Below are 50,924 nucleotides of genomic sequence, written 5' to 3' on the forward strand. Positions count from 1 at the left end.
TGATAATTGGGGCTGGAGCTTGTGCTGGGTTGAGCAGTTCTGGAGAAGTGAAAGGGCTCCTGGAGATCATCCGCACCCCCCTCCTGTGATTTTGCAGCTGAAGAGTCCAAAGCCCAGAGAGGGGAAGGCATTTACTCTAGTTCACACAGCAGATTAGAGTCCAAGACCCCGTCTCCTGATTCCAGGTCAGAATCATGGTCTTGGCTCAGATAATTAAAAGCGATCACAGCCATCTCTTGAATACTTGCAACCTACACTGTCCTAAGTATTTTATGTGTTTGATCTCATTTTATCCTCACATCAATTTAGGGACAAAGGGCCCTTTTAAATTTATTTTTATTGTTTATTTATTTACTTTTTGGAGTTCACGTACATTTATTCAATTGACACCAGTGGGGAGTGGGGGGAGACAGGTTTTTCTTTTCTTCCACACAAACCGGAAGACGATTTCACACAGTTTCCCCAAGTGGGCAAGTCTAAATCAACGCACACCCAGTGGACAGAGAGTGCAGATAGCAGCTGGCTGTCCAGATATTTGCACGTAATTATAGGACCCCTGCCATAGGATGCGCCCTGGTCCACCACAGCCCCACCTCTCCAGACCCTCCTCTCCCACACCAACCTCATCGCCTTTAGCTACAGTAAATATCCCAGGGCCTGGGACATAGCAGACCACTTAGGGGGCTGCTGGCCCTGGATGGCTGGACCCAGCCGGCCACGGGAAAGGGGTAAAGGTCAGAAGGGGTTTTTTTACAGCTGAGGAAACAAACTCACTGTGGTGAAGACATTTGCCCAAGGCACTGAAGGAACGAAGCCATGTCTGCTGGCTTCCAGATGCCGCAAACTCCCCCATTTACTATCCTGAACTATCCAGCCTGTTGAAGACGGGGGGTTGTCCCCGTGGAATCCCCCGATTCCTGTCATCAGAGCCCATGCCTTCTGCTCTCAGATGGAGCAGAGGAGGAAGCTGAATGAAGGAAGGCTTCCAGGAAGGAGAAGAGGACAGAGCCTGGGAGTGTAGGGAGGGGCCCACGAGGGGGTCTGACCAGGAAGGGGGATCATTAGGTTCAGAAAGAAGCCTCAGGGAATGTTCCATGCTTTTCTCTTAGGCTGACCACTTGGGGCCTTCAGATGGAGGGCTCAGGGAGTGCTCGAGCCGTGCCTCCCTCCCTCGCTCTCATACAGTTCTCACAAGCTCTGCAGTTTGCAAAACCCAATCCTTCCCCTATGGGCCTGTGGTTTCCTGTGGGTCTGGGGTCCTGCCTGACTCGGCAATGGGGACTGTGGGAAGGAGGGAGAGGGGGAGGTGGTGTAAGCCCTTTCTTTGCCTTCTCATGTTGGGACTGCCCAACCCCCGCCCCCCACACACACACCCCATTCCCTGAGTCAGCTGTTGCCCTGGCCTGTCCGAGAGGGGCGGGGTCACTGATTCATTTGACAGCGCCTCTTTAAAGTCCCCACAAGGGCAGCTGCAGCCAGACACTGCTACCCTCACCATGAACCCCTGGCAGCCCTTGGTCCTGGCGCTCCTGGTGCTGGGCTGCTGCTCTGCTGCCCCCAGACCACACCAGCCCACCTTTGTGGTCTTCCCGGGAGAACTACGAAGCAGTCTCACCGACAGGCAGCTGGCAGAGGTAGGCACACACTCCAGCCTAGAGTTGGGAAGGGCTGGCTAGGAATCCCAGGAAGGACATGGGCTCTCAGAGGAGATACTTAGGGGCATGTTGGGGGGTGATGGGCACCTCTGGAGAACAGAGGTGTCCAGGCTCGGGCACTGGGATGCTCTGGACAGTGGTTGCCAGGAAGGGGTTAATGAGGGTTTCTTACATGGGCAATGGGAAGTGGTGAAGGGACATTGGAGGGCTCTGGAGTGGGGATGGGCTGGGGATGAACAGGGGTAAACCCTAGGAGGCCCTGAGGTAGGCATGGGCCAGGGGCATCCGGGGGTGGAAAGGAGCTGAGGATGTCTACAGGGAGGGGAGATTCTTGGGTGGGCACAGGCACTGGGATGCAGGGTACCCAGTCCTGGATACAACGCCTTGTTGCTAGTCCCTGAGAGCCTGGAGGGATGGAGTCCTCACCCAGCAGATCAGAGAAAGGAAGTCAGGGCTCTGGCATGTCTCTGCCCCTCCTTCCACAGGAATATCTGTACCGCTATGGCTACACTAATGTGGCAGAGATAAGCAAGGATGATCAGTCCCTGCGTCAGCCTCTGCAGCGTCTCCAGCGGCGCCTGGCCCTGCCGGAGACGGGCGAGCTGGACAGCACCACCCTGAATGCCATGCGTGCCCCACGCTGCGGCGTCCCAGACCTGGGCAGATTCCAGACCTTTCAGGGCGACCTCAAGTGGCACCATCACAACATCACCTACTGGTGCGAGGCTGGGCACCCCGGGGGCGAGCGGGGCGTAGTGGGGAGAGGCCACCCGGTGGTGAACACGTCCCGTCTTAGGCCCATCCCTGGGTTTCACTAAACCAGGGATTTAGTGAGCCCAGGGCAAGCGGCTCCACCTCTGAGCCTTCGTTCCCCCATGGGAAACGACCTCGCAGTCTGAGGCCTCCTGTCAGGGCCGTTGTGAGAGTCCAAAGAGAAAAATGCGTCTGAAAGTGCTTTATAGCTGAAAGCGTGGAGCGCACACAGCGCTGTGTATCTGAAGTTGCTGAGACACGGGGTGTCGCCGCTGCTCCGGATCCCGCCTCTCACTTCCGACCTCTAGCCTCCTGCCTTTCCCTGCAGGATCCAAAACTACTCGGAAGACTTGCCACGCGACGTGACCGACGACGCCTTTGCCCGCGCCTTCGCGCTCTGGAGCGCGGTGACGCCGCTCACCTTCACTCGCGTGTACGGCCGTGAAGCCGACATAGTCATCCAGTTTGGTGTTAGGGGTGAGAACGCGAGAAGGGGAAAGCCAGGAGAATCGGAGAGGGGACAGAGGAGGGAGGACCTCGGAGAGAGTAGAGGGGGCCCTGGACCCGGATTTCTCTTGCCTGTGCCCGCAGCCCTGGCTGCCGCTGCTGGCTGCGCCCCCTGCTGACCGACACCTCATAGCGCGGGGACGCAAATCTTGGACAGCAGCTCCTAGGCTGGATTTCAGCCTGCACTCAGTCCAGCGCCCTTGGGCAGTGCACAACCTGCGCAACCATACGCGGCTAACTCTCTTCTCCACCTGCTTCTTCAGAGCACGGAGATGGGTATCCCTTCGATGGAAAGAACGGGCTCCTGGCACACGCCTTTCCTCCTGGCCCAGGCATTCAGGGAGACGCCCACTTCGACGATGAAGAGTTGTGGTCTCTGGGCAAAGGCGTCGGTGAGATTCCCGAACCGCCCCGGTCCCCATTCCCTTCTCCTCTCACGCGCATCACCAGCCGCCCTGACCCCGTCTCCCTTTCCTGCAGTGGTTCCGACCTACTTCGGAAACGCAAAGGGCACCACCTGCCACTTCCCCTTCACCTTCGAGGGCCGCTCGTACTCTGCCTGCACCACGGACGGCCGCTCCGACGACATGCTCTGGTGCAGCACCACGGCCGACTACGACACCGACCGCCAGTTCGGCTTCTGCCCCAGCGAGAGTGAGTACCCACCCTCCTCGAGGGTCCAGAACACTGGGGTTTTATCCCAGCCTTGCCGCTAGTGCTGTGTGGGCTGCAAATCACTGTCCTGTTCTCTGGGTCCGTTCCCCCGTTGTGAAACGAGGCGAGGAGGGGTGGAGGACACAGGTGGCTTGTGGGTCAATAAACTCGTGGCGCCTTCGGGTAATCGCGTGGGCCTCCCAGGACTCTACACCCAGGACGGCAATGCGGACGGCAAGCCCTGCGTTTTCCCGTTCACCTTCGAGGGCCGCTCCTACTCCGCCTGTACCACCGACGGTCGCTCGGACGGCTACCGCTGGTGCGCCACCACCGCCAGCTATGACCAGGACAAGCTCTATGGCTTCTGCCCGACCCGAGGTACCTCTGCCCCACCTACCTGATTCAGCCTCGCTCCCTAATTCCGCGTTGGTCCCCGAGCGTGGCTCTTCCACCCATCAGTTTGTCCTACTCCTCGTCGGTCCTCAGTACAGCCGTGACTCTGGCCGCCATCACCACGGCTCCTCCCCCTGCCTTCCTATTGCTGCCGCCGCATTCGCGGAGGCCTCGCCTTTTAGCCCTGCTTGCAGCCTCTCCCTGGGCCTCTGATCCTCAGGCCCCGCCCACCAGTCTAGCCTGGTCTCGGCTGTGTGCGGCACCACGCCCCCTAAGTTTTTTTTTTTTTTTAATTATTTTATTTTTGGCTACGTTGGGTCTTTGTTGCTGTGCGCAGGCTTTTCTCTATTTGCGGCGAGCGGTGGCTACTCTTCCTTGTGGTGCGCGGGCTTCTCATTGCGGTGGCTTCTCTTGTTGCGGAGCACCGGCTGTAAGTGCCGGGGGCTTCAGTAGTTGCAGTACGCGGCTCAGTAGTTGTGGCTCGCGGCTCTAGAGCGCAGCCTCCGTAGTTGTGGCGCACGGGCTTAGTTGCTCCGCGGCATGTGGGATCTTCCCACACCGGGGCTCGAACCCGTGTCCCCTGCATTGGCAGGCGGATTCTTAACCACTGTGCCACCAGGGAAGACCCCTACCCCGCCCAAGCTTTTAAAATAGGCCTCCAAGTGTCTCTCGCTTCATGATTGGCCCGCCCCTGGGTCTTTATTGGACCCACCCATTTGGCTCACCGGAGGCCCTGGGTCTCTCCAGCTGACGCGACGGTGACCGGGGGCAACTCGGCGGGGGAGCTGTGCGTCTTCCCCTTCATCTTCCTGGGCAAGGAGTACTCGACCTGCACCAGAGAGGGCCGCCGTGATGGGCAACTCTGGTGCGCCACCACCTCCAACTTCGACAGAGACAAGAAGTGGGGCTACTGCCCGGATCAAGGTGGGCATGGTTCTGAGATTCCCAGGCTGGGACCTCAGCCAGGGCAGTGGTGTCCGGGAGGGATGGCTGGGGCTGGGAGCTCGGCTCAGGGCTCACGTCTCAGGCTCCCTCTTTCGTCCAGGATACAGCCTGTTCCTTGTGGCGGCGCACGAGTTTGGCCACGCGCTGGGCTTAGATCACTCGTCCGTGCCAGAGGCGCTCATGTACCCCATGTACAGCTTCACTGAGAAGCACCCCCTGCATAAGGACGATGTGCAGGGCATCCAGCATCTGTATGGTGAGGGTATGGGGCAGGGATGGAGGGAGGAGAGGGAAAGGCTGGGCTCTGCCAGCCGCGAGTACCCCGAGAATGCAGAGGAGGGGAAAGTTAGGACCCCAACATCTATCTTCTGGAGACCCTGGCCAATGGGTACAATTGTTGCCAGGTCAGTGCTTGGAGATGGTGATAAAGAGCCCAGACTCTAGAGTGAGACAGACATAGGTTCAAAAGCCAGTCCAGCCACTTCCTGGCTAGATGACTTTGGATATGTTACTTCACCCCTCAACTTCCTCATCTGTAAAGTGGGGCTAACACCTGCCTCATGGGGCTGTTGGGAGGCTTAAGTGAGCTAGAATAATGTCTGGCATATAGTAAGCACCACATAAGTGTTTGACATTTTTATTATTATCACCACTTATTATCATTAGTATATTTCCTCATTAAAAAATGGGGATATTAAAGAATCTACTTCATAGGTTTTCTTTTATTTTTCTGAAGATCAAACAAGCTAACGTGAATTTTTTAATATAAATTTATTTATTGTTGACTGCGTTGGGTCTTTGTTGCCGTGCGCGGGCTTCTCACTGTGGTGGCTTCTCTTGTGGTGGAGCACCGGCTCTAGGTGCGCGGGCTTCAGTAGTTGTAGCACGCGGGCTCAGTAGTTGTAGCAAGCGGGCTCAGTAGTTGTGTCACACGGGCTTAGTTGCTCCGCAGCATGTGGGATCTTCCCCGGCCAGGGCTCGAACCCGTGTCCCCTGCACTGGCAGGCGAATTCTTACCACTGCGCCCCCAGGGAAGCGCCAAATGTGAGTTTATAAAGCTCCTAGCACTAAGTTTGGCACTCAGGTTGAGAGCTCAAAAAACACTTCTCTCCTAGCAGCCTGGGGATGGGGGTGAGTATGTGAAAGGAAACGGCCTGCCCAGGGTTGGGAGAAGGCAGGCTCCAGCATCCAGACTGGGGAGAGTGAGCGCCAGGGGCCTGGCTGGTAGGCTTTGGGGGAGCAGACAGTCCATGGGCACAGCGCTCCGTAGGAACAGGGGCTGTCTTATGCGGTGTCTCTTTTTAGGTCCTCGCCCCGAACCTGAACCACGGCCTCCAACCACTGCCACAGCTGAACCGCAGCCCACCGCCCCTCCCACCGTCTGCGCCACGGGGCCTCCCACTGCCCCCCCCTCAGAACGCCCCACTGCTGGCCCCACAGGCCCCCCTTCAGCTGGCCCCACGGGTCCTCCCACTGCTGGCCCTTCTGCGATCCCTACAAGGTCCCTGGATCCAGCGGACGATGTCTGCAACGTGAACATCTTCGACGCCATCGCGGAGATCGGGAAACGCCTGCATCTCTTCAAGGATGGGTGAGGGGCAGGGGCTGTGAGGTTTCGGGAAGGGGCTTGGAGGCGGGACCTGCCTGTGTCTCCCCGCCCACTGACCTTGTGTTCAAGGTTCAGTGCCAGCCATTCCCTTTTCTCGTCCAGGAGGTACTGGCGACTCTCTGAGAGCGGGGGACGCCCGTTGCAGGGTCCCTTTTTTATCAAGAACACGTGGCCTGCGCTGCCCCTCAAGCTGGACTCCGCTTTTGAGGATCCGCTCACGAAGAAGATTTTCTTCTTCTCTGGTTAGTTTCCTCCTTTCTTCCTTCCCTATCCGCCCCCCCCCCACCAAAAAAAATCCACACACACACACCAACCTAGAAGGACCAAGAGACCGAGGACAATACATAAAACGTCTTGTGTGCATTAGAAAAAGACGCCCCCTTCTGGCGGATGCAATTTAGCAAATTTAGCAGGGGCTGAATTTCAGCGCTCCTCACCGCACCCTTGCACAATCGTACCGAGAGACTCTGCTCCTCGGGCACACAGACCGCGGGCACACCGGGCGCGGAAAGGCCTCGCTGCGTTCTCCCTCTTGATATTCAAGGAGAGTATGTGCCCCGCCCCCAGACCGATGTGACCCTTCTCTCCTGCAGGGCGCCAAGTGTGGGTGTACACAGGCTCGTCGGTGCTAGGCCCAAGGCGTCTGGACAAGCTGGGCCTGGGCCCGGAAGTGGCCCAAGTCACCGGGGCCCTCCCGCGCGCCGGGGGTAAGGTGCTGCTGTTCAGCCGGCAGAGCTTCTGGAGGTGAGAGTCCCGGGACCGCCGGCAGGGGGAGCCCAGGCGCCATCCGACTGCCCGCCGGCTCGGCAACTGTCTCCTCGCTGCCGTCCTGCAGGTTCGACGTGAAGACACAGAAGGTGGATCCCCGGAGGGCCACCCCAGTGGACCAGATGTTCCCCGGGGTGCCCATGAATACGCATGACATCTTTCAGTACCAAGGTGAGGGATGAGGACGAGGGTCGGGGGAGGATCCCTCCCTGAGACACCTCCCACGGTAGGGTCCCCTGCCTTAGTGATTGGTCAAATTCTGAGAGAGAAAGAAAAAGCCCGTAGAGATTGAGGCAAATGCCCCAGCACAGGTGAGTTCCCTATAGAGGCAGGGATCTTACCAGATCATTCAGGGACACAGGAGTACAACCAGAACTACGACCCAGATTTCCTGTCTCCCCAGCTGAAAGCCCTTTCCCCTACAAGTAGGGATACTGCCACTGGGGATACAGTGATAAATAAGACAGTTCATAGCTGTGTGTCTTTGGGCAAGTCACTGCTACTCACAGAGCCTCAGTTTCCCCATCTGTAAAATGGGAGTGGTAGCTGGAGTTACACTTGCTTTCTCTTTCTCACTGCTCACCTCCAATCAGCTGACAAGTTCTGTTGACTCAGCCTCCAAAATATTCACAAGCTCCTCTGCAAACACCCTAGTCCAAGCCGTAGAGGTTGTCCAATACCTTTAATATATTCTGTGAGAGTAGGGAGGGGCTAGGAGTGGAGGGCAATGGTTTTGTGGGTGACTCTAGACCCATTCCAAGGTCAAAGAAACTAACATGACCTGATCTGACCCCCTCCCCCCTCCTCATCCCCTCCCACTACTCCTGTCATTCCCTTTGCTCTGCTCCACTCACACCAGCCTCTGGCTGTTCTCTGAGCACATCAAGGTCATTCCCAGCTTAGGGCTTCTGTGCCGGTTGTTCCCTCTATCTGGAAGGTTTTCTCCCCAGATTGTCACTGGGCTGCCTCCCTCTCATCCTTTAGGTCTCAGCACTGAGGCCACCTCTTTGGAGAGACCTTCTCTGACTCTCATTATCTGTTCACTTGCTCGCTCGCTTTTAATATTTCCTCCATCGCTTTCTCCATTGTCAAAACCAATCTCATTTATTTATGCATTTGCTTGTTAATCGTCAGTCTTACCCCACTAGGGTGTAAGCACCAAAAGAACTGAGGTCCTGCCTGCATTTTTCCTCTGCTGTATCCCCAGTGCCTCTAACAGTGCTTGGCACGATAAATATTGTTGGATGAATGAATGGGATTTGTTGAGTGAATTGTTCTGAGTATCGACTGTGTGCCAGGCTCTGTGTCAGTGCTTTGGACAAGGAGGTCTGTGCCCTCCAGCATCTCCGTGGGGGGCGGGGGGGGACACAGGTGTCCTATGAAAACCTTGGAAGGATCTCGAAAGGGCAGGAGGGATGACTGTAAAGATCTGACTCCTGTTTCTGTATATGTATGTGGGAAGGTTGGAATCACCCCTCTTGGTCCTGCCTTTCCCTTGCAGAGAAAGCATACTTCTGCCAGGATCGCTTCTACTGGCGCGTGAGTTCCCAGTATGAGGTGAATCAGGTGGACTACGTGGGCTACGTGACATTTGACCTCCTGCAGTGCCCCGAGGACTAGGGCCCCCCAGCCGGCTTCAGCACTGCAGTGGGAGTCCCCACAGGGGCCATCGCGACAGGGAATGAGCCAGTCTGTCGGATCCAAACTGGTGGGTCTGTTCTGAAGGACAAGGAGAAGGGGAGGTGGGCTGGGCCCTCTCTTCTCACTTTCTTTTTTCGTTGGAATGTTTTTAATAAACTTGGATTCTTTAACCTTTAGGAGCAGATTAATGTACGTATTGTATGCATGCACGCATGTATGTGTGTAACCAACAGAGGGCTTACTATGCGCCAGGCAATGTTCTAAGCACTTCATAAATATTAACATTCAATCCTTCCTATTAGGAAGGTATAATGTAATTACTCCTATTTTATAGCTGAGGAAATGGCCAACCTATTATTCATTCATCAAACATTTATTGAGCCCTTACATGGAGCCAGGCCCTGTGCCGGGCACTGGGGATAGAGAAATGAGTTAGACTATGTTTCTATCCTCCACGACCTCTCAGTGGTCCTCAAATTTTCGGGTGCCTGAGAGAGCCCTTGCAACTTGCTTAAAATGCAGGCTCCGGGCTCCAACCCCAGAGAGTCCAGCTTAGTTACAAGGGTGATGATTCTGTGCCTGGTAGGGGTGGGGTCACACTTGGAGAGTGTGCAGCGTGTGACCCTTTTTCTAGAATAATGGCGCACGCGCGCGCGTGTGTGTTTGTGTGTGTGATTCTGCGTGTTGTGGTTGAAGTCAGGAAACATTTCCCAGCCAAGATGACATGTGAACTTGAACTGCATCCGGAAGGGTGAGCAAGAGTTTCTTCTTGTGCAAGGAAGACTGTCTTCTTCGAGGATAATTTACCAAGAACCATTAACCCTAAAAATGTTCCTACTCTCTAACCCTCGCCCACGTGTGCACAAAACAACACCTAGAAGGATGTGAATCGCAGCATTGTTCATAGAATGAGAAACTGGTAACAACCTAAGTGCGCAGAAGCAAGGCAGTGGATAAATAAAATATGGATTATATACGTGATGATAGGAACTACCCCTAGCACAGCACGGACTATGTGCCGGGCACTGTTGCACGTGCTTTATGTGAGTTAACACAGCCAATCCTTAAAACAACCCTGTGAGACAGGTACTACTCTTACCTTAGAGGTACTATTACTATTGCTATCACTCCCTCCCCCTGCTTTATAAATGGGTAACTGTGGCACAGAATTACACAGCTGACCTGCAGTCTCCTAGCTGGTGATCGTTCCCTTGGGATTGGAATGTGAGCTCTTGGCATAAATGCTGGGAGGACAGAAAAAGCAAGGGGGCGTTTGGGGGAACTAGAAATGGCTCAGAACTCTAGTATGTGGTTTGAGCAGAGAGGGTTCTGGAATGGTTGAGATAGGAATGGTGGTGTGGGCTAGATGAGAGAAGGTCGAAGTGGCAGGCTGAGGAGGATGGATTTGACCCTCCAGGAGGGCAGAGGGACTTGACTGAAGGGTCGGGCCAGGTGAGTGGAGGTGATGGGCTTGGTCAGCTCTGATCATCTTCCACACCCGGGGCCCCGGGTGGGAGTGTAAGGAGAGGTTCAGGGAACTTCTTCCTAAGCTTCCTGTGGGTGGGGCCCCTCTCTCTTAACTCACCCGTTTTTCACTCAGGAATGACCCACTCCCACTGGCATACAAATGTTCCTTAATATGGCTTGTTTAAAATCCCTCTAGACCCGTCTCTCAGTTCTGTTCCATTTCTCTACTGCCCACCCCCATCCACAGGAAAACATCCCCAAAGTACGGTTTCTACTCACTGTCTCCTATTCTCTTCTCAGTCATCTGCAACCTGGCACCCACTGCACTCCTCCACTGAAATGACTCTCTTCAAAGCCACCTGTGATCTTCCTGTAGCCCGATACAGTGGGTACTTCTCTGGGCTCGTTCCATACCATCTCTTGGCTTTTTTGACCCAGTGGATAATGCCCTTCTTCCTGAAATGTTTCGTCACTTGTTCTCTGGGTCACCCCTTCCTCCTGGTTCTTCTCCCCTCTCGCTAGGATCTCCCTCTTGCCAACCTTTAATTGATGGTGTGCCCCTGTGCTCTATCCTTGGACGTCTTCGCTGTGTACACGCATTCCCTGTGATCTCGTCTAGCCCTGCAGCTTTACACAGCATCTCTCTGCTAAAGACGCCGAAATTTATATCCCCAGCCTTATACTCTCCCCTGAGCTCCAGAATCAGATGTTCGACTGCCACCTCCGCATGATCCTTAGGTGCCGAAGAGATATCTCAATATACCGGGTCCACCTGAGCTCTCGGGCACCACCTTCCAAGCATACTCCTCCATCGGTTGTCACCACCTGAATAAAAGACAACGTCATCTGCCCTCAATCAAGCTTAGAACCTGATCAGTCTTAAAATCTAGGGATCTGTTAAACTCCTTATTCTGGCACAGGGTATCTCAACCTCGGCACTATTGACAATTTGGATCAAATTACTCTTAGTTGTGGGGGACTGTCCATACACTGTAGGACATTTGATGCCTTCCTCCAGGAGGTAGTGGGATCCATGGACAGATGCTAGACCCATTCAGGGTCAGTCTCCCTCCCTCTATCACGGGCCCTAACATGGGGACAGGGTGCAGGGAGGCGATGGTGAATCTGCGGCTCCTGGCTGGCAGTTTTGGTGTAGGACTAGATGGCACAGGTGGCCTCTACCAACTAGATGCAGTGACACCCTCCTCCAGTTGTGACACCAAAAATGTCTCTGAATATTGCCAAACGTTCCCTGGTGGGCAAAACTGCCCCGAGTTGAGAACCATTGCTCTAATGTAACAAACCTTCAGACAGCTTGACCCGTCATAAGTGTACATTTCAACAAACTGAACACGACTGTCTAACCAGCAACCAGATCAAGAAACAAAACATTCTTAGCACCCTAAAAGCCCCCTCATGCCCCTTTTTAATCACTACCCCTTCATCCCAAGAGTTACCACCATTACTTCTAACAGCTTAAAGATAGATTTTGACTATTTTTTACTTTATTTAAAGAGTATTTTACAGTATATACTCTTTTGTGTCTGGCTTTTTTAAAAAAAATAAATTTATTTTATTTATTTATTTTTGGCTGTTTTGGGTCTTTGTTGCTTCGCACGGGCTTCCTCTAGTTGCGGTGGGCGGGGCTCGCTTGTTGTGGTGCGCGGGCTTCTCATTGTGGTGGCTTCTCTTGTTGCGGAGCACGGGCTCTAGGCCCGCGGGCTGCAGTAATGGCACATGGGCTCAGTAGTTGTGGCTCACGGGCCATTTCTTTGGGGCATGTATCTTGGAGTGGAATTGCAGAGTAGACAGGTATGTATAAGTTCAGCTTTAGCTGATGGAACAATTTTCCCAAGTGGTGTTGCCCATCTATACTCCCACCAGCAGTGCATGAGAGTCTAGGAGTCCTCCTTGACTCCTCTTTCCTTTACATGCAATGTCCAATCCAGCAGCAGGTCCTGTAGGTTCTACTTCCAAAATGTATCTGGAATTGGACAACTGCCACCACCCTAGCCCGGCTAATCATCACCACTTACCTGGGGGTTGCAGGAGCCTCCTAATTGACTCCCAGCTTCCACTCCTGCCCTTAGTTGAGTCTTCATCCAGCAGCCAACGTTCCCCTACTCAAAAACTTCCCATGACTTCCCTTGTAGATTAGAAAAGAATCCAGACTCCTCCCTGAAGGCTTCAAGAGACCATACGATCTGCCCTCCTCTCCTCCCTCATCTCCATCACTCTACTCTCCGTTCACTCTGCTCCAGACACACTGGCCTTCTTGCTGCTCCCTGAACAGTCCAGGCTTCTTTTCACCCCAGGGCCTTTGCACTTGCTATTTTCTCTGCTAGAGAGCTCTTCTTCCAGATCTTTGCTTAGCTGGCTCCTTCTCATCAGTGAGGGCTCAGGTCAAATATCACATCTTCTGAGAGGTCTTCTTAGATCATCCCCTAAAGTAGTCCTTCCCCCTAGTCATTACCCCTTGGCCCTACTTTTTCTTCTTAACATATACCACAGTCTCAAATTATCTTGTCTATGCGTTTGCTCACTTGTAATCTTTCTCCTCTCACTCATTAGAATTTGAGCCACACCAGGGCAGGAAGCCAGTCGATCTTATCCAATGCTGTATCAGTGCCTAGCACCAAAGCCTCAAACACAGGCGCGCTATCAAGATGTGCTGAATGAGTGAATTAAACCCAGGTGTTTAGGAGACCCCAGCCGAGGAGGGCCCGGGCTCCTGGTGCAGGGGAGGTGCAGGGGTGGCTCTCAGCAGCAGGTTGGATCCTCAAGCGCTTCCAGTGGAATTGACAGTCCAGGGCCTCAAAGCGCAGTGGCCAGATACAGTGGCTCATTACAGAGGGCACTAGGACCCTGCGCGGCGCCACGGCCGGCGGGGGGCGGCCGGCGGGGATGGGGGAATACGCTCTTTCTGCCTCCTGGAGCCCGGCTGCGGCCACTTGTGCGATCCGGGCCCGTACCGCGGCCGCCCGGCTCCTTTCCGCACCATGAGCCGCAGGTTCACTGTCACTTCACTGCCCCCCGCGGGGCCTGCCGGGACCTCTGACTCGGAGTCCCACCGGCATTCAGCAGCCGATCTCCGTCGCCTCTCAGGGGAAGACGCCAAAGGTAGAGGCCGCAGGGGGCGGGGCCTGCCGGAGTGGGGCGGGGCGAGAGAAGGGGAGGGGACACTGTGGGCGGGCCTTCTGTTGGGAAGGGTGGGACCAGGACTGGTAGGCAGAGGGTCCCAGCCGAAGGCCAGAGAAGGGAGAGGAGGTGGAACCTAGGGAACTGGGGGAAGGCTGGAGGGGAAATGATGAAGGGAGGGACCACATTTGAGGTGGGAGGGGACACAGGGAAGAGGGTGGGGCTAGAGGCGAAGGGGCGGATCTTATAAAGAAGCTAGGGTCCAGGGTGCTGGGCCGGAGCGCAATAAAGGGGCGGGGTCATCTCGGGTAGGGGGCGGGACCAGAGGGGAAGAAGGTGGAACCAGGGAAAGGGAGGGCCGTGTGCGTCCACAGCCAATGGGTGGAGGCAGGACTATCTCGTTTTGGGGGCAGAAAAGGGCGGGACCAGAGACGAAGGGGTTGGGCTAGTAGTATAGGGGTGGAGTTGAGGGAGGGAGGAGACATGAGTCCGGGTCGCTAGGTCTCCAATCCTCAGTCACCCAGGAGGCGTCGCGGACAGCGCCTGGGGATCCCGGGAAGAAGACAGGAGAATGAGAAATTTGGTCCCCGGGCAGCTAGATCCTGGCAGGATTCCGTGGGCACTCTAGTCCCGTCCCTGGGGGATTCGCTTAGCTCTTTCTACTCCAGCTCCACAAGCGGTGGGTGGAGCCAGCTCAGGCTGTATTGGGGGCGTCTTCCTGGAGGGCCCACTGCAGTGGTCTTGTAATGGAAGTTACATGCAGGGTACAGAAGAGAGAGGAGGGAAGGGATCCTTCTAGGCTTCCGTGAAGAATTAGCATCCTGGATGCACACACAGTCTTCTCCGCAGGGGCCACTTTTCTGGGGTCCCCTGCCTGACTCTGGGCCCCTCAGGCCTGAAAGGAACGTGGAGAACTCGCTTGGCCCCAGCGCGGGGAGGAGGAAGAGCCTCCCCGGGCCGCCAGGGGTCGCTGCTGAGCCGCAGGTGAGCTCACCCTGACCCCAGCAAAACTAAGCACCAAAAACCCTTTAGGGGTTTATTTGGCGAACCTCTGCATTGGATAGATGACCAGACTGAGGCGTATATTTCAGCAGGGCTCCAGTCCCGTGAACCAACCGCCTCCTGGACGTTGTCATGTTGGGGGGCTCTTTCCTTTCTTCATCTTTCCCATAATCTGCCCCTTTTCTCATTTTCACAGTTGGTATAGACGTAGATACACGAGCATATTTTGCATCAGCCATTATAATTATTGCTATCCCCACAGCAGTAAAAGTCAGAGCTCTAGAAGCCATTCTCAACGCCCCCTTTTCTCTTCCCACCAGATCTGATTGGTCCTCATGTCTTGGCCACTTCACCTTCAAAACTTATCCTGAATCTGGCCACATCTCTCCTCCTGTCATCATCACCCTGGTCCAAACCTCCATCATCTCTCACATGGCCATGACCACAGCCTCCTCACTGGTCTGCCTGCCTCCAATCCTGTTCACACCACACAACGCCCCCCCCCGCCCCCCCCATCGCTTGTAGGATAAATGGCAAACCCTTTAGTCTGTCATTCAAACCCTTCCCTCATCTGCTCCTGGTATACCTGTCCGTGTTCTTCTCCCACCTCCATTAGCCAGGGAAACTCCTCCTCACTCTGTAAGTTATAGCTCATTTAACCTTTTCTGAAAATCTTTTTCACGTTCCCTCACTTCCAGGCAGAGGCAGACATTCCTCTTCTGCCTGACCACTGCACTATTATAGCACATGTCCCAATGGATGGAAGTTATTTACTTGTGTGTCTCCTACATCTCAAGGGCAGGGACCACATCCTTTTAACTTTGTGTTCCGAGTACCAAGCCCACAGCCCGGCACTTAGTAGGTGCTTCCTGCTCATCAGATAAGAGGGGGAGTGGCTGTAGACTCCTGCTTCCCCTACCTTGCCTTCTCTCCTGTCATTCCCCACCCCCTGGCTTGAGAATAAGATGGCTCGCTCTCTTATCCCAAGGTGACTGTTCCGTCTTTCCATTCCCATTTCCAGGCTCTTGCATAATGAAGTAAAGTACGGCTCCCAGTGTTGGGTGTGCAGGTGTGTGTGCAAATTGGATGTGAATCTGGAACGCTGTGGGCTTGTGGCAGAGGCGGTGTGTGTGTGTGTCTTTGCATGTCTTGAGGGAGAAGCATCCCACGCTAGCTCTGTTGACCTGTGGGGCAGTCAGTGAGTCAGTGCTTACGTGTGTCATTGTATGCCAGTGTGTTGATTGGCATGTTGATGTGTGTATTTCTGTGTCTATCTGTGGGATGGGTACCTGTGTGCAGCAGTTTACTGAAGTTCCATCTTGAGAGTAATTTGGGGATTTTGAACCTCTTAGGCCCTGAGACAGCCTCCAGCACCTCTCCTTGGTAGGTCGCTACACGGGGAAGTGGACAGGGGCTCCCTAGGGGAACATAAAATCTGCTGGTATCTTTCCCACAGCTGTTTTTGTGCCAGTGCTCTGGCCCCAGGGGGATGCTCTCCCCACCTGTTGTCATCACCCAGGCCCCTTAGGGAGAGATGGCAGCATGTGGGAGGTGGGGGAACGCTTGGGGGAGGGTTTGTAGGTCATTTACATACAAGTGTTACCTTTCACTCTGGACCCAGGGAGTGGAGTTTGCCCCTGGAGGTGCTTCCTGCTGCCAGGAGATCAGCTATAGGTGGGAATGCGACTTACAGGGGAGGAAAGAAGCAAGTCAGAAGGTGATCCTTGAATCTACCACTAACACTGGGCAGCAGCCCACATGCCTCAGTTGCCTCATTTGTACCATGGGAAGATGGATGGTGACTTGGCTGGACAGAATTGAACCTGGGACCAACTGTTACAATTCTGAGCGACTCCCCCATCCCTTTGCACCACTCCCTGCTGTGCCTCAGTTTCTCATAGAGGAAGACAGGGCACTGGGAAGAGCGCTGGGCCTGGTTAAGACTAACAGGAGTTGGAATGTGTCCCCATGGAGTGAGAGGGAGCCAACTTATGCTAGGGGACTGGAGCAGGACCACGATGTAGCCTATCCACTCGCTAGCACAGCCTCTGTGGTGTGGCCTTGGGCACACTGCTTCCCCTCTCTGGGCCTCAGTTTCCCCATCTGTAGTATAAAGAAGTTGAACAGGAAGCTACCTGAGGGTCCTTCTAGCCATAAAAATGCTAAAATCCTTTGATGATCTAGAAGAGTGATGTTCTCTGCCTCCCCCATACCCAAACCTCCTGTTTCAGTCTCTTTATCTGTAAATTGGGAAGAATGACACTGAATTATTGGTAAAAATACCTGATCTGGAGATCTCCAGCCCATCCAAGGAGTTCTCCAGTCACCCATTCCTCAAGCCAGGACTCAGAACCTCACGGCCCAGTACCTCAGCCCAAGGTGAGGCCTGGAAATCTCCATGGCAACAAACTGGTTATGAACGGGGCTGTAGTTGCCATGGTGATGGGCTGCTCTCTCTCTCTCTCTCTCTCTCTCTCTCTCTCATCCCCCTCATCTCCCCTCCCCTCTTCTCAATGAACCAGAGCGATCTGCGGGCACCAGCTCTCCAGGTGGGGTGGGGATGGGGGGGGTACAGTGAGAAAGGGGTCCTGATTGAGAAAGACGGAAGATGGGCTGAATCTGCCGAGGAATGGGGGGCTGTTGGGGTGCCATTTCCATGGTGACAGGGCTGCAGCCTGTTAATTAAGCCCCCGGTTACCACGGAGACGATGGTGGTTGACGTGTCTGCTGCGAGCCCTGTGTGTATGGGGTGTGCTCTGTGCCGGACTCGTCAATTCACTGCAAGGGTCTGGGGTCTGGAGGACGGGGCCTGCAGGTGGGGGAGAGAAGAGTGAAGAAAGGAGTTCAGGGCCTTGGTTCCATGAGGCCACAGCTGGGGGTGGGTGGGTTAGGCCGTGGGGCTAATGATATAGAGACAAAGATGGATAGGGATTAAGCCATAAGGAGGAACACTGTGCCTGCCTTTCATGGAAAGAGGACCCAGTAAGGTGGCTCCAGTTTCTTCCAGACAGTTCCTGGTCCTGATTCAGTGGCTGGGGCCCTGGGCTGCAGGTCAGGAAGCCAGATTCTAGCCCCCAATCTGCCACGAGTTCACCTCATGGAGAAAATTTGTACCTTTCCATTTCTAGACTCCAATTTCCCCATAAATGAGGATGATTAAAAAAATAACTTACAAAGTTCCTTCCAGTTCCCCCATCCTGATATTTAGGAGGCAGCTTCCCTGACCTTTTTTCCCTATGAGAAGCATAAGGTGGGAGGGGAGAGGAATTTTAGAGACTCAGAGTTTAGAAATAAGACCCTGCCCAGCTCTGCATCTCGTGATGCTTTAATGAGGAGATTCCCCTGGCCTTAGATCTTCCAAGGGCTCTGGGTGGGGAAGCGGTGCTGAGCTGGTAGCCATGTTCCTGGGGCTCAGAGCTGAGGGTCATCTTACTGGCCAAGGCCAGGCTGGCAGTGCAGGAGGTGCCTGCAATGTGTTTTCTGAAAGCCTCACTGCAGAGGGTTGGCCTGAAGCCAGAATAGAGATCAGTCTTCTTGAGAGGTGTGTGTGGGGGGTGTGAATCAAAGGACCGGGTCTCCCCTTGCGGCTGTCTCTTCACTTGGTCTTGTCTCCTCATGAAGAGCTCCCTGGCTTTAGTCTGAGATAAATTGAGAGCGCACTGAGAGTTTTCAGGGTGGGAAGAAGGCCCATGGGTTATGCAGCCTAACCCTTTCGTTTCATAGATGGAGATACACAGGCCCTGAGAGGACGTCAGTTTTGCCCAAGGAAACATAGAGTTTGAGGGCAGAGGACAGACAGCACCAGCATCTCCTGAATCCCAGATGCCTTGTGAGACAGGAGGTCTGGTGGGGCTGGACAGATGGGATGCCCAGGGGAAGAGGATCACCCCTGCCTTCCCCTATACTCCCTTGGGATCTAGCTTTTCTCCATGGGCAGGCTCAGTCCCTGAGCAGCCAGGGCTCTGGACCACAGATGAAGAGAACTACCCCCAGGGGAACATCCCAGACCCGGGATTGCTGAAAAACCTCAGTATTTATTTCACAGCGCTTCTCAGACAAACCTACTAGACATTTTACTATATTACCTATCTCTGCAGAGTAGTAGAAAACCATAATGGTGGTGATGGTGGTGGTGGTGGTGGTGGTGGTGGTGGTGCGTGGAGTGCAGTGCTTAGAAACTCTTGCACACTGGCCTACCCACCTGCAACCCTTTAAACCTCTGTCACCAATCCAAACTCACTGCACTTTTTTGTGTGTGTGGTTTTCTCTCTGGGAAAGCCAAGAGGACCAGTTCTCACACCTGGTCTGAATACCTAGCTCTCCACCCTAAAGAGTCCTTCTGGCGTCCATAAAACACAGTGGCAGGGATAGCTTCCTGGTGGATCCCTCAGAGGGCCCCTCCAGTCAGCTGCTGAAGACTCTGTGGTTGACCGAATCTGAAGCCACTGACAAATAATGCGACAACGGAATCCGAGCAGCGGGCCCTGTCCATGGTCCTGAAAACTCCCATCCTAGAACTGGGCCTCTGGTCGAGTGGACAGTTCTGTTTTGTTTTGTTTTTTAAGAATCCTTGAAGGTCTCTGGGCCCACCTCCAATTGCAAGCTGAGAGGCCACTCCAGCTGCACGTCTGAAGGCTGAGCACAAGAAAAGGGAGAGCTCATCTCCGACCCAGTCCCTGTTCCTTTCTTAGTAGCCAAGGATCAGAGGCCACTGAGCAGTTTGGATATGACTGCATTCGTGCCCCTTCTATTGGAGGCAGGACCCATTTAAAAAGAGGTTATGTTGAGGAAAAGAGTCCGAAACTGGAATAAAGGAAACTGGATTCTAGACCAAGTTCTGCCATTCACTGGCATAGTGTCCACAGGCAGTCATCTTTCCCCCACCCTTTGGGCCTTAGCTTTTTCACCTGTAAAATGAAAGCTGTGCATTAGCTAAGATGATTGACACGAGCCTCTCCAGCCCTGGAACTCTCCTGGAATTTAGAGGGCTAGTGTTGGAGGCTTGGGAGAGTCTGAAAATCATTTCCCCTTGATCTGCTCTCCTCCTTGGATAATTAGGTTTTTCCAGGGACTCAAAGGGTCCAAACCTCTGATGCCGCTTCCTGAGATCTCTCCACCCCTGGCTCAAGCCTGGATTCTAAGGGTGCTGAGGGGTCCCAGGACAATCAAGCTTCTACGGGACTGGTGTCAGGGGAGGGGGAGGAACACAGAAAGCACGTCAGTTCTGGAATCCTCAGAAAGCAATCCTGGATTAGGGGATTAGACACTCTCGCCCCGGGAGAAAATCTGGTCCCAAACGGACAGGCGGCCTCATTCTCCCCTCCCCCACTCTGTTCCTGGCATGCCTCCAACCCGCCTGCCCTCCCTAAAGGCTGCACCATCCCCAGTGGGGAGTCAGCGCTCCCTGAAACCTCACTGCTGCCTTCTCTCTTCCTCACCACCTCTCCTTCCCAGGGTCATTCCACAGTCAGAGGGTCCTTGTCTTTGGGCTCCAGTGATTTGCCTTGGAGGTGAGATGCTAAGACTTCCATCAGTCTAAGCGCAGTAAAGTGTTCACTGCAACTCCTCAGATTCATGCCTCCCATTTCAAGACAGGATGAGCCAGACAGTTCAGCCAGTGACCCTGAACCCCACGGGGGGCAGCACAGTGCTTCGGTTAAAAGCTCTGGCCTCCATACATCCCTAGCTCCAACCTCTTGAACAGTGATTATGGGAGAGGGTCTGGTTCTCCACCGTTCTTCGGGGCTGGCCTTCCCAGCTTTGCAGACAGGCTCTCCAGGGACCCATATTCCATGGCGCCCTACCCCTGCCGCCTCAGCCCCCCTCATCTTCCCTCTAGGGGGCGGATGACCCTCGGCCAGGCAGCCTCTGCGGGGCCGCCTCCCCGCGGCCGCGACCTAGTTCCCTGCCGTTATTTTTAGGGCGCGGGATGGCACCTGCCCACGTGCCGGCCCCGCCTGCGCCGGAGAGTGGGGGGCGGGCGGAGCTACGTCTGCTCAAGGGAGGCGAGGTCCCCATCCCCCGCAGCACCCTCTCCATCCCACCCGCGCAAGCCCCCAGTTTTCGTGCGAGGGGGCCTCCAAGAGCGCACTGCCCGCCCCTCGTCCCCTCTTCTTTCTCCCTCCCGCGCTCCCCCCCGCAAAACCCCGCCAGTGGCTCATGCCTCCTGCATACGGGATGAGGCGAGCAGCGCCGCCGCTGAGAGGGGGCGCGCGCGGGTGTGAGCGTGTGTCCGTGTGCGAGTGTGTGTGCGCCAGGCGGGCGGGCACTGCAGCTTCTTCCTCCGTGGAGCAGAGAGCGAGAGAGAGCTAGAGCGAGCGAGAGAGCGGCGGAGGCAGGCAGAGGGGCGCGGGTGAGGCGCCGCAGCCATCCCCGGGCCCGGCGCCGCGCCGCCACCATGCTAAACAACCTGACGGACTGCGAGGACGGCGATGGGGGAGCCAACCCTGGTAAGTAGCGGTCCGGGGGCGGCGAGGAGAGGAAGCGGCTCTGGGGTTAGAGGCAGAGCGGGGGCCGCCTCCTTCAGAGGAGAGGCGGGGATTGACCGGGGCGGTGGGCGCCCAAGGCGGCCTGGAGCCCAGCTCCACTGGAATGCGCCAGGCACTGTACGAGGTGCTGGAATGCGCCGCGCCCGGGGACAGGGCTGGGGGCCAAGGGGCTGCCATTGCCCGCGGCCCGGGGGCAGACGTGGGGTAGCTAAGCGGGGGAGGCGGTGGGAAGGGGTTGGAAGAGCTAGAACGGGCTGACGTGTAGCTCGACGGGAGGGAGGAGGGCTCCTCTTCCCGAGGAGGGACCCTGGCGTCCTGGCGCAGAGCGCGGGGGTTGCGGGGGGCGCAGTCTGCGGCAGTCCCTCGCTCTGAGACTTCCAGCTGAAAGATGGGGGGAAGGTGCCTATGGGGGGATTGGAGCCATATGACAGCCCCCGTCCGGCTGCGGTGTCTCCTTAAGGGGTCACTTGATGCGGTCCGGGCCTCCTCCCCCAAAGCTGCCCGGGGTCCGACCTCAGACCGAAGCGTACCCCCTCCGGGGATTTTCAGCTCTACTTTGCGGAATCTCCTTCTCCCTCTCGCGTTCCCGTGGGTTTGGGACGGGAAGCAAGATCACCCTCCTTTCTTCCCCCTTTCCCCTTCCTCTGAGTACCCTGGCATAGCAGTGTGGTTTCAAGGGCGGGGCAGGGGAGAGTCTTTCCAGTCAGCTCTGCTAGCTTCCCCAGTGAGGCCTCGGGAATGGGGTCCCAGCGGCCGAATTCCTGGCGCCGTGGCGCGGACACTGCGGACGCGCTGCGGTGGGTGCGGAGACTCGCTAGGAGCCGAGGGGCTTGGAGTGAGTCCGTTCGCGGCTCCCACTCTCCTCCGCGCTTTCCCTGCTCCGAGGTCTGCGAGGCCAGCCACCCCCTCGGGCTCTCGGGCCCCCCGCCGCCCCCCCGCGGTCTCAGCCACCCAGCAGGGCCGTCAGCCGCCCCCAGCCCCCACCCTCCAGCGGCGCTGCGTCCCTTGCGCACTAGCGCGCCTCCCGCTCTGGCTGTCTGCGCTCAGCGCCTCAAACGCTCCCCTGGGCATTGCTTGACCCTCTGGGCCGAGACTCCTGCAGACCTCCCCCAGGGGTGGCCCAAGGCTGAAAGAGCAGGGTCTTCCAGGGACTGGCAGCCTGGCCTTGAAGTCCTCCGGATCCTGGGTCCAAGTCAGAGCCAAGGGGTCGCTTGGGAAGTCTGTGGACACCAGGGTCCCCGATCCTTTGTCTGACACCCCTTCTTCCTCCCTGAGGCTGAGTACGGGTAGGAACTACTGGCTGCCTAACTCATCCATCTCCACAGTCACCCTGAGGTTACCTCAGTCTGCAGCCGCCCCCCTCCACAGCGGGCTTAGGCTGAGGGAGGGAGGGGGTTTGGCAAAGTCGAGTCCGCAGCAGAGCCCGCCATTCCGTCGCGGTTCCTAGGGAACGAAAGGGGGCCATGTCCACCTGGGATCCCCTTCAGATGTCACCACTCTGAGGAGGGGCCTCTGCTCCCGCAGACACGGGGTATGGGTCCAATCGCCCAGTCCCTGCTTTCTCTACCCTGAGGATGGCGTCTTACTGGGCGCCATGGGATTTCCATGGGGTCTCACGTGGCCTAGAAAAGTGGCCTCTGGGTGTGAAGCAGTAGTCAAACTAGGAGCTCCCTCAGTTCTACCCCTCCCCATAAGTTTCCCAGACTCTGAGTGTAGCAGGCTCGTGGGGAGACTTTCTCCCTAGATATCGGTGTCCAGGATCTGGAACTAGAGTGGCCAGGACCTGGGTCTGGCATGTTGGGTCCCAGAGAGAGAAAGAAGGTCTCCCAGTGGTGCCTGGAGACGATGACAGGCGGCTCTAAGGACCTCCTGGGCTTGAGGGAAGACCACCAGGCCGACAACCACTGGCATCTCTTAACTCAGGTTCTTGGAAATGTAGGAGGGGACCCTTGGTCCTGACCTCGGGGAGGTGGGAATGACCAGAGTAAGAAGGCTCCTCTGGACGAAAGGACACAAGGATATTTATTGTCTCTGGCCCCCAGGTCTCCTTTCGTCTTGGGGTCTGACGCCTTCCCCTACTCCCCCAATCTGGCTTGGGGATTCCCCCAGGCCTGGCCCCAGGCCCCCAGGGGAGGCTCCTTAGCCCGCGCCGCTAGCCTGTTTCCTCCCCGGGAGCTCTGGCCGCCGCCGCTTAAATGAAAGCCGATTCGGGCGGAGAGCTCCCAGGGGGCGGGGGGGGGGGGGGCCGAGAGGGCTCAGCCTCAGTCTGGCCCTGCCTCTCGCGCGCGCGCCGCACGGCGCTCTCCCATCATCCTGACTCCTGGCTCTGGGGAATCAGAGCGAGTTCCCCCTTCGTAGTCCTGCTCCTCTGAGAACTCATGAAGCTCACCCCTCCCCTTCAACCGGTGTTCCAGGGAGGGGACGAAATCAGCCCTGGCAGACGAGACCGGGGGCCTGGCGTCCCACCCAGGCGGCGGGTGGAAAGGCGGGACCCAGGACAAGCCTACGAACCGCTCCCTCCCCTGCCCTCATCTCGGGGCTGGGATCCGGCCGGGAGTCCGGCTCCGCGCTGCGCGTCGCGTTACATAAGCCGCTGCGGGCGCGTGGCCGGCTCTGCTCCGCGCGGCGCTCTCTGCCCGCGCCGTCGCCATGGAGACCGGCGCGGAGGTGCTTCGATGCCGGGTCTCGGGCCGGGACGCCCCCCATCCCCGCCCTGCACGCGCCCCGCGCCGCCACGAAGGAGGAGGGGAGGGGGTGTGAAAGGAATGGGGGGCTCTCGTGTCTGGTTGTCCTGCCCCTAAGAGCGGACGCTGTGGAGAGAGGGACCCAGTCCCACAGGAGACAGGGCCCCTAAATCTTACTGCCGGGGAAGGCGTGTGGGATAGGGAGCCCAGGCTGGACGGGGTACCACGTCTATTAGTAATCGTAATTGTAACAGTAACGGCAGTAGCTACACTTAGGTGCCGGGCACGCCCAACAGGCATTATTTTACTTAATCCCCACAACAGCCCTATGAGTTAAACACCATTATTATCCCTTTGCAAAGTAGGAAACTGAGGCTTAGTTTAAGTGACTTGCCCAACGTGTCGACACAGCCACCAAAGTTGGGACTGGAACCTAAATCTCCTTCGCTCCAGCCTGTTTTCTTAACCATTAAGAAATTTCTTCTCACCTCATCCCCTTTCAACCTCTCTAGTTACCACCATAGTGTGATAGGAACATCTTGCCAGCATTTTAAAAGGAGGAGGGACCCACCTCACTTTTATTTCTCCTTCTCTCTGGCCCCAAACAGCTCTTCTGAGACACTGGGGGTCAGGAAGGGAGCCTGGGGGAATTCACCTCCACAGACTTTTTCCTGAGCACCTATTACATGCCAGGCTCCCACTGGGAGGACCGGTCTGCAAGTCCCAGGAACCCACATATGTGAGGAGAAGAGTGAGCTGGTGGAGGCCCCTGTTGGGAGAAGTTCTTGGCTTGATGAGTGAAGTGGAGGTGGTGACAGGAGACGGTGGTGGGTTTCCCTTGAGGATGTGAGGCATCACTTCCACAGTTTTGAGTCGGGATGAGATTGGTTATAGCAGGTCATGCTCTGGGGATGGACCCTGGCTGGGAGATGAAGGAAGGTTTCCAGGAGGAGAGGCTGGGGAGGATTTGGGGAGATGGGGAGAGAGAGAGGGACCAGGAGATGAGGGGACAGGAAATTCAGAATATGTAGGGCCTCAACTTCACTTCTGTTTTGGTCATTGGAGAGTTTCTCCGGAGTCCAAAGAGATGTCTACTGCTGGGGTTCAGCCCTGAAACTGAGAAAGTGTGATGGCTGAAGCCAAGGGAGTGTGTCTGTGGAGGGCCCCTTACATCTCTTTGAAAGGACCCTCTCCTTAATGCCCTAGAGGCTTTCTTCTTGGATGATCTCCTCCAGGCACACGGTTTCACACACTTCCTACACGCCTTTTCATGGGCTACCCCCATGTCTTCCTCCTGTCTGGCCTCTCTCCTGGGACCCAGACTGATCCGTACATCCAAGTGCTTCTGGACATATTCACTTGGGTGTCCTATAGCGCCTCACCAGCAATCAAATTCAGCAACTTCCCCACCCCCAATCTCCTTCTTTCCCATTTATTTATTTATTTTTTTGCGGTATGCGGGCCTCTCACTGCTGTGGCCTCTCCCGTTGCGGAGCACAGGCTCCGGACGCGCAGGCTCAGCGGCCATGGCTCACGGGCCCAGCCGCTCCGTGGCATGTGGAATCTTCCCGGACCAGGGTACGAACCCGCGTCCCCTGCATCGGCAGGCGGGCTCTCAACCACTGCGCCACCAGGGAAGCCCTCCCCTGTTTATTAAATAGCACCATATCCACCCATTTACCCATGCTAGAAACCCAGGCCTTATCCTAGATTCCTCCTTCCCACATCCTCAAATATCTGGCATGGAAATGTGTGCCAATAATTCTGGAGTCTATTCATTGTTCCGCCCTGCTTCTGGTCTGGGTATCATTGGCCCTTGCCCAGATTTCTGAAAGTCCCTAACTAGCTTCTGTATTCTTCATCTAAAGGCCAGAGCAATTGCTCTAAAACACAAATCTCTTCATGGTGTTTTTTACCTGAAACTCTTCAATGACTTCCCATTGTCCTCTGGATGAAGTCCAAAATCCTTAACATGGCTGGCTAGTCATTTAAGGACCCGGCCCGCAGTTACCTTCCTAGCCTCTTTTTTTTTACATGCTACTCCCCATCCTTGCCCCCCACCCCACCGTACTCCTTCCTTAGACTCCTGCCGGATCAAGCTTCCTCCAGCTCCTCTGACCCACTCCTCTCACTCTCACCTCTGGGCCATCGAACATGCTGTTCTGCTGTTCTATCTGCCTGGAACACCCTCCCGCCTCCCTCCCAGTCTAGCTCTTACTCATCCTTCAGTTCTCAGCCGACACGTCACTTCCTCTGGGAAGCCTTCCGTGACCTCCCAGGCTGGGCTGAACGCTTCTCCTGTGTTACCACACCTCTTCTTTCATATTCTACCGCGGACCTTATCCTCTGGGTTGGAAATTCCTGGCTGCTGGTTTTTCTCCCCTGCCTTTGGGTTCCCCAAGGGCTGGGATGGTGTCTTATTCTGTGTTTTACTCCCCCATGCCCATGCCCACGCTGGCACACAGGAGACATCCAGTAAATACTTGTTGACTGAAGATGAATGAGGGACACAGGAGATGCCAAAGGGGGGTCACTCTTCCAAGAGGTGGAGTATCCTTGGGGCCTCAGCTGCAGGGTTCTCTGCCTTCCCCCCACCCCCAAACACCAGGATGGACTAGTTGTGGTCAAGGAGGGGACGCTGGAGAGTCTAGGGTGCCCTGGTGAATGAAGTAGGACCCCCAAGAGCAAGGGAGCACTTCCACGTTCATTAAATACCCCGTACGAGCCAGGGAGCGCACTAGGCTCTTCGTATGCGCTGTCAACTAAAATTCTGCAAGGGAGGTAGTATTGGCTCCAGTTTTCCAATGTGCAGACCGAGGTTCAGAGAGTTAAAGCGGCCACTAAGCTGGACGTCCAGGTATGTGGGCCACAACCAGCTGGTGCCAGGACCCTGACTCCTCTGCCTTCTCAGGTGATGGCAACCCCAAGGAGAGCAGCCCCTTCATCAACAGCACCGACACAGAGAAGGGGAAGGAGTATGATGGCAAGAACATGGCCCTGTTTGAGGTGGGTTGCCAGGGGAGTTGGGCCTCCACCCATAGTTCACCTTCCCCTTCATCAGCCACCCCCTCCCTCCTTCCCTGGGGAACAGTCCCCTCCTCTCCATCTCTCCCTCAGGTCCACCTTCCTCCCTGAACCTCCCTGTCATTTCTTCTCCTCCCCTTTTCCCCTGCTATCCCCCTTCTTACCCCAACCCCCTCTCTCCCTGTTCTCCTTGCTCTCCTCGTCCTTGCTCATCTCATCCTAGCCTCAACGGTTTGCCCCTGGTCTGCATCTCTCTCGGCCTCCTACCGTCTAGCCCCCCCACCCCCGACCAGGGCTTAGCCTCCCAACACTGAGAGCCTCCCTCCACAGGAGGAGATGGACACCAGCCCCATGGTGTCCTCCCTGCTCAGTGGCCTGGCCAACTACACCAACCTGCCTCAGGGAAGTAGGGAGCACGAAGAGGCAGAAAACAATGAGGGTGGAAAAAAGAAGCCGGTGCAGGTGAGGGCCTCGGGGAGGAAGGGCTGAGGGAGGAGGGAGGGTGGGAGGGGAGAGGGGGTGGGGCAGGAAAGATGGATTCAGATGGAGGGATGCATGATGGAGACAGAGGGATGGGAGGTGGATGCTGAGGGAGGGGAAGGGATGGGAGGTGAGGGATAGACATGGAGGGGAGAGGGAGGGGAGGCTTGAAGGGTAGGTGATAGAGGCCTGAAGGGAGGAGGGAAGCAAGATGAGAATCAGAGGGAAGAGGGATGAAGGGACGGGGATGGAGAGAAGAGGAAAGTGGGGGATGGAGGGGCCGGGGTAGGAGGAGTGGGCCTGGGGTGTTGGCAGTGATTGGGGGGCTGCAGAAACTGACGCTGGCCTCCCTGGCAGGCCCCCCGCATGGGCACCTTCATGGGCGTGTACCTACCGTGCCTGCAGAACATCTTTGGTGTCATCCTCTTCTTGCGGCTCACTTGGGTGGTGGGCATCGCGGGCATCATGGAGTCCTTCTGCATGGTCTTCATCTGCTGCTCCTGTGTGAGTGACACGCTCCCCTCTCCTGACGCCTGGCAGCTGGGGCTGAGCAGGGACCTGGCGGGGGGAGGGGGAGGAGGGGGAAGCATGAGACCTGATCTTTTTATAGGAACCACTGCGTGTAATCTTTGAGAGTAAATTAGGTCTGCCTGGTCCTTCCAGCATCTCACAGGCTAGTCCCTGATGGCTATTAACCAGGTTTCACCTGGCTGTGTGTGTGTGTGTGCTTGGCTGTAATTACACAGGTACCGCAGACTCATTGATGAAAAAGATAGGTGTACATTAATAAATAAAACTCACCTACAGTCTCACAGTAGTTAACATTTCAGTAGGTCCTGACTCACAAAGAATGGGATTACGGGTCCCAAACAGCTTTGTAACTGAATTATTCCCATCCTCTCTAAAAAAATCACATGTTCACTAAACACCTACTTCTCACGACATTTACGTTTCCTCACATGTGACCCTTGAGCCCCCTCTGCACGTGAGTAGCCAGTGCTGAAGCTAGTACACCTGCCTATTTAATAAATGAAGAAACTGAGGCTTAGAGAACTGAAGTGACTTGTCTCCGGTCACACAGCTGGTCAGAGGCCAAGCTGGGGTTTCCAGAGCTCTCTGATGCTATAGCTTGCGTTTCTTTCATGTGCTTGGTGAAGAAGGGGTTTTCTGGACAAGAAGGACTTGGCAGGAGTAGGAGTTGGAACAGGACCGAGGACAAGCTCGATGGAAGAGGACTTGTGGGTCTGGCGGGTGTTTATGGGGTAGAAGGTTTGGCCCCCACCCTACTCGCCACTCTGACGATCTCTCTCCTCACAGACGATGCTCACGGCCATTTCCATGAGTGCAATTGCAACCAATGGTGTTGTGCCTGGTATGTGACTGGGGCTTCTTGGAGGGGAAGGGGCCTGGATGGTTGGGAGGGAGGCCTGGGTAGTTGGAAGGAGGGACAGTGTCCTGGGCTTTGGGTACCATCGGGACCCCAGAGAAGCAATACCGCAGATTCGGGGGCTGGGTTACGGCGTTTTCGTGGGATAGATGGGGGCAGCCGTGTGAAGGGGAGGGGACGGAGGTGTTGATGGCGTTGAATGGGGCAATGCAAGATCTCCTCCCTTTGCCTGAGATCCTCCTCTCCATCATCCTATTTTCTGAGCCATGACCTCCTTAGAGGGTAATTAGCAACATGGGAATTAGTGCTAGAGAAGCCACTCAGAGTGTCTGGCTGGGTCTCCCTTGAGTCCTAGGGCTACAGCTTGTAAGGCTTGGGAGGCCCAGAGCAACCTCCTTCCCACCACTGTCTCTGATCCTCCCTCATCCCCTACGGCAGCCCAGTGCCCCCTCGAACCTCTTGCTGATACTGGGTTTTTTCTGCAGCTGGCGGCTCCTACTACATGATTTCCAGGTCTCTGGGTCCAGAGTTTGGGGGCGCTGTGGGCCTCTGCTTCTACCTGGGCACTACGTTTGCTGGGGCCATGTACATCCTGGGCACCATCGAAATCCTGCTGGTGAGAGGGGCCAAGGAGGAGGTGTGGGCCCCAGGCTGTCAGTCAGTTAACTGTTGCTCCCTGGACACCTCCTGTAGGCTGGGTCACTAAGTAAGGCCAAGGGAAAATCAGACACGGTTCTGTCTGGAAAGAGTTCACAGTCTAGTTGGGGAGACAGGATACACTAATTATGTAACATGAACAGCTGTCGTTTATCAGGCACCCACTGTGCTCTCAGCAGAGTTCCAAGTGCTTTACGGTCATTAGCTTGAATCCTCATGAGGTTTAAGTATTATTATGCCCATTTTACAAATGACAAGCTCAGACAGGTGAAATGACTTGCTCAAGGTCACTCAGCTACCGAGTGGCAGAGGTGGGTTGGGAAGAGTAAAATCATGAAATAAGAAATAATAAGTCATGTCACACAGTGATTGCCTACTGTGTGCCAGGGACAGTGCTAAGCACTCTGTGAATGTTAGTGGTAGAGGGCTGATGGCTAGCGGATGGCAGAGGAGAAGAAGAGGGAGCTGAGAAAGAGATCTATCTGTTAGAAGCAGTGACTGATGAGAAGTCAGGTCCCTGGGCAGTGTTCGAAGTGGACGGCTGCTGACTTTGGTCTCGGTTCTTCCTGCCCCTGCAGGAGGAGGTGAGGTGGGAGCTGAAGAGGGTTCCTTGGTATATAGAAAGTGGGGTTGACATTTATTTCCCAAACCCCTACTCTACCCAGGCCCCGTGGCCTTCAACGTACCATTTTATTTTATCCTCATGACCCTTGCATTAGTTAGAAGATGTCCCCATTTTATGGATGCGGAAAGCAAGGCTCAGAGAGTTTAAGGGATGTATGGAAGGGATATGAACCTGTGTCTTCCTGACCCTGAAGCCCGTGCTTGTCCACCCAACCACTCGGCTTCAGAGAACTAGAACTAACAGATGTTGCAGCTTCTGGTTTTGGGATGGAATGGAGGAGTCCAGGGGCAGGGAGGGTAGATGGGGAATAAAGGACCCCAAAAGCCAAATTATGAGAGAATAATAATAGACCTCTATGGCTTTTACAAAATCAAAGAACTATTATAAAAGCAATTCTACCCATTGCATAAAATTGGAAAAAAATCAAAGAATGTAAAAAAGGAAATACCAGTCTCCTAAGGCAAATCATCACTATCATTGGGTGTGTCCTTCTAGTTTTTTGTGATATTGTATTCTGTCTTTAGAAAATATAACTCTATAGCTTTCTCTAATCATGCAAGACCCTCTTTGCAAATATCACAAGTGAAAATAAGTTTTGTAAGAATATATTAATATTTAGTATAGAAATTATGGAAAATACAGATGTGCAAAAAGAATAAAGATTATTCACATTTTTACCATTCAGGGGAAACGACTGTTAACATTTTGATGTATCTACACACAGACAGACATATATACACATATGTGTGTATATAGTCACATGTAAGTACACATATATATTTACAAAAATGAGATAAGACACATTCTTTTCAAAAATTGATTGTTTTTACCTAATATAACATGGATAACCTTTTTGAGTCAGTTCATATAAATCTATGTTGTCCTTTTTAACAGCTACATAGTCTATTCGGAAATATCATGATTTATTTACCCAGTCCTCTAGGGATGAATGTCTAATTTATATCTGCCTTTCCTATTGAAATAATAAGAACAATAAATAATCATTAAGAACTATACTTGATAACAAAAGAATAGAACTTAATAACTGCTCCCAACATTTCTGCAATACAATCTTTTAATGACAGTATAATAGTCCTTGCAGGCTAGACCATGATTTCCTTAACTATTCCCCTATCATTGGATGTCATTTCCAGTCTTGTACTACTGTAAATATGCTGTGATGCGTATCTTTTCTCCAAAGCCCTGCCTGCACCTCGGGTTATTTCCTTGGGGTGATTCTTAGTTGGTTACTTAGTGGGTTACCTACTTACTTGACCTCCGCACCCCTTTCCCACAGGCTTACCTCTTCCCAGCTATGGCCATTTTCAAGGCAGAAGATGCCAGTGGGGAGGCGGCAGCCATGCTGAACAATATGCGCGTGTATGGCACCTGCGTGCTCACCTGCATGGCCACCGTGGTATTTGTGGGAGTCAAGTATGTCAACAAGTTTGCCCTTGTCTTCCTGGGTTGTGTCATCCTCTCCATCCTGGCCATCTATGCCGGGGTCATCAAATCTGCCTTTGACCCACCCAACTTCCCGTAAGTGCTACTGCCCTGAGCCTCAGGCATCCTCCCCCTCCTCCCTGGACTGGTTTCAGGGTCTTCACACCAGTCTCTGCCAACCCCCCTGCCCCCATCTCTCAGAATCAGAGTGGTTGTGGATTTACAATAAACTCCCTTGGGAGGGAAAACCTCTCCTGGTTTAAGGGAAATCTCTTTAGGATGGGATAACATTTTTTGGAGGTGTGCACAGTTTTCCTTGTGAGGGTCAAGGGCTGGCTGGTGAGGTGGACTTAGGAAGAGCCAAGTGGAACAATTTCTAAAGGGAAGACCGGTCTGTGTTAGGGAACCTTTCTTGGGTAGAGACAACCTTCTGGAATGTGACAACCTCTTAGTATTAAACACCTTCTCTATCATGGGAAAGGACATAGAAGAGAGGGTCTCGGGGCTCAGATCCCTGTTGGTTCTGCCTCTCTCCCTAGGGCACATTCCCCTACATCCCACTGCCCAGAAGAACGGCACACGGAGACTGCTGTCCACGGTGCTGAAATAGCATCGCCCGAAAGCAGTGGTTCTCTGCCGTGGCTGCATGTTAGAATCACTTGGGGGGAGGGAATTCCCTGGTGGTCCAGGGATTAGGATTCCCAGGGCCTGGGGGAAAGAAAAGAATCACTTGTGGGGAGCTTTGAAAGAACACAGATCCTGGGCTCCATCCCAATTAAATCAGAATCTCTGGATATGGGGCCCTGGCATCTATGTTTTTCGTGCTCCCATGGCGGTTCTACTGTGAAACCAGGGCAAAGTTACGTCCCTCACCACCCTCCTCCCTTGTTTCTCTCCCTAGGATCTGCCTCCTGGGGAACCGCACGCTGTCTCGCCATGGCTTTGATGTCTGTGCCAAGCTGGCTTGGGAAGGAAATGAGACAGTGACCACAAGGCTCTGGGGCCTTTTCTGCTCCTCCCGATTCCTCAACGCCACCTGTGATGAGTACTTCACCCGAAACAATGTCACGGAGATCCAGGGCATTCCTGGCGCTGCCAGTGGCCTCATCAAAGGTCTGAGGGAGGGAAGAGGTCTGGTGTCCAGGGAATGCTGCAGGGATTGTGGCTTAAACAGGATTAAGGGACTCCTTGGGGTTCAGTTAAATTTGATCAGTTTTAATTGAGCACCTACTCTGGGCCATGTTCTATCCTTGGGATCACGGAGAGGTAGAGGTGAAAGGGAGCCTTCGCGTACCTTACCACCTAGTGGGAAAGAAAGTTATCAGCTTAACAAGTATTCGCTAAGTACCTGCTAACTGCCTAGCACTGCACTGGGCACCAGGAACACAACATAAATAAGTCACAGTTCTTGGCCTCAAGGAGTCTAATAGCAGAGGCAGAAGTAATAGCAAATAAATTAGGACATGTGTAGGTGTGCATTCAATGAACAGAGACCTCCCAAGGGAGGGAGTGGTCATGTGTATAAGGTGGTGAGACAAGGCTTCCTGGACTCATCTGAGAAGGGTTTTGAAGGACAAATAAGAGATTTTCAGTTATACAAAGGGAATAAGGGAATTACAGGCAGAAGAACAGCTTGCCTAAAAGTACGCAGACACAGAAGAGCATATTGTGTCCTTCCAACCACAGGTAATTTGGTGTGACCGGGGCATAAAGTACAAAGGAAGGAGGGCAACCGAGAAATGATGTTGGAGAGGCTGGCGTGAGCCTGACTGTGGTCAGCCCTGGAAGCCACGTTGAGGGGTTTGGACGGTGTTCTGAGGGCAACGAGGAGCCACCAAAGGGTTCTGAGTAAAGGGACGGACCGGGTCAGCTTGTTGCTTGTGAAGGTTCACTCTGGCTGCTCACGTGGATGGGCTGAAAGCAGAGAGGGGACCGAGTCAGGGAGTCTAGGAGGAGGCTGATGCTGGGTCCAGGTGAGAGCTGGTGGTTTTCTTACCTGGAGTGATGGAGTGACAGCAGTGGGAATGGCACGGTGGCTCTCCACCAGGGCTGTTTTGCCCCCCAGGAGACGTGTGGCAACGCCTGGAGACATTTTGGGTTATCACGACGGAAGGGTTATTACTGGCATCTGGCGGCGGAGGCCAGGGCTGTTCTTCCACACCCTACAGTGCTACAGGACAGCCCTCCACACAAGAATTGCCTGTTCTTATCAGAATTATTGCTAAATTTGACGTTTAGTGCAGAAGTGGAGGAACCCTGGAAAGGAGAGAAGGGGCGTATTTGAGAAATATTTAGGAGGAATAAGGGACAGGAGTTGGAGATTTTTGAAACGGAGATGGGGAAAGGGTGCAGTTGAGGGCAACGTCAAGCTCTCTGAGTTGATGGTAGTGTCATTTACCAAAATAAGGGATATAGGAAAGGAGCCATTTGGAGTGAGTAGGTGGTGAGATCAGTTTGGGACACACTGAATCAGCCTGAGATGTGTGTGTCTGTGTCCCCCAGTAGACTGGACCATTTGAGGGCAAGGACTAGATCTGATTCATGTGCAAAGCCCCTGCACATGACCTGGCCCAAAGCGGGAGCTTCGGAAGTGTTGGTGGAAATGAGGCCCAGGGGGAGCGAGAGGTGGTTGACCCTGACCCTTCTTTCTGCCCACCCCACCTCCTGGCCCCAGAGCTCTGGCACCCTGACGTCTGGTCTTCTCCTTGAGCATCCTGTCTCTCCCACAGAGAACCTCTGGAGCTCCTACCTGACCAAGGGGGTGATTGTGGAAAGGCGTGGGATGCCCTCGGTGGGCCTGGGAGATGGTACCCCTGTCGACATGGACCATCCCTATGTCTTCAGCGATATGACCTCCTACTTCACCCTGCTGGTTGGCATCTACTTCCCCTCGGTCACAGGTGAAGGGGAGCTCAGAAAGGGAGGACTCTGGCTGGGAGTGGATGGGTAGGGAGAGAGTCAGTCACGATGTGGGGAATTTCTGAGTCCAACAGCCCCATTACACAGGCAGGAGCCAACAGTTCAGTTCCCACTGGACAGACAGGTGAGGGAATTAAGGCCCGGAGAAGCCAAGTAACAAGTCCAAGGTCTCATAGGAGTCAGTGGAACAGGACTAGATCCCCGGCTTCCTGACTCTGAGGCTGATGTCCTTTCTTCTCAGTCTGTCTGGTCTCCTGTGGCTCCTGTCCTAGCTGCTCCTCTGTTCACAGGGATCATGGCTGGTTCTAACCGCTCTGGTGACCTGCGGGACGCCCAGAAGTCAATTCCCACTGGCACCATCCTGGCCATCGCCACCACCTCCGCTGTCTGTATCCTTCACTGCTGGGCAGGGACCACCGTGGGTGGGGAGGGCTAGACGGAGGGCTTCTGAAGCGGCCGCCTCACCTGGCTGGCTCAGGAGGGGTGGGGAGGAAGGACAGCGCCACCCTGGGGATTCTCCTTCATCCTCCGCTGCAGACATCAGCTCCGTTGTTCTGTTTGGGGCCTGCATCGAGGGGGTCGTCCTTCGGGACAAGTAAGTAAGGGGATCAGGGAGGATCCTGTTCTGGGGGGGCGGGGGGGGCATGGAGGGCCGGGTTCTGGGAAACAGGCCTGGCAGGGTAGTTGAAACGTGGGCAAGGGGCCTTGTGGGAGGGAGGCCACAGGGTTTGCCTGTCAACTCACTTTCTTATAATTCACCTTTCTCTTGTCACTCCAACTCAAGAAGTATGAGTGGTGTCTGATTTCCTTTAAGATAACGATCCTTTCCTTTCCTTTTTCTTTAAAATCTACTAATTCATTTACTACTTCCTGGATGTCTATGTGTTAGCTACTGTCCAGGGTTCTGGGGGCAGGGATAAATAACAAAGATAAATAACTAATGATTTGTGTTCTGAAGGAGCTCTTTGGAGCTGGTCACCATACTTGTCAACAGACTTGAAACGCAGAGCAGTAGGGGTGGCGATAAAGCAAAGCCTGGGGGTTATGGAGGCTGCGATCCAGTCCCAGAGGGTCGGGGAAGAGGAGATGCTGTGGGAGTGCCTTATACACGCTTTCTCATCTCTCCTTCCCACTTTACGCGCTGAGTGGTAGAGACTACCTAGGAAAGTAGGAGGGGGAGGGGCACTCCAGGCAGTGGGAACAGCATGGCCAAAGTAGAGGGGACCCAGAGCCGCGTGTGCGCGCGCACGCATGTAGGTACCAGTGGCTGTAAGCATTCAGAGCTTCTGGAGCACACAGCTCTGGAGGGTGTGTGCATACACGACCAGCGGGGTGAGACAGGAGGTCCTGTCACAGAAGTCAGTTTCCGAGGCGCCATTCTGGCTTCCAGGAAGTGGGGACATGAGGCTGGAGACCTAGGCTAGGGCCAGTCCTGGACGCCTGGGTTTTGGCACCAGGAAACTGGAGCTTTACTTTATAGAAAATGGGGGAAACCCTGAAGGATTTTAAGTAGGGAGGTGACCTGGCCAAATGGGCAATTCGCATATATTACACCTATTAGCTTTTAGGGCAACTTAACCTCCATTTATCTCATTTCATTTCATCGCAGACCTCCCACAAGATTGCAAGGGATTCGGCAGGTCATTCAGGATAATCTTTCATCTGCTTCTTGAAGTCCTTTAGCAACGGCCCATCTGAGTGTACCTTTGCTTGCACACTGAAGGGACAGGGCTCTCTCTACCTACTGAGGCAGCATCTTCCATTTGAAGACAGTGTCATTGTTCGAAAATGCTTTTCTTGATCCTCACACCACATACCATCACTACACGATGAGGCCAGAACCCCCAGTTTTCAGATGGAGACACTGAGGTTCTAATAGTTTGAGATATCTGCCCAGGATGACATAGTATCACACAATTGACCTCGTACTGGAATCACTATTGGGGGGAGGGGCGAGATAAGGGTAGGGGATTAAAAGGTAGAAACTACTATGTACAAAATAAATAAGCTACAAGGATATATTGTTCAGCACATGGAATATAGCAAATATTTTATAACTATAAGTGGAGTACAACTTCTAAAAATTGTGAACCACCATGTTGTACACCTGAAACTTAAATAATCTTGAATATCAACTACACCTCAATAAAAAAAAATAGTGTCACTCTTAGTACCACGTAGCAGGCACTGTGCCAAGTATTTTACATATGCTATCTCCTTATTCGTCCCACCAATTGTATGAGATAGGTTTATAACGATCCGCACTTTACAGCTGAAGAATTTGAGGCACAGAGAGGTTGAATGTCTCGCCCAAGGTCACACAGACAGAAAGTGCCCAGGTCATCAGGGGCTTTGTCTGTCCCCTCTCCCCTGCACAGCCTAGCCTCATAGTGGACGTACAGTTGGTCCCGCAGTTTGTGCGGGAGACCTTGGAAATCCAGGTGGCGGTGCTCACCCAGCATCTCTTGTCCCTTTGCTGCTTCATTCCAGGTTTGGCGAAGCTGTGAATGGCAACCTGGTGGTGGGCACCCTGGCCTGGCCGTCCCCCTGGGTTATCGTCATCGGATCCTTCTTCTCCACCTGCGGGGCTGGGCTGCAGAGCCTCACGGGGGCTCCACGCCTGCTGCAGGCCATCTCCCGCGATGGCATAGTGCCCTTCCTGCAGGTCAGCGGCAGGGGCAGGGTGTGGGGACAGCAGTCCACCGCCTACACCAGCCAGCCAGGCCCCTGCCCAGGGCGGCTACCCAGGGAGCAGGGCCCTGCTGCTCTGTGCCGCCACTAAGAAGAACGGGTGTGCCTTTGGGCCCAACATCAGGGCCATCTCTTTGGGCAGGGTTGTCCACGCTTAGGGGAAAAATGAATGGTCCTCCTTTGGCCTCGTGATTGGGCGGGGACTCAGGGAGGCAGCCAAAGGGCAAGTAAGAGGAGGGTGCTCTCTGTGGTACTTAAAAAAAAAAAAGATTTATGGTAAACTCAGTCATGGCTGCTTGCTGGCCCCCTGCAGCTCCTCATCCATGTGTCCCCTCCTTTTCCCCTTCAGGGATCATTTGAACTGCACTGCACTGGGGTACCAATGTCAGAGTGGGCAAGATACAGCAAAAACCTGGTATCCCCTTGGGTACATTTAAAGGATGAGAAATACAGCATCCTCTCCCTGCCTCTGCCGTACTGGTCTCCAAGACTGGAACAGAGACACAAGAAGTCCTAAGGTCTCAGCCCCCTGTGATGGTTGCTCTGTCCTCAGGTTTTCGGCCACGGCAAAGCCAACGGAGAGCCAACGTGGGCCTTGCTTCTCACCGCCTGCATCTGCGAGATTGGCATCCTCATTGCGTCCCTGGACGAGGTCGCCCCCATCCTCTCTATGTGCGTGCTGGCCTCTTGCCCTCCCCATCATCTCTGGGGGTCTCTCTACCTGGGTCCTTCAGCTGTGACCCTGGACAGCCCACCCAAACACTTTAACAGCCCCACTGTCGTAGAAACCTGTCCTTTGTTATACGGAGATTCACCCCCACATGCACCAGGGCATGTTGTAAGGGGATTTGGCCTTTGAACCTCTTCCTAAGCCGATGACTTGGCCATCTCCGCAGTTTCTTTCTCCCTTTCCTGTCTCTCCCTGTGCTTCTGACTGTCTCCCCTTGCATCTCTGTCTCTCCTGGGACCTTTCCGTGTTCTAGGTTCTTTCTGATGTGCTACATGTTTGTGAACCTGGCCTGTGCGGTACAGACGCTGCTGAGGACGCCCAACTGGCGGCCACGCTTTCGCTATTACCACTGGTGGGTGCCCGTTCCCCCTCCCTGCCCCAGAGGACCGTCCTCTCCTCTCCCCCCTCACCCCAGCCCATCCCCTCCAGGTCTAAGGATCCCAAACTCCACTTTTCACAACTAGCATGAGAAAAGTCCTGGAGAAGGTCTCCTTATAATCACAAGTAATAACACAACACTGTATAAACGGTCTCAGCCAGAATCCCTCTCCTGTCAATAGTGTGCAACACCTTCCAGTCTTGACAAGGAAACTCTCAGTTTCCTCAGCTGTGAAATGGGACAATAACTGCACCTACCTCATAGGCCCTTGTAAGCATTACACTGCTTGGTGCACGGAAGATGCTCCTTACGTTGGGCTGGACTTCTGATCATTTTCCTTGACGGCTCCTTATCTTCACAATAGGCCTGTGGGGCAGACAGGGCAGGAATGATCATGCTTGTTCTACCAAAGGGAAACGGAGGCTCCAATAGGGAAAGGTGGCCTAAGGCCACCCAGCAAGACTATGGTACACCTGGCCCAGAACCCAGGCTGCCTGCCCCCCATCTCAGTGCTACTGCTGTGCCAGTCACCTCTTCCCTGGGGTCACATTCCTCCTGGGAGATCTTGCCTCCAACTTTCCCCAGACACTCCTGCCTCAGAACCTCCCTGGCAGGGCGGTCTGGCAGGGTCTAAGGCACTGGGACAGGGCAGGGTGGTGACTTAGGAGTTGGGTGGGGCGAGGGGAGGTGCCCTGGCTGCTCGTTCATCCAGAGGCCCCCGCGTCCCCGTGGTGCTCATGGAGATGATGGTGTGATTTCCCCTAGACCTGGCTGTAGCCTCCCAGGTCTTGCCCATGCCCCGCCCCGTCTAACTCTTGCTGTCTGAGCCCAGGCACCAGTGACAGCCCCACCAGGGCTCAGAGGCTGGCTCTTCCTCCCCCTGTCCAGGACACTCTCGTTCCTGGGCATGAGCCTCTGCCTGGCCCTCATGTTCATCTGCTCCTGGTATTATGCCTTGGTGGCCATGCTCATTGCTGGGCTCATCTACAAGTATATCGAGTACCGTGGGTAAGCATGGGGAAGTGGGGAGGGCTGGGCGAGACTGAGGGATGGGAGGAGGGGAGGAGGGGAGAGAGCGGGGTGATGAGTGCTCGGGGGTGGGGCGGTCGGGGAGATGAGGCAGGAAGTGGGAGAAGGTGGCACTAGAGTGGAGGGCAAAGGGGGATGGGATGGGATGGGGAGAGACAGAACAGGAGCAGAGGGAGGGGCTGAAGCTTTGAGAAATGGAGGTGGCAGGAGCGACCTCCTTTCTGAGCCTGAGACAGACGGCTCTGTGCCGGGGCGGCCACTTCAGGGTGGACGGCTCTCCCTGACTCTCCTTGGCTTTCTGCCTCTTGCGATCCCCCTTCCCGGCCCCAGGGCGGAGAAGGAGTGGGGCGATGGCATCCGAGGCCTGTCTCTCAGTGCGGCTCGCTACGCCCTGTTACGCCTAGAGGAAGGGCCCCCGCACACCAAGAACTGGAGGTCAGTGGTGGAGGCACAAGCGTGAGGGCTCAGCGGGGGGAGAGGCAGGGAGCAGGGCCCAACCCACCCCGCTTGCTTTGTTTTGGGGTTGCTGAGGGATGTTCAGCCTTGTCTGAACCCTTCCCACCTACAACACCGAGGCTGAACTGAGTTCCAGACATTTGTTCTCCGAAACCCCACCCGCCAGGCCAGTCTCCTGACCATCTGTCCATCCATCCATTCATTCCATCATGTGTTAGAAAAAATATATGAACGCGTGATCTATGCCCTGCCCCCTTCCTGTCTCTGGGGATGTAGTGAGCTCACAGTTCCATGGACAAGGCATGCGCACAGACAGGTAAACGCAGTATCATGTAGCATGTGCTCTGGGAGAGGTGAATCTTCCACCTTGAGAGTTATGGGGCCTCTTAGAAATCTCGAGACGAATAACAATCTCCATTTTATTCACGTGACAGTCAGGGCCTAGAGAAGGTCTCAGGGGTCATGGAAGGCAGAACTGGACCCAGAATCTTCACCTCCTGCCTCTCAGCCCAGGGTGCTTTTTTTAAAAAAATTTATTTAGTTTTGGCTGTGTTGGGTCTTCGTTTCTGTGCGAGGGCTTTCTCCAGTTGCGGCGAGTGGGGGCCACTCTTCATCGCGGTGCGCGGGCCTCTCACTGTCGCGGCCTCTCTTGCTGCGGAGGACAGGCTCCAGACGCGCAGGCTCAGTAGTTGTGGCTCACGGGCCCAGTTGCTCTGCGGCATGTGGGATCCTCCCAGACCAGGGCTCGAACCCGTGTCCCCTGCATTGGCAGGCAGATTCTCAACCACTGCGCCACCAGGGAAACCCCCCAGGGTGCTTTCTAACTGATTGCTCTGCAAGGCCAATCCCTCCTTCTTCTCCCTCAGGTTCGTTTTGCTAAGAGTAAGGCCTGGAACCCTGAGCTATGCCTAGGACATCGTTGGCTTGTCCTTGCTGATGTCTACTAAACTGGGCTTCCAGAGACCGGGGCTTTGCATAATTTGTCTGTGAATCTCAAATGCTTAGCACAGGGTCTAGCCCAGAGTAGGTGTTTAGAGAAAGCTATTAAATTGATGGTGGCTGGCTGGCTGCAGTGGCTAAATGAATAAGGAAATGAACAGATAAATCAATGGGTAGATGGCTGAATGTGTATATGTATGGGAGGGTGGTGGGGTGAATAGGTGAATGTGTGAATGGATGGCGGTAGAAGTATGTGTAGGTAAATTAACATGGATATGAGTGGATAACTGAAGGATAAAATGGGTGGGGGGGTGGATGGAAACATGGGCGAGTGAGGTAGATGGAGAGATGGATGGGTGGGTAGATGGATAGATGTGTGGGAGATGGTTGGATGTCTTGATACTCAAGGAAATGGATGGATGGATGTGTAGGTGGATGGGTGGGTGGTGGGTGTACAGGTGGACAGGAGTATGGAGGTCGTGTGGTTAGTGAACTCACCAGCGTATGGCGTACGGGCGTATGAGTTTATGGCGGTTGGGTAGGTGGTGGATGGATCATGTGACCTTGCACCCTCTTCAGGCCACAGCTGCTGGTGCTGGTGCGTGTGGACCAAGACCAGAACGTGGCACATCCACAGCTGCTCTCGCTGACCTCCCAGCTCAAGGCAGGGAAGGGCCTGACCATTGTGGGCTCTGTCCTTGAGGGCACCTTTCTGGACAACCATCCCCAGGCCCAGCGGGCGGAGGAGGTAAGTAGAGGCCCTGGTGGGGAGGGCGGAAGGATGCAGCACTCAGGAAGGCAGTCCTTGCTCCTTTCCACTTTCCCTCCTGCCACCTTTGCCATCAGCTGGAGCTCAGGCTTTTCTGTCCTCTTCCTTAGAAGAGGAGTCCAAGGGCTCAGCAAGCGAGTTCCTTAGAATCCAACTCGCAGAACCAAAGACGATCAGAGCCGGAAGTGCCCATTTTATGGATAAGGAAACTGAGGCTTAGAGAAGTCAGGTCATTTGTTTAAGGACAGAAAACAGAGACTCACATTAAAACTGCTAGACCCCTACTCCACCTGCCGAAGCATAAATCTTTTAAAGCGTTTTCACATAGGTGGACCCTTTTGGTCCCCACACCAAGTGGAGTCGGCAGGGTGAATACCCCTGTTTGGCCCAGGGAGAAACAGAGGCCCAGAGACGGAAAGCAGCTTGCTGGAAGTCACAAAGGTGGCTGGAAGCATAGTCAGGATTTGAACCCGGGTCCCTGACTCTGGGTCACCTGCTCTTGTTCTAATCCCCTGGTCCATGTCCACAGAGCAGTGTACACAGCCAGTGTGGGCTGGGGCAGCTGGGCTCTGCATTAAGCGTCATTAACAGGTGTCTGGTGGGTGACAGAGGAAGTGGGTTCTGTCGGCGATTCAGGTCTCTCTCCTCTCGGGGCCATGGCTAGAAGTGGAGAGAGGAAAGGGGGCCTGAGGGAGGTGAGATGAGAGGGGGAGGGACACACCTAATGGCTTGCGACAGTTGCTGTTTCTGCCTCACTGGGCCGTTCACACTGATCTGTCAGGGCCCTGGGCTGGAGGCCTCCACTGGTCCGTTTAATTCAACTTGCAGTGGCTGCAAATGTGCTGTGAACCAGGCACCAGGCTAGGCCCCGGGGGACGTGGAGAGGTAGATGACCAAATCTCAGCCCTCAAGGTGGTCACAGGCTGGTGGGGAAGATAGAACACACACAGAAGGCTCTCAAACCCGTCTGAGGTTAGAGTGAATAACTGCAGAGCAATAGAACGTGTTGAGTGTTTAGGATCTCTCAGGCTGTATATACTAAGGTCTACTCACATCATGTTATGTCATCCACCCTCTTCCTGGACGAGGCAGCTGTCACGATGCCCATTTGACTGATGAGAAATCTGAGGCTCATAGAGGGAGGTGATTTGCCCAACATTGCTCTGCAGTTATTAACTCTAACGTAGCACCTGTCAACCTCAGGTGGGCTTGAGAGCCTTCTGTGTACGTTCTGTCTTCCCCACCAGCCTGTGACCAGCTTGAGGGCTGGGGTTTGGTCTTGTGCCTCTCCATCTCCCCTGGGGCCTGGCCCGGTGCACAGCGCATTCTCAGCCACTGCATGCTGAATTAAACAGGCGGGGGCAGAGATAGAAATAGGAGCCCTCTCTTTTTTTTTTCTCTCTCTTTTTTATTTTTGGCTGCGTTCGGTCTTTGTTGCTGCGCGCGGGCTTTCTCTGGTTGCGGCGAGCGGGGGCTACTCTTCGTTGCGGTGCGTGGGCTTCTCATTGCGGTGGCTTCTCTTGTGGCGGAGCATGGGCTCTAGGCGCGTGGGCTTCAGTAGTTGTGGCATGCGGGCTCAGTAGTTATGGCTCATGGGCTCTGGAGCACAGGCTCGGTAGTTGTGGCCCATGGGCTTAGTTGCTCCGCGGCATGTGGGATCTTCCCGGACCAGGGCTCGAACCCATGTCCCCTGCATTGGCAGGGGAATTCTTAACTACTGCGCCACCAGGGAAGCCCAGGAGCCCTTTCTGTTTGACATCAGAGGCTTGGTTAAGAGTGTGAAGGATGGAGTCAGACCCCTGGACTTGAACTTCTACAGTAACATCCATTATCTGTATGGCCTGAAGCAAGTCTTAATTTCTCTGAGCCTCAATTTCCTTACTTATAAAGTGAGAGTAATAAGAACACTTCCCTCATTGTGCAGATTGAATGTGCATTTTAAATGCTTACTGTCATGCTGACTTTTAAAAACTGTTAAAAACCAAATTGTCTGGCTATGCAGAGGGGCCCAGTTTCATCGTGGTTTGGGTGGACAGGTGGTGTCTGAGGAAGGTGATCGTTGAGTTGGGCCAGGCAGAGTGTCATGGACAATGGGGTCGGCCGGGGAGGGGCTCTGGGTGGTGGGTGAGAGCTTGCAGGGGGACTGTGTGAGCAACGGCAGGGCGGTGGGAAGCGTGGTGTCCCAACATGAAGAGCTCTGACTGAGCAGCGGGGAACGGGGGCCATAGGTGATGGGGTGCCAGAAGCCGACATGCTCAGAGCTGAGCTTCAGGAATGGAGGGCTGATGGCGGGGAGAGATGGGGGCTAGGGAGGCTGCAAGGGGCTGGGCAGGGCTAGGGAGGCCTGAGGCTGGTCCTTTTCTGAGCCCTCCCCTGCCCGCAGTCCATCCGGCGCCTGATGGAGGCAGAGAAGGTGAAGGGCTTCTGCCAGGTAGTGATCTCCTCCAACCTGCGAGATGGCGTGTCCCACCTGATTCAGTCCGGGGGCCTCGGGGGGCTGCAGCACAACACCGTGCTTGTTGGCTGGCCCCGAAACTGGCGGCAGAAGGAAGCTCATCAGACGTGGAGGAACTTCATTGGTAAAGCTGTGTGGGCTCGGGGTGGTAGAGGGCTGGGTGTGTGGGGGGTCCTTCTTTGGGCCTGGGGATCATTTCCCAGGCGTAACAGGTATGGAGTCGGCATATGCAGGTGGTGGCGTTCAAAGCCTCCCATGTGCCAGGCACTGTGCGGGGAGCCCAGGGACTCAGGTGTGGAGGAGACAGTCTTGGCTCCGGCAGGGTTCACAACCCTGGCAGGAAGACAGTGCAGGGAGTGGGAAGAGCTACAGCTTTGAAGTCGCTGAGGCCCGGGTCTACATCTCCCCTCTGGCCCTTCCTCGCTGTGTGACTGTTCACAAGTGCCTCACCGTCTCTGGGCATCAGATGCCTTGGTAGTAGTGGGTACTAAGTAATACAATAACTAACACTTACAGACTGTGTTCTGTGTGCCAGACAAGTGGAGGCTTTCTCTCATTCTCTCAGCAGGCCTGTGAGGGCTAGGCATTGCTGTCTCCATTTTATTGGTGCGAAACTGAGGCACGGAGAGATTAAGGTCACGCAGCTGGTAAACCCTGAGGCGGCTTTACCGGTAGATCCTAGTTAGAAGGTGGTTGGGAGGATTAAGTGAGCCCTGCATGGTCGAGTTCTTAATCAGAAAGGGCAGGTGTTGTTATCACCACTTGAATGGTGGGGAAACGGAGGCCCAGAGAGGCTTCCCCAAATTCAAACAAGCGATGAGGCCCAGGTAGGTGGGGTTTTTCTGACTCCTCAGCCCAAGGCCAAGGCGGGATGGGGTGGGGGTGGGGTGCTGGGTGCCAGAAGGGGACCAGGGTCACTGTTTTACCGTCTGGCCATCTCTTTGGTCTCCTCCAGAGCTGGTCCGGGAAACCACGGCCGGTCACCTGGCTCTGCTGGTCACCAAGAACGTTTCCATGTTTCCTGGTAACCCGGAGCGCTTCTCGGAGGGCAGCATCGACGTCTGGTGGATTGTGCACGACGGCGGCATGCTCATGCTGCTGCCCTTCCTGCTGCGGCACCACAAGGTGCGCATGCGTGTCCGTGAGTGAGCGTCCGCGCGTGCTCGTGCCCACATCATGGGCGGGGTTTCTGGGCTCCGGAAGGGGCCAGCCTCCACGTGAGCTCCTGGGAAAGGGCTCCAATCCCCTCCTTAATTCTGAGGTGCTGGGAACTGAAGGTGTCTCCCCTTGCAGATGTCCTTGAATTATAAAGGAGAGCAATGTTTAACTCAATCGAGTGATGCTTTAATGAGGGGACCCTCATCTACGCAGAGGCGTTTTTCAAAACTTTTTTTTTTTTTTTTTTTTTTTTTGCGGTACGCGGGCCTCTCACTGTTGTGGCCTCTCCCGTTGTGGAGCACAGGCTCCGGACGCGCAGGCTCAGCGGCCATGGCTCACGGGCCCAGCCGCTGCGCGGCATGTAGGATCCTCCCGGACCGGGGCACGAACCCGTGTCCCCTGCATCGGCAGGCGGACTCTCAACCACTGCGCCACCAGGGAAGCCCCGCAGAGGCGTTTTTGTAGGGAGTGGCCGCTGAGATAGAGAACTGGGGGGCTGCATGTATGTGTGGGAAGGTGCGTGGGAAGGGTGAGGGACAGGGTCCTGTCTACGTTCTGGCCCTGGGTCTCCGCACTGCACCTGGGCTGGACCTTTCTGGGTCCCCTTCACCACTCCAGGTCTGGCGGAAGTGCAAGATGCGAATCTTCACTGTGGCCCAGATGGACGACAATAGCATCCAGATGAAGAAGGATTTGACCACATTTCTGTACCATTTACGTATCACCGCGGAGGTCGAAGTGGTGGAGATGGTGAGTCCCCAGGAGCCACCTCTGACGTTTTGGAATCCCTTCTGGACTCTTTCCCTTTGGCCCCAGAACCAAATGGGGAACTCCAACTCCCATCAGCTTGTGATGCTGGATCCCTTCCCTGCACCCACTTTTTAGCCTCTCACGTATTCACCCGAAAGCCCATCCATCCATCCATCCATCCATACACCCTTCTCTCCTTCGTAAGAATAGCCATGTCTAATAATGCTTACTACGTGTGAGGCACTGTACTGTGCACTTTATGTATATTACTTCTCACAGCAATCAATGAAATAGATACAATTATCAGCATTTCCATTTTACAGATTAGGCAGTTGAGGCACAGAAAGGTTAAGTAATTTGCCCCGAACACACACTAAGTGGCAGGGCCAGGATTCAACCCCAAGCAGACTGGCTCTAGAGTCCATGCTCCTCGCACTTACATTCTACAGCCTCTTGTCTGTCCATTTCTCTCAGCTTATTTATCCATTTACCCATCTCTCTGTGTATTCATTAATCCACCCACATATCCATTAATGTATTTATTCACTCACTCATCCATTCATCCATGTACAAAATTCATTCATCTCTGTGTTCCTTTTTATATTTCTCCCCCGTCTCCATTCACCCAGGTAATTAATTAATCCACTCATTCATTAATTCACCCATTCATTCGCCCAGTCCTGTGCTTGGCTGAGGAGGGAATGAGCCGCATTGCCTCCAAAGAGCATCGCCCTCTGCTTCGTCCTTGCCTCCCACAACTGTTGATTAAACTAGGTCATTGGATAGGGAAACCCTAGGTTGGCAGAAAGAAGGGGGCCTGCCTCCCTCCCCTTGGCCTTGCACCGAAGCTCGTACTTTCCCCCCCTTTCCCCTCCTCCACCCCATCTCCACCCCTGCCTGCCCACAGCATGAAAGCGACATCTCGGCTTACACCTACGAGAAGACGCTGGTGATGGAGCAGCGTTCCCAGATCCTCAAGCAGATGCATTTAACCAAGAATGAGCGGGAGAGGGAGGTGAGGTTGCCCTGGCTGGGCTCGGAGAGTCTCAAGCTGCTGCCAGCTCTGGGCGTGCACAGGTTTGGGATGGCCCACTCCTGGCCATTGGCACTGCCACCTTCTGGCACTGGGTTCCCCAGCAGCAGGGGTACACACAGCGGCTGCATCTCTCAAGCCTCCCAGCCAGGATGCAGAGGGGTTTTGGCATGCGTGACAGATCTTCCGCTCACTATGTGACTTCTGGGGCCCAAGGGAGAATAGTGGATGTTAAATATGTATGGATGATTCCTCAGGGGCGTGGGCTGCCAGTGTGGGGGACAAGGGATTATGTGACAGACCCTTCGAGAGGCTTAGAGAGTGGGTAACAGATGGATATTTCAGGATGCAGCTGATGATGAGAGTTGGGGGCAAACCTCCAACTGGGTTCTCAGGGTAACAATGATGAGCTCTCATGGGGTATGGGTGTAAGATCTCCCCAGTGTGGGTAATGTGGGACCACTGGCCCTCTGGCATTTGAATGAAAGCCCCACCCCAGGGAGTGGGGTCCTTGGGGAAATGAGCTATGGTACCCTGGGGGTTGGGGACAGAAGAGATCTTGGAGGTGGGTGACAGTAAAATTGTAAGAAATGGCATGTGCTATGACCAATCAGAACTGGCACTGGACCATAGTGCTAAGGTAGAGCCCAGCTGGACCAGGTGTTAACCCTTTGGTTGCTGGATAGTGGAGAGGTCAGGGGTCCTGGAGAGGGGTTGGAGTGGCCAGGTCAGTGGCGGCAATAGCTATTTGATGTGGAAGCATTGCAATAGTTTAACAACTGGTAGGGATCCCGAAAGTGCACATCCTGGCTGAACATCAGCTCTGGGGGTAGCTCTTTGCAGGGCGGGCATGGGTAGTGATTTCCAGCAGAGCTGGCACCAACATGTGTCACTCCCTAGATCCAGAGTATCACAGATGAGTCTCGGGGCTCAATCCGGAGAAAGAATCCAGCCAACACTCGGCTTCGCCTCAATGTCCCAGAAGAGACAGCTGGTGACAGCGAGGAGAAGCCGGAAGAGGAGGTATGCAGCGGGGTGGTTTGGCTCCAGCCAGTGCGAGCAGGAACTTTGGCCTCCAAAGGAGTCACATGTTGTCCCTTCTTTTATCCCTCAGGTGCAGCTGATCCATGACCAGAGTGCTCCCAGCTGCCCCAGCAGCTCACCATCCCCGGGGGAGGAGCCCGAACGGGAGGGCGAGGCAGATCCAGAGAAAGTGCATCTCACCTGGACCAAGGACAAATCTGTGGCAGAGAAGAACAAAGGCCCCAGTCCTGTCTCCTCAGAGGGCATCAAGGACTTCTTCAGCATGAAGCCGTATGGGCCTGGGGGCTAAGGGCTAGGGTCTGGGGTGAGCCTACAGGGTCCTTGCTCCCCATGGCAGAGCAAATGAGCAGAAGGGGTCCTGGCCTGGTAGTCGGAAGACCCCGCCCAGACCTTGTCTTGGTTTCCCCATCTGAGGACTCAGATTGGGCTTGATTGCTAAGGGTCAGAACTCCCTGGGGCAGGCAGTGGAAAGGCGAAGCCTGGGGGGCTGGGAGAGCGGGACCAGTTTGCACACAGGGTGGTTGATGGTGGCTCAGGTAGTCCTCAGCTTCTCCTGCTTTTTCTGACCCCTCTCTTTTTCTTCCTCTCTTTGCTTCTCTTATGTTTCCCGAAGGGAGTGGGAGAACTTGTAAGTGCTTCAGAATTTTTAACTTCTCACCTAGGTTGGCCAGGGTCCCTCCTCTTCTCACTCCACCATGAACCCTCAGTTTGTGCCCCTGACCTCTGGGGTCTCTGAATAGCCCAGCTTGGAGAAGTCTAGGGTTGGTGGTCCCTGGCTTGTAAGGACTAGATCCCAGCAGCCCAGTGCTGGGGTGGGGGGGCTGGAAGGGCGACTGGATCCAACTCTCCCTTCTCCCAGCCTTACGTGCCTCCCTCCGACCCTCCCTCAGGAACCAGTCCAACGTGCGGCGCATGCACACCGCTGTGCGGCTGAACGAGGTCATCGTCAAGAAATCCCGGGACGCCAAGCTTGTTTTGCTCAACATGCCAGGGCCTCCCCGCAACCGCAACGGTGACGAAAATTGTATCCTGGGCTTAAAATTGGGAGGAAGCGGGAGGTGGATGTCAGGGGACTTAGGTCCTGGCCCTGGGAAGGAAGAGTTGAGACGGGTCTGCTTCAGAATCAACACCGCGAACAGGGACGCGAACCCATCGTTCCCCTGGCGCCCAACACGCGCGGCCCTAATTCCAACGGGAGGGAAGGGGACGGTCTTTCTCCTTGACGGGCGCTCAGACATGGAGTTCCTCGAGGTCCTCACCGAGCACCTGGACCGGGTGATGCTGGTCCGCGGCGGCGGCCGCGAGGTCATCACCATCTACTCCTGAGAGCCAGGACCTGCCACCCGGGCCCGAGCGCGTCCGGCCCGCGCGGCCCCGGAGCCCTCGCCGCGCCCCCCGCCGCTGTCACCGTTTACATACAGACCCTGTGCCCGCGCCCTGGCCCCCTTCCCCGCTGCCTGAAGCCCGGAGGCCACGTCGGTCGGGGCTGACTCGGAGAGGACCGCCCCGCGCGGAGACCAGAGCCCCGAGCGCCCCGTTGGCGCGTCGCCCTGTCGGCCCCGGCTGCCCTTTTTCTAAGCCCGGCCTCGCCCCGCCGGAGGAGACGCTGCAATAAAGGTCGGAGGAGGCGCAGAGAGGAGCGGAGCTGGGGCTTTGAGGACCCCCGGTAGTCCGCGCGGCCCTTTCCCTCTCTTCCCGCGCCCCGCCCCGTCCTCGCTCTGCACCCCTCCCCCGGCGGCCCGGAGGGCGCGGGGTGGGGAGGCTGCGCTCCGCCGTCTACGTCACTTGTCTTCGCGCGGCCGCAGGCGCCGGCCGGCCGAGCCTATACATAGTGTACAGGAGACATCGCGTGTATTTTTAACGTCCCCATATTTCTGTGACTAGAAGCGCAACGGACTTCTCTTCTCGCCACTGTCGAGCTCTCCCGCTGGGGGCGCCCAGGGAAGGCGGAGGCCTCGGGAGGCTGGGTTTTCCTTGACGTCCGAGAGTTTTGAGAGCAAAAGTGCTTTAGGCCCAGGCGGGAGTCGTGGTCCCTCGACACCCCCTCGACGTCTCCTCACCCTTTCCTCGCGCCCTTGGCTTCCGACCCTTCCCTCTAGTTCTTCTCGGAGACGAAGTGAGACAAGTGTCCAGCTTTTCCTGGATTCGCCTCCCAGCGGAGTGAGCTTCCACTGTGGCTGCAGAGACGGGCGCAGCCTCTTCTCATCGGCTCTTATGCAAGCTGGGGCCAGGATAGGGGAGGGGCGCTCCTCAAGGAAGAGAAACCGAGAGAGACCCTCGCCCCACCGAGGAAGCCCCGCCCCGGTGCCTTCGCTGGGGGAGCAGGCGGCTCTCCTCACTCGGCTTGTCGCCTGCTCCTCCTATCCCATGGCTCTTCGCCAAAGACTGAAATCGGGGAGCTGGAGGGCGTCCCTTCCCCTGGAGTTTCCTCCCTGGGACAGATGAGGGAGGCGGGGGCGGTTCTGGGTTGGGGGCCGGACTCACCGGGGAGGCCCCAGCGCTGTCCCTGATGTTCCCTCCTCTGTGTCCATCTGGCAGCTCTGGCCTCGGGGACCCAGCCGCCTTCTCCGCGTCCCGGGGCCCGGCCTCGCTGCCTCTAGCTGCGTCTCCCAGGCACCTGGGCGTGGGGGAGGGCTGGAGTCGCTATGTGCTTTGTTCTTAGCGCCTCTCTGCCCTCCTCCAACTAGGAGCCAAGGCCTTTGGCTTCTCCAACACCAGTCCTTGGCGCTTCTGCTCCACCAGCCCGGTTGCAGGTGCCCTCTACCCTTAGGGAAACCGCATTGGCCGGGCTCCCTTCCCCCAGGGCACCTTACTAAGGGCGGCAGGCACTGCATGCTCTTCCAGCGCCCTCTGGGACTGGGTACAGTACCTTCAGCCCCAGGGCCCTGAACTTTGCATCTAGTTAGACATCCTGCCCACCTCCCAGAGCTGAGGCTACTGGGTACTCCTGACCTCACCACCTCCTTTCCTTTGAGCCCAAGGCAGAGCTGGAGCTGGTGCCACCTAGACTGGGCCAGGTGTGGCTGGAGGTAGGTTTGGATGTCTGCCGGTTAGGCCAAGGCCCCTCTGAAATTTGATCAGGGGGCTGGATAGATTCTTCCGGGTAGTAATCAGAAGTCGGAGGTATCAGACACCAGCACTCCCCACGCTCATCCTCCAAAGAACCTCCCTCTGACAGACGCAGCTGGGTCTAGCCTTCTGGGGTCCTGAGCACTCCTGGGCTGAAGTGGAGGGCTAGGTAGAAGGGAAAGG

The 50,924-nt window shown here is 55.2% G+C and overlaps 2 protein-coding genes across 4 annotated transcripts; both read left to right on the top strand.

Annotated features, from left to right (window-relative positions):
• Positions 1 to 1,496: 1,496 nt before the first annotated feature.
• On the top strand, positions 1,497 to 9,020 carry MMP9 (matrix metallopeptidase 9; the record flags this gene model as incomplete). The annotated part of the gene is made up of 13 exons (XM_082671666.1): positions 1,497 to 1,634; positions 2,141 to 2,373; positions 2,737 to 2,885; positions 3,179 to 3,307; positions 3,396 to 3,569; positions 3,774 to 3,947; positions 4,710 to 4,886; positions 5,008 to 5,163; positions 6,213 to 6,498; positions 6,619 to 6,758; positions 7,110 to 7,260; positions 7,352 to 7,455; positions 8,786 to 9,020. The coding sequence occupies 13 exons, from the start codon at positions 1,497 to 1,499 to the stop codon at positions 8,902 to 8,904; spliced, it is 2,130 nt and encodes a 709-aa protein (XP_082527792.1). The 3' UTR covers positions 8,905 to 9,020.
• A 4,371-nt stretch (positions 9,021 to 13,391) lies between these two features.
• On the top strand, positions 13,392 to 48,998 carry SLC12A5 (solute carrier family 12 member 5; the record flags this gene model as incomplete). 3 transcript variants are annotated; one of them, XM_082669981.1, is made up of 26 exons in its annotated part: positions 13,392 to 13,512; positions 26,616 to 26,710; positions 27,059 to 27,190; positions 27,566 to 27,712; positions 28,526 to 28,580; positions 29,081 to 29,211; positions 31,175 to 31,416; positions 32,222 to 32,433; positions 34,050 to 34,220; positions 34,530 to 34,628; positions 34,777 to 34,834; positions 36,730 to 36,904; positions 37,484 to 37,602; positions 37,914 to 38,012; positions 38,928 to 39,047; positions 39,399 to 39,503; positions 41,043 to 41,211; positions 43,616 to 43,811; positions 44,643 to 44,812; positions 45,464 to 45,595; positions 46,503 to 46,610; positions 47,529 to 47,651; positions 47,743 to 47,942; positions 48,286 to 48,300; positions 48,563 to 48,696; positions 48,907 to 48,998. In XM_082669981.1, 26 exons carry the CDS (start codon positions 13,392 to 13,394, stop codon positions 48,996 to 48,998), a joined length of 3,420 nt encoding a protein of 1,139 aa, XP_082526107.1. The 3 variants fall into 3 exon arrangements, with proteins under 3 accessions (XP_082526107.1, XP_082526108.1, XP_082526109.1); XM_082669983.1 differs by lacking the exon at positions 13,392 to 13,512 and adding an exon at positions 20,930 to 20,981; XM_082669982.1 differs by lacking the exon at positions 48,286 to 48,300.
• Between the last annotated feature and the right edge of the window lie 1,926 nt (positions 48,999 to 50,924).

The sequence above is a fragment of the Grampus griseus genome (assembly GCF_964374135.1).
Source record: "Grampus griseus genome assembly, chromosome: 14".
NCBI classification, from domain to species: Eukaryota; Metazoa; Chordata; class Mammalia; order Artiodactyla; family Delphinidae; genus Grampus; species Grampus griseus.